Source organism: Abrus precatorius, unplaced genomic scaffold (genome assembly GCF_003935025.1).
Source record: "Abrus precatorius isolate BTA unplaced genomic scaffold, Abrus_2018 Scaffold11, whole genome shotgun sequence".
In the NCBI taxonomy this organism is placed as follows: Eukaryota; Viridiplantae; Streptophyta; class Magnoliopsida; order Fabales; family Fabaceae; genus Abrus; species Abrus precatorius.
The window spans coordinates 1,380,754-1,441,701 of record NW_020874303.1 but is presented as its reverse complement, the minus strand read 5'-3'; the positions used below and the strand labels follow the sequence as shown (position 1 = coordinate 1,441,701).

General features: G+C 28.7%; 5 protein-coding genes across 10 annotated transcripts in view; 3 read left to right on the top strand and 2 right to left on the bottom strand.

The window, feature by feature from the left end:
• Window positions 1-4,106: 4,106 nt before the first annotated feature.
• LOC113855374 (xyloglucan endotransglucosylase/hydrolase 2-like) lies at window positions 4,107-5,699 on the top strand. Its single transcript, XM_027486997.1, has 3 exons — window positions 4,107-4,379; window positions 4,594-4,787; window positions 5,306-5,699. Exons 1-3 carry the CDS (start codon window positions 4,107-4,109, stop codon window positions 5,697-5,699), a joined length of 861 nt encoding a protein of 286 aa, XP_027342798.1.
• A 1,208-nt stretch (window positions 5,700-6,907) lies between these two features.
• On the bottom strand, window positions 6,908-7,675 carry LOC113854205 (peroxisomal and mitochondrial division factor 2-like). Its single transcript, XM_027485091.1, has one exon. The coding sequence runs from the start codon at window positions 7,673-7,675 to the stop codon at window positions 6,908-6,910; it is 768 nt and encodes a 255-aa protein (XP_027340892.1).
• Window positions 7,676-9,583: 1,908 nt separating this feature from the next.
• On the bottom strand, window positions 9,584-16,082 carry LOC113854478 (mitogen-activated protein kinase 20-like). Its single transcript, XM_027485485.1, has 10 exons — window positions 15,528-16,082; window positions 13,771-14,179; window positions 13,292-13,419; window positions 13,111-13,170; window positions 12,191-12,340; window positions 11,929-12,084; window positions 11,525-11,736; window positions 11,310-11,408; window positions 10,573-10,730; window positions 9,584-10,497 (listed from the first exon to the last, which is right to left on the bottom strand). Exons 1-10 carry the CDS (start codon window positions 15,549-15,551, stop codon window positions 10,070-10,072), a joined length of 1,824 nt encoding a protein of 607 aa, XP_027341286.1. The 5' UTR covers window positions 15,552-16,082; the 3' UTR covers window positions 9,584-10,069.
• Window positions 16,083-37,880: 21,798 nt separating this feature from the next.
• Window positions 37,881-40,550, top strand: LOC113855259 (zinc finger protein VAR3, chloroplastic-like). 3 transcript variants are annotated; one of them, XM_027486820.1, is made up of 6 exons: window positions 37,881-38,193; window positions 38,820-38,937; window positions 39,066-39,400; window positions 39,500-39,631; window positions 39,711-39,809; window positions 39,918-40,550. In XM_027486820.1, exons 1-6 carry the CDS (start codon window positions 37,901-37,903, stop codon window positions 40,441-40,443), a joined length of 1,503 nt encoding a protein of 500 aa, XP_027342621.1. In that variant the 5' UTR covers window positions 37,881-37,900; the 3' UTR covers window positions 40,444-40,550. The 3 variants fall into 3 exon arrangements, with proteins under 3 accessions (XP_027342621.1, XP_027342620.1, XP_027342622.1); XM_027486819.1 differs by having other exon boundaries at window positions 39,039-39,400; XM_027486821.1 differs by having other exon boundaries at window positions 38,072-38,193; window positions 38,434-38,937; window positions 39,039-39,400.
• Window positions 40,551-53,231: 12,681 nt separating this feature from the next.
• LOC113856561 (protein MEI2-like 2) overlaps window positions 53,232-60,948 on the top strand; it is an 8,897-nt gene continuing 1,180 nt past the window's right edge. Inside the window, exons 1-12 of one of the 4 annotated variants that reach the window (XM_027488420.1) lie at window positions 53,232-53,531; window positions 55,395-55,462; window positions 55,544-55,687; window positions 55,786-56,255; window positions 57,130-57,288; window positions 57,376-57,492; window positions 57,579-57,730; window positions 58,723-58,814; window positions 58,919-59,867; window positions 59,976-60,060; window positions 60,151-60,219; window positions 60,476-60,655. In XM_027488420.1, coding sequence (XP_027344221.1) covers window positions 55,417-55,462; window positions 55,544-55,687; window positions 55,786-56,255; window positions 57,130-57,288; window positions 57,376-57,492; window positions 57,579-57,730; window positions 58,723-58,814; window positions 58,919-59,867; window positions 59,976-60,060; window positions 60,151-60,219; window positions 60,476-60,655 — 2,463 coding nt within the window. In that variant the 5' untranslated portion in view covers window positions 53,232-53,531; window positions 55,395-55,416. The remainder of the gene's footprint in view (window positions 53,532-55,394; window positions 55,463-55,543; window positions 55,688-55,785; window positions 56,256-57,129; window positions 57,289-57,375; window positions 57,493-57,578; window positions 57,731-58,722; window positions 58,815-58,918; window positions 59,868-59,975; window positions 60,061-60,150; window positions 60,220-60,475; window positions 60,656-60,948) is intronic. The other 3 variants (XM_027488421.1, XM_027488422.1, XM_027488423.1) reach the window with 3 other exon arrangements.

The window sequence follows — 60,948 nt, the reverse complement described above, 5'->3', positions numbered from 1 at the left end:
AAGTGTTATCATTCTTCTAGTCATCGTGTTTATACCTCTATAAATGTTACTTTTCATTAAGCAATACTTTTCTACTCTAGTCCTCAACTTTAATGGGAGAATATTTTGTAAGTTGAGTTAGAGTCTGAGTGTCTTGAGTTTTCAAATGGTCATTCTGTTATCTCTTTACCTATGCAGAATTTGACACCTACACTAGACAACACTGTCAAGATATCAGTACCTGCTCCTGTTGAGAAACCAATATTTGCTCGAATACTTGTTTACCAAAGATGAAGGAAACTTGACTTGGTCCTATAGCAAGTCCAATCGTCCTAACCAAAGGAAAGTATAGGTAATTCTAATGATTTACCTATTGCCTTGAGAAAAGAAAAAAAAAGTCTTGTGTCAGCTACCCTATTTCCCACTTTGTCTATACTAAACACCTTTCTATGCAATACTTGAGTTTTCTTTCAATTATTGACTCTATCCAGATCCTCACATCAGTACATCAAACGTTAAAAAAATAAGAAATGAGTTCAAGCCATGAATGAAGAGATGCATGCTCTAGAGAAAAATGAGACTTGGTAGATTATTGAAAGGCCCAAAAATAAAAAGGCAATAGGATGCAGATGGGTCTATACTGTGAAATATAGATTTGATGGCTCCATTAAACAATACAAGGAAAGACTTGTTACTAAAGTATATACTCAAACATATGGGGTTGATTATCAGGAGACTTTCGCTCTAGTGGCAAGGATGAATATTGTCAAAGTTATCCTTTTTTTGATAGCCCATTTTGGATGGGAGTTAAATCAATTTGATGTGAATGCCTTTTTATATGAAGAATTGAAAGAAGAAGTGTACATGGAGATACCACCTAGATATGATTTCAAATGAGACAATGTGTGCAGATTAAGGAAGGCATTGTATGGGCTCAAGCAATCTCCTCATGCCTGGTTTGGAAGATTTTCTCAAGCCATGGTTTTCATAGGGTATATGCAAAGCCAAAGTGATCATACCCTCTTCATAAAACATTTACACGATGGTAAACTGACACTACTTTTGGTCTATGTAGATGATATGGTTATTATAGGTATGATGATAGTGAGAAATAGGTGTTAAAAGAAAAATTAGCAAGTTAAAAGATCTAATAAGACTAAAATACTTCATAGGGATTGAAGTTGCTTATTCAAAACTAGGTATCTTCATATCTTAAAGGAAATATGTCCTTGATCTCCTAAAAGAAACAAGCAAGTTGAGGTGCAAAATTGTTAGAACTCTCATTAAGTAGAACCGCCAAATTGGAAGCGAAGAAGAGAGTTCAGTAGTTGATAAAACCCAATATCATAAATTTATTGGAAAACTCATTTATTTATGTCACACTCAACCTAACATAGCCTATGCTGTTAGTATAGTTAGTCAATTGATGCATGATCCGAGAGAGAGACACCTACAAGCTATAAATAGAATTATTCAATATTTGAAAGGTAACTCGAGAAGGGGATTACTATTTAAGAAAGAATGTAAGTTATTACATGAAGTATACACAGATGTAGACTATACTAGATCTGTTGTTGATAGAAGATCCACTTCAAGATATTGTATATTCCTAAGAAAAAACTTAGTGACAGAGCAAAAAGCAAGATGTAGCAGCAAAGTCAAGTGCAAAGACTGAATAAGAGATACACTTGAACTGTTATGGATGAGAAACATACTAAATGATCTCAAGATATAATATAAAACTCCTATGAGACTGTTTTGTAACAGCAAATCTACTATAAGCATCGCTTATAATCCAATTCAACATGATAGAATAAAATACACAGAGGTAGATCGAAACTTTATTAAGGAGAAATTAAATTAATACTTAAAAAATTAAAAATATAATTTTATTTTTTAAAATATATTTATGTATAATTATTTTATTTCTTCGCATATATGATTGTGACATAATTGTCCTTTATACTCTCTTGTTCTTGAGAAGAAAGAAGGACAACTTTTATAATTTTCTTACTTTAATGTTACTTCCTCATGTCCTTTTTATAAAAAATAAAAAACTAAATCATCAGAACTAAGAAAAACAATTAATTCTGTTAAGTTTTTCATAAATATAAATGTTATTCCAAAAATATTCATAATATTAAATGGTATAGTTAATAATTTGTATATTTAATAATACTAAAAAAAGAAAAATATAAAAGAAATTTAGCAATTAATGCATCTTGAATCTATTATTTATTTTTTATAATAAAGATCAAGAAAATGTTTCATTTTATTTCTTATAAAAAGGACCAGAGAGAGTATTATATAGCTAGCTAACTATTAAATATTTTTAGCCTTTTCAACAAAAATTATATAAAAATAAAATATGACCTGTAACTATGTAACTATTCAGTACAAAATGTGAAAAATATAATGAATAATTTAAAAAATCAAAGAATGTATATTTAATTTTAATAATATAGTACTATTTTGTCAATAATAAAATAATCAAAACATAAAATTTAAGTACTAAAATGTTTTATTTTGAAAAATTTTAAAAATTTATTAAAAATAAAGAAATTAAAAACTTCATTTAATTAAACAGTCAACAAAGAATAATTTTTTGATTTAATATAGAATTATAAAATGAAAAAAGGTGTTTTTATATAAATACATGACGTTGTTTTTTCACTTTTTTTTTTGCACCATCATTTTTTTAATAATTTTTTTATAAAATATCCTTAACAAAAAAGTTAAATTATTAAATAAAAAATATTTTCTGAAATTTAATAATTTATAAAATTTTCTATTTTATTTCAAGTTTTAGAATAACATTTTTTTATTTTCACTTTTTTTAATTTATATTTTTTCTCTTTAATGTTCTAAAATTAGTTATTGTTTTATTACAAACATCATTATTATATTATAGAAAAATTAATTTACAGTTAAAAAAGATTTTTTCGTCAACCTTCGTCAGACTTGCTAACTATGACACTTTTTTAAATAAGATTATAAAATTAGAATTCTCCATTTTGAAAATTTTATGAGATTAGGCTTTCACACTTTTAAAAATTGATCTTTAAAATTAATTTGTTTCAAATATAACTTTCTAGAATTAAGATTGTAACCTTCTAAAATTAAATATTTAAAATTTATATTTTTACGTTTCAAGAAATTAATTTTCAAAATTATTATTTATTTCTTAAAATAAGTTTCTGAAATTAAAAACTCTATATTTCTAGAAATAAGAACATATTTAATTTTCTTTTTAAAAATAGTGTTCTGTTTTTAAAAATAAATACTATATTTTATTTTTAGAAACAGAACAAAGGGAAGTTTTTGGAAGTAAGAATTCATATTTTTAAAAATAAGTTTCTAGAATTAAGAGATTTTTTATTTATTAGTTTCTAAAATTAGGTTTTCATATTTCCATAAATTAATTTTTATAATTATTAACTATTTCCATAAATACATTTTGCAGTAAAATTAAAAATACTTATTTTTATGATCGTGAAAGATATTTTAAAAAATTATAAATTTTTTATGGAATGTGAAAATTAAAAAGAAAAGAAGTGAAAAAGCAACTCCCTAGATACATACTTCTTCCATTCATAAAATTAAGGGCTCAAATCTTTTATGTAAAAATTTATAATCAACCAAACTTAATTATCTAATCCTAAAAAATTAACTTTCTCTAAAAATGTATCTCAAAACAAGAAAAGGCACAATCTATGCTTGCAAAAGCAAGATTTTGTTACATATCATATCACTCCATGTTTAGCACTTCTATCTTAAGTATTACCCATTTTGAGATTTGACTTGTTGTCCAACGTCAAATTTGAAGAGACAACAATACAAAGACCTAAAAAAATCATTGGCATCAAAACAAACCATTCTCATATCTCTCTCTTTCCTCTCTTTAAAAAACATCCTATGAACAATGTTTTGAATTGCAGTTGGCAACTGCAATTGCGACAATAATATTATTGGGCTCAAAGGGCAGTCATCACAATCTGTGTTTGACAGCTATATTAGACATGAAACAACCCTACCGAAATTGTCGCAATCTAGCTTGTTAATTGTCAAACTTTGGTTTAAATACACAGTGTATTAGTGTTCTCATAAGTGCATTCACAAAATTGAAAATGGCTTCATCTCGTAGTTCCCTTTTCCTTGTGCTTTGTATCTTCTTAGCCTTAGACACATTTGCATTGGGTGGGAATTTCTACGAAGATTTTGACAATTTATTTGGAGATATAAGGGTTGACATAAAAGATGAAGGCAAAAGCATGACCCTCACAATGGACGAATATTCTGGCTCAGGCATTGTATCAAAGAATGAGTTTTTGTTTGGACGTTTTGACATGCAAATCAAGCTTGTTCCAGGGAACTCTGCGGGAACTGTCACAGCCTTTTACGTATGTTTGTCCCAAACTCATAACCTTTCAGATACCTTATATGAAAAAATTACATTATCAATATATTTTAATTGAACTTATATGTGTATGTATTATTAATTCGATGTTTGCTACAAGATAGCTATATAATTAAATATAGTCAAATATTTTTTGACTGAAATTAATTATAATTATTTATGTATGGCAAAGATATTGATACGTATTTCATGTGCAGCTAAGCTCTCAAGGATCAAACCATGATGAGATTGATATTGAGTTTTTGGGCAACTTGTCTGGTGATCCTTATCTGCTCTCAACTAATGTATATGCCGATGGTGTTGGAGGTCGTGAGATGCAGTTCTATCTTTGGTTTGATCCAACAGAGGACTTCCACACTTATTCAATTGATTGGAACCCTGAACGCATAATGTAAGTAACAAAATATGTATAGTTATTATATATATGCACCTACAAAGAGGGATAATTACATTAGTTTCTCTTGAATTAGTGTTAATTATACTAACAATTTTTTATTGAAAAATTACATTTACTTTTCTTATATATTAATTTTTTATTGCTTTTAAAAGTATTTTATATAAGTGGTTCCTGTATTAAAAAATAAAGAAGAAAGAAAATCATGCATATATCTTCAATAAAAGCATCCATGTATAATTAACACTAACCTTGAGAGAGAAAAATATAATTATTCATTCTAAAAGAGTTATCTTATTTTATCATTTAAAAATTAATACCATACGTGATACTGTATATAATTTTATATATTATTTATTTATTTATCTTTTTAGTATACACAAATTTTAAAAATATTCTTTAAAATTAAAAGAGGCATTAAAAAATGTCTCGCTTTGAATGTACAATAAACATTTTCCTTTAAAAAATGTGAATTAGATCTTATATTTATATCTATATGTTTGTTGTGTTTGCAGAATCTTGGTGGATAACATTCCCATTAGAGTTATGAAAAACCGGCAAGCCCTTGGTGTCCCATTCCCTACAAAACAACCCATGAGGCTTTACACTACTCTTTGGAATGGAGATTCTTGGGCAACAAGATGGGGGGCAGTGAAGCTTGATTTGTCAAATGCTCCATTTGTGGCAGGCTTCAAAAACTTCAATGCTTATGCTTGTGTTGCAAATAGGGGTAGAAGTTGCAAGGGTTTCAATGGTGGCAAAAATAAAGGTCTTGATGAAGAAAGTAGGCAAAAAATGAGAAAGGTTCATTCAAAATGGGTAGTTTATGATTATTGCCGTGATTTAAGACGTTATGCTCATGGTCTTCCATATGAATGCCGCAAGGATAACCTACTGGAATCTGAATAGAGGTTGCAATAACCATGTTGCAGCATAATTTGTTCACTGAGTAAACCATGCAAATGATGATATCATGAAGGGAGAAAAGAAAACTTGGATTGAATATATGTGACAATATGTAGCCCTTATATTTTATATTATGAAGTGTATGAGTTGCATGAAAGGTTTTTATTCTAGAAATGAAAATGAATTTGAAGTTCTTGGCCACTCCCTAACTATGTTGTCTTTGTAAGTGCTTATCCCTATTATGTTTTGCATTTTTTAAAACTCTTTTGCACTTTGAAAAAAATAAAAATTGGAGAAACCAAACAAGACATAAATGGTTCAACTCTCTCAAGCAACCATAAAAACAAAACAATTGTATAATGTCAATTTCGACATGAACAAAAAAATGATAATATTCCCCTAAAAGCAAAAGCCAGAAAAGCATTGTAATTTCATGACCAACAAAATTGGAAGCTTAGTTCAGAGTTAAAGCCAAGTTTAATTTTGGATCTGTATAACTGGGGCTGTTATGATAAAATATTATAATATTTTAGAATCATTAGATGTAAATTTGTAAATTTAACGATTGAGATCTTTCCTGCAGAGGTTGTCCTGCTGAAAAGGATTTGAACCCTTAAATATTTAATATATGTCCTCATGCCATGATTAGCTTAGATCAAAAGATAAACTTTCGTAGTTTTATATTATTTATTTCTTTGATAACTTAAAAGTTTTTCCTTATTTTTGTTTGAAATAAACAAGTGACATAGATATATGAAATGAAATACGTATTTTAGCACGATTAAAATTCACATGTAAAATTCATGATGTAATTTTACTATCGATCAGTCTGTTAAGATTAAATTTTAAATAAAAATGACAGTAAATATTTTTTTAAAAAATAGCAATAGACACTTCAAAAACATTAGACACATTTATACAAAAAACATGTTTTAAATTTTTATTTTAAATTTCTTGAAAATAAAGAATCCAAATAAGACCTACATAACTGAACTCTCCAAATAAGACCTACATAAATGAACTCTCATCTCATGCAACTTAAAGCAAAACAAGTGTGTAATGAAATAAAAAGGTTAATCCATGCTCCTAAAAGCAAAAGCCAAAAAAAGCATTATAAACTCGATGACAAACAAAATTGGAAGCATAGTTGACACAGAAATCATGTTAAAATCAAAATCTTCAAGACTTTTCACCTTCCCATTGAAGCAATGTCACCTTTTGTTTCCATAACATAAATACATGACAGCAGCAATGGCTGCAGACCCAGCAGCCACAGAAGGCCAAATAAACTCCAAACCCTTAATCACTTCACCAGCATTCACACTATTCACAGCTTCTTCTTCTTCTTCTTCTTCTTTCCTTAACCCAAAAACCCTCGATTCCATAACCTTAACCTTCTCCTCCAATTCCATTTTCTCCATCACCCACTTCTCCAACTCAATCTTCTTCCTCATTACCACACTCTCCAATTCCACAATCATCTGTTTCAACATTTCAATTTCCCTCTCTCTCTCATTAACCTTCTCCTTCATCTCTTCCTGAACCCTAATCCTTTTGCTTCTCTCTTCACTCTCTCTCACTTCCACAACACCAAGTTTTCGCTCCAATTCCCTCACCTTCATTTCGCTCTCTGTGTTCATCTGCTTCAAACCCTTCACATCTCTCTCTAGAATCTCAATCCTAGTTTCTCTCTCATCCGCGATTTTTTTTAGTTCTGACGCCTCCGACCTCGCTTCCTCCGCCGCGCTCATCTCCGACACCGCGTCGTGCTGGAGACGCGCCACCTCTGATTCAAGATCAACCGCACGCGCCGCGATCACCTCCGCCGCGTCGCCGTCGCGCATCAGTTCCTCGATCTCCTTCCTCAGCTTCTTGATCTCCTCCTTCTTCGACGCGTTCTCGGTCGCTAATTCGTCTCTCTCGCGCTCCAGTGTCTCGATCTTGGACGGGGATGCGACGCCGTTGTTGGTGACCGCCATTGCTGCTAGGAGATGGAGCGAGCGATTGTGATGTGTGGTTGCTGAGAAAAAAATGATATGATTTGGTTTTCTCACCAGAGAAACGGTGAATGATTAATGAGTGGCGTTAGAGGAACTGTGGAGAGTGAGGAAGTGATGAGTGGAAAAGGTTGCGAGAAAATCGGTGACGAAGTCATGAGAAGGAGCATTATCCGGGAAAATTTTGGAGGATTTTCCGGGAAAGGGAGAAAGGATAATTCCACCTTCGCGCGTCGAACTTTTTTTCTTCCGTACTTTTTTATATTAAAAGATTTGAATTGTTTAACCAATCATTAAAAAAATTCATTTGAGCCAAAAAAAAAATTCAAAATATCATTCAACTATGTCCCTTGTCAAAGTAAAAATTAGATTTTTTCAGAAATTAAAAGTATTTAATATAATGTGTATGAGTAATTTTTTAATTTTATCAAAAAGAATATATTTAAAATTATAAGAGAAATATTCATAATTAATTTAAATAAATAAATAATAGCAACATTGATTAAAAAAAAAGAGATAAAACTAGTTTGAGTACAAGTAACTATAATTTAAAATGCAATAACAAATTTCATTGTATATAAAATGTGTTTAAGAATAATAAGATTTTATTTTTCTAAAACATTGTTTAGTTCAAACACTGAGACAAAGATACAGAGACACGTATATTATGTTTAACTAATGTTTTGCTGTAAAGATAAGAACACGAAAAGACACCAAGAATACAAATTCGAAAGATACTAGTGTACCTTTTGAAAGAAAGGATATTAGTAGCTTAGCTCTTAGGACAAGGAGACTATACTTTTGAAGACCAAAATACTCATGATAATTATACAAAATTATATATATTATCCTTAACTTTTATTTTATATGTCTTATTTCTTACAACTAAACATAATACAAGACTTAATATACAATATTATATATTTGCTTCCAAACATAATACAGAAATATAAATATTAGTGTTTTTGTCCTTCATTATATGTGTGTTCTTGTCTCCGAACCAAACTTTACCTAAGAGAAAGATAATATCATAAAAGACAGCACACACAAATTAATCCCAACAAAACACATCGAAGAAGCCCTTGCATTCGAAGAAGTCAGTGTGGGAGAGGTGTTTCAAGAAGGTACGGTGATCGGAAGAGATGGTGTAGTCACGAAGGATCAGTAAAGAGTGAAGCAAGAAAGTGTACTGTCATACGAGGGTGGAAGGTAAAGAGTGGAGTAAGAAAGTGTGCTGCCGTGTGAGGGTGTAAGGCAGAGAATGCATAGATGGTGACTTTTTTTGGCAAAATGAGAAGAGCTCGCAAAAATTAAGATACGAAGAAGATAAACCTTTTTTATAAATATTTAAAATATATTTAAAAACTTATTTATAAATTGAATTAACTCTATCAACCAAGCATTTAATAAAAAGGAGTTAAGAGTAAAAACTAAATTCTAATTTCTTGATATTTTAATAATTAAATTTTATAAAAATTTATTACAAAATATGTTACATTTACAAGAAAGCATAATTAAATCATTATATATTCATTAAAAAGTCGTTTAAAAAAGTTTGGATGGAATTTCTAACTCTAATATAATGGCTTATGGCCTTCATACAATTTTTTAAAAACTTATTTTAGTAAGCTGAATGTTTAATTTCATCAATAAACTTTCATATAATAAGTTTGTATCAAATAAATACTTTCATCATCTTTCTGATAATTGCCATAGCTCACCATTAAGAAATTAATACTTAATTAAATTACTGTAAGGCAACTTAATTTGCACCACTTTCCTCGCTTTGCTTAAAACAATTTCTATCTTCTTCAGTATAATTTAAATAGGACAAATATTAACCAAGGCCCTAAGGATACCATTAAATGCACACTTACCGCAACTTTTAATAACAAAAAAATTCATTTGGATTTCTTAATCAATGTCCTTATAACACTAATTTCCAGGACCCTCTAAAACAGTTCTTTTGAAAGTCATTAAAGCCTGACTTTGTTGAGCTGTAAGATGTGATCCTTGCTTTGTAAACTTTCATTAACCCAATTAAAAGTACAAACATCCAAGAGATTGATTTCAAGGTGGTGTCTTCACTGCAAACACCTAAAAAAGGTTATGGATTTGACTTACAATATAAGACTCAATTTCATAATTGTTAACAGTTTCTTAATAGTTGTAATCAAAGTTCATACCTTTTTTAAGACCAGAGAAAGTTGGCACTTTTCTAGGGAAGCACTGCTTCAATGGCCCTCACCCTCCCCTCATTTTATACAAACCCACATCACTCACCAAATATTACAGCTCCATCCCAACAACAAAGAGCCTTTTTTTCTCTACAGAAATTGCTTCCCCTGGTCAAAATATTCACAAGATAACCATTTCCTAGAACATCCTTGTCATACCATACTGAATAGGACCAACCTTTCTATGAGCAGTTGCTCCACCATATTGACCCTTTGACTGCAGCAAGTTTGTTTCTATGGCTATTTGATCATCTTGTTCTAACTTGTTAACTCCTGCCCTTGTCATAAAAAAGGGATTTGTGTCAATATTAATGGCTATATCTGGTGCTATTTTGGCATTAACTCCACATTGTTGTGCATGTTTTGTTTGCAAAGGCACACCCTTATCGGCTTCTGTTGTTGGCCTTTCTTGATTTCCAGTGCTGGATCTTTGATAATAATATGCTGGGGGAACAGTTTGAGTAGGAAGCACAGAGCCTCTGATAAATGTCCTTGGATCATAAGAATCCTTGATAACATTTCCATACTCATATGGAACAACAGGACCAACAACTTTACCAGGTTTTGCTGGGAAAAAAATGAGTATTAGTTATTGATCATGCACAAAAACTTAAACAGACTACTATGCTAACAGCCATGTACCTAGTGGAATTCTTTGCGATCCATGTATCGATCTTGGCACTGGAATTTCTGTATCTCTGGAGTTCTTATTGTATTCCTCGGCTGTTAGCCGGTTCTTGCTTGAAGCAATGTTTGTTTGCTCCTTTGGGTGTACTGTATTTGAATGTACAATTGTTGACCTGTGAACAAGTGAAAAATATTAGAATATGATAAAATATAATAATGCTCTTTATGCATGAACACAAATCATAAGTAGCAACGAAGCAAATGCAGCAAGTTGGTGTGGTTGATTTTGGTCTACCAACTTGTGATTCCCTTGCACACTATGCTAAGACATTGAGAGGGCAGCTAAATAGTATGGTTGGGAAGTTACTTCAATGAAAAGTGCTTGATAGCTACAGGTTACCATACTATATAAGGGGACTTCATAAATAAATATTAGCAGGCTTGAATATGTAGCTTTTACTAATTATACTACAAGTACTCATCCACACCACAGTTGTTGACATTAGATGTAATTTAATATTAGAAAGAGGAACAGTGACATTTTAATCCACCATGACTTGCATGTAGTATTTGCTAAATTGTAACCAGAATCATATTAATGATTTTTGTTATAGAACATTCAATCCTATGATTACTATTTATAAGCATAATTGAATGAAGAATAACTGTTTATCAATAATAAAGGCACAGTTGCAAAGTATTAAATGCCAAATGAAATCCGATGAGAAACTGCATTTACGAATCACAATTACCTTGGAAGAGAAACATGCTTTCTATCAAGTGGCATAACAGGACCATTTTTACCATTTTCCTCTAGATGAGCAAACTGCTTTCGGAATTGATCAACAGCACTGTTAAAATTGCACACAAGAAAAAGTCAAAGATAAAGTTGAAATTCTGAATTGAAAATTATCAAGAGGGCAAAAGGATAACATGGGGCATAAATAGTTGAAATGCATTTAAAAACCTTGGATAAAGAAAATTTGTTCTCTCTGTTCCATTCATGTAGTCTTTCAATAGTTGAGGATGATACTCTAGAATCTCACGGAAAATCAGTTCTCGGATTTCTTCCTTTGTGACTCTTCGTCTTTCAAATTCAAATTCCATCTTTGTGATAGGCTGGCAAGATGGTTCCCTCTCAACTTTTGCCAGTCCCTTGAAATAAGGATCAGCCAATGCCTAAAGACCCAAAACATTTAAAAAATCTTAAGCACAAATTTCAAGAAACCATACTATAAATTTCTATACACTGTTATGATTTATTATACCTTGTGCAAAGGAAAAACATATGCTCAAGTAGTAGTCAACTATTGAACAAAAATACGTTTAAACTCACATATGTAAGCAATAGAGTACAATAATATAACAAACCTCTTCAGCAGTAGGTCGATCTTTTGGATCAAAGGCCAGCAACCTTTCCAGTAACCTTAGTGCTAAAGGATCTGCGTTGGGAAACTTTTGACAAAATGGTACAGGCTGCTTTTTCCTCATGCTAGTTAGGTATCTCCTTGCCTTCTCATTACGTACCTGCATGGAACATAAAATATTGTCACAAACTGGTATTGGCAACATTTGATTCAGAATTAAGCTAAGCAACAGGAAAGGTTTTTCCACAATCACAGAAAAAACCTACGCGTGATATAGTATCCAGTGAGGGAGTTCCAAGCAAATCTGTCATCAGATCCAACTGATGGACGACATTTTTTCCAGGAAAAAGTGGCTTTCCTGTTAATACTTCAGCAAAGATGCAACCTATACTCCATATATCAATTGCTGGTGTATACTGTATCAAGATATATGAAAAGTTAGACCTACAAAATGTGAATATGAAAACTGGTACCATTATGATGAGTCACTTTGCAGCCAAATAGAATAAAAAGTTGACTACCGCCAATACATGCATAAATACACATTTTATCACAATAACCATTTCCCCAAGAAACTCAACCAGAAATAAAGCCCTCTATTTACAGTGCTGAATGAGTAAGTTCAATCTAAACAACCACGTGACATTATAATGAACTAAAGACACCAAGTGGAATGTGATGAAAAACAAAAAGATAAATGTCTCTACCATGTGTTGTTACTAATTATTGATAATCTTGATTCTTAACAAAATTTAAGAGTGCAGATGCAGAAAAACTACGAGTACATACATACATATAGACAGACATTCAAAATAAAACTTCACATGCAGTGGATAATTTATTACCAACCAGTCAACCACAAAGGTATCAATGTATCATCACATATTTTCTTAACAAAGACAAAGGTATTGCAGTCAGTACTGGAGTTTGTTAGTTCAGTGACATACAATAAATAATAGAAACATATACAACTAATAGATTAATAACAGATTGGTCTTCAGTCTCATATGGTTTAGTTGACTGATAGAAAGAATATAAAAATGAGTGTATATGACCTGATATGAAATTTGAGCAATCGCATGGTAGGTCAAGAGTCAAAACTATGTATATTCACATTTATGAAATCTGAACAATTGTATGTTGTCTTCCCTCTTACAATGTTCAAGGAAATCTGGAATAGACATACCTTTGAGTAAAATGATCCACATAGCTCCGGAGCTCTATACCACCTCGTAGCAACATAATCCTAGAGATGCATGCATTAAACAAGCAAGAAATATCAGTCCCAACCTTTCCAAATGCTAGGAGAAATTTTAAATACTATAAACAATAACAAACAAAAAAGAAAGTTGAAATAGATAGTATACCGTCCAAAATATAGTTGTTGGTGTGTCACTGAAGGCAACTCTAGCTAATCCAAAATCACAAATTTTAAGTTTACAGTTTGCATTTGCTAGTATATTCTTTGGCTTCAAATCTCGATGATAGACATTTGCTGCATTGTATAAGCTGAGAATTAGATGAATAATATTGACATCAATGTAAGCACACTTGTATTAAGAAATAGAGAACACAGTAAAAATAGGGCCCAAGAACGGTCTCACATTCTGAAAAAAAATGCACACAATTTAATTGACGGGCAAACTGGAAAAAATGGAATCAAAAGCAACAAATAGAGAACATAATGTGCACAATCCTGACATCTTCATTGAGAGGAATGCCAAGAAATTATTTAGCTTCACATACGACTTATGAAAGTAAAAGGCACATGTTGTAGGCACAAGCCACACAATGTGCATGTCACTCTGTGTATATGTACAAGTAACAAAAACATATTGATGATTACCAGTGTGAATATACTTCAGTGCACGAAGTAATTGATAAAGAAAAAACTGATAGTGCTCTTTTGTTAAGTCATCATTGGCTTTAATGACTTGATGAAGATCAGATTCCATGAGCTCAAAAACAACATAAATATCTTTGAAGTCCTTCCTAGAAGGAGGAAGCATAATGTGTTTTATTTCAACAATATCAGGATGTCGTAGAAGTCTAAGCAGCTTTATCTCACGAAGAATACGTGCAGCATCGGATATATGCTCGAAGATATCATGAATCTTCTTAATTGCCACTTTTTCACCGGTATGAGTGTCAATGGCTGAACAAACAACGCCATAACTTCCCTTCCCAATGACTTCTTGAATTTTGTACCGGTTGGCATCACCATATTCAGAGAAAAAATCCATCTCTGTTGAACTCTGTAGCATATTCCACATTGCAAAATCAGGCAAGTTTGAATTTGAAAGTGCAAAAACATTCATAAATCAACCCAAGCAACAAAGTAAAAGCAAAACTTTCAATACAGATAGAAATTGAAAAAAATAAAATAAAAATAATAATAAAATATATATATATATATATTCTTTCTTAAAGAGAAATTAACTTATAATGAACATGTTTCAGAAATCAGAACTTATCAATAAAATTAATAAACATAATACATATTTGAGCGCTTGCTTCACATTATGGAATTATCACTATATCAATGAGTCACAAACTCAAAGAAGAGTCAGATTTTAATATGGGAATAAGATCATTCCACAGACATTGGACTAACACAAGAAAACTAACATATATTAATATTAAACATAGGAAAGCTACAATGCTTCGATGCAACTGCCTCACTTCCTAGCACGACAGAATAAAACTGAAAGGGGAAATCATAGTGTTTAGTACCACTAAATAAATCACAATTCATTTGACACTCCAAGATGAAATACATCTGCTTTAATTCGCCATTTCTTCTCATTCAACTCAGTCTAATACTCTAATATACATCGAAGCAAACTGAGATTTTCTAATCTCTTCTACTCAGCAGGAATGTGCAGAGTGATTTTTGAAAGATCATGCATCAACATGTATACAATGGACCTTTTTTTCACCTACTCCGATTACACATAGTTATCTATTCCAAAATAAATAAAAATCATATATTAAATCCTATAAATGACGTCAGATCAGATACAAAAGATGGAACAGGGAAAGGAAGCAGACAGAGAAAGGGTAGAAACAAAACAAAACAATACAAATAGTAGCCAAAATCTGATATGATGGGAGAAAAACTGTGAGCACTTAGAACAGGAATGCCACTTCGTATTGAGACAAATTGCACAAAACACAACTCAACAGGTGTAGTAAGAGAAAAATCAAAAGAATGCCAAAAAACCTATCTAATCAGCTAAAAAGAAGCATGTAATTTCATCAAGACATCAAAAAACATGGTGAAAAAGAAGATATTGCGGTTGCAATCATACCGTTATACTTCATGTAAAACAGACACATGAGAGAGAGAGAGAGAGAGTAAATCATAGAAGAAGCAAAATCGGAAATGTTAGTCTCCGCTAACATGACCCCATTGAAAATTTTCTGAGTACCCACCATTCACCAACACAAGCACCACTTATCACACTGTCAAATTCATCATCATTGATCATTCTCACACCATTCAAATTAAAAAATAAATAAATAAATACAAAAAGCAATAAATTTTCCAAATCACAATTACACAATTGCAAAGAGCATGAACAGACACACACAAAAACCCACCTTTTTCCTATGATCTTGCTGCATTTTCTTCTGACACCCAAAAATTTTCCAAAACCTCCCTATGGGGATTAGATCAAGCAAAAAACAGAACAAAACTCAGGTCTCAAATTTCTCCCTCCAAAAACCAAAACTTGAACCTCAAACTCACCCACATTTGCCCCACCTACCCCTGCTCATTATCACAAACCCACAACAATCCCAACTTCTTCTTCTCACCTTCCCCAAACATAGAACCCAAATGAGATCCCACATGCACCTTCACAAGCACCAAACTCCACAAGCATCCACCACCAACAATCACACAGTGACCCTTCTCCAATCTACCACTCAAAGCACCCTCATTTCCACAACCCCGCCAAAGATCCAACCTCAAAAACCCACCTTTCAGCTTCCCTCAACACAAAATCCACCACACACCCACCATTTTTGGCAGCTGAATAAGCCAAACCCAAACAAGAACACCAACAGCAGAAGCAGGTATGAAGAGCGTGGAGTGCCCAAGATCTGCGTACACACACCGACAAAGAGAGAGAGAGAGAGAGAGAGAAATGAAATTTTTTTAGAGCTTTGAGGCTTAAATCTAGTTGGTGCCTTTGTGTATCTTATCCGTAATGTATCTGATACATATACTGTATACACACACGGATATGGTATTTGCATACAAAATGGCTTGTCTGTTATTTTGAGAAATAAATAAGGGTACTTTTGTAAGCTCAGTGTGTCACAAGGTAGATTATGTTTCTCTCGCTTTTTCTGGAATTGTATTATGTTACTGTCCCCTCTGTGACTTACAGGTGGCATGTTGGACGGTTTTCAGACACGTGTCGATTTTCTAGAGGTTGGAGGTGGTGGTTGGAGGGCCCACGTGGCAGAGCCATAATATTGGAGTAAAATGTTTCAGTGTAGTGGCTATGATCTGCTTATTATTTGATTTTGTCTTTATTTAGTGTGGAAGGATTAGGATTAGAAATTTAGAATGTGGTGCCACTAGACTTTGCATAATGTCTTCAATTTTTAGGTATATACACACAATCAAACATCATGTCCTCCTTAGTGTAAGCATTTGTTGACACGAATTTTATCTTTCTATTCGAAGATTCTTAGAGGAACTTTAATCTTGAAATGCTATTTTATTATTATTATTATCTACTTTGACCAAAATAAATAAATAATGCATTGAAACTTAAGCTTTTATAAGTAATTATATTTACAAATGATATTACCTTTTATAACATTAAGGCAACAACTCTTAAAGGAATAAACAATAATTGAGAGGCCTATAATTTTTACAATTGTTAAGAAAGAGTGTTCATAATCTATAGCTTAGTTATGAATTGGTTAAGAATAATATTAAATTTAAATTGATTCGAATTAATCTTTAGCAGTTTGAATTTTAAAAAATAACTTTTACTTTGTTTTTTTTATTTTTAAGGAACATAATTTATTTTTATTTATAAATATAAATTTATTGATTGAGATATAGATGGAATTTTAAATTAATATATACATTTCTCTATAGTGGCTAATTTTTTATGTAAGACGCAATTAATAGTTATTTAAATAAAAGTTAAATATATGATAAACATTAAAAAATAACTTTTAAAAGCATAATTTTTATCATAAATCATGATTTAGTATAAATTATAAATTTCAAATTAAATTAATCTTAATTTTTAATATATATATATATATATATATATAAATACATCCAATGAATATATTTTAGATTAGTATTTATGTCATGATAGAATGAAAAAATTAATTACTATATTTATATTTTAAATATAGAAACTAAAAATTCAACCAGGTCGTGTAAAAAAATACATATTTTTTTTAATTTTCTAAATCAGTTTAACGAATCAAAATCATTTAAATCAATTATTGAATATCCCTAAATAAGATTATTATAGGAGTTATTTTAAGTAATTAAAGAATTTGTTGTGTTTTAATATTTTTAGTATAATGAAAATTTTTAAAAAATATTGCATATTGATTTAATTACATAAAATTAATCTTAAAGTTTTTGAACTTGAATTAAAATAAAATAACTCCTACGTACTAACTAAATTATATACACGATGATCTGAAACCCTAACGTTAATAAAATAATAAATTTTAAAATTGGCTTATTTGAATTATTTGAAAAGTTATTATGGAATTAAAAATTTGTATAATAATTTGTATTAGAATCTATAAAAGAAAAAAAATGAGATGATAGAGTCTATGTAAATGTTTTTTAGCTAAAAAACTCTTAATTGATTTACTAATATTATGAATAAAGGTGTGAAAAAGGATTCTCAAAAATGTAAAGTGTACTGTATTATTTCACTTTCTAGTCATCTTCCATTCACATACTATATATCATATATATATGGTCGTGGCTAAGTGCCTTTTGAGTCATTTTTTGGCCTTCAAATCAATCAAACTTTGTATTTAATATAAACTACAAGTTGAAGAAAACTTTTTTTACATTTTCTTGTTCATGGGCATGACGGCCATTAAAAGGTGAAAACAAAGGGACAAAAAGTACACAAAATTTCAAAGAAAAATAAAGAAAGAACTGTTCATTGCGTGTGAAACTGTGAATTTTAAGTACAAGTTACAAGTCACCAGACACATTTTGAAAGGTTTCAACAAAGAAAAGAGTTCATGCAGACAATTTGCTAATTGAATCTGTAATTTGTCTTTACATTCCTTCTTTTTAATTAGACTAATTGTTTGACATGAATGACCTAATTATAATTATGCTTTGAATTTACACATGTTAAAGTTTGATATAAATTAGGTATAACTGGTAAGCAAAATAGTTTTGAACGTGTTGCATCTAAATTAGAATATATAAACAATTCCCATGATACAAATTTATTCCCTTAATTTCTTATAAAATATGTTAATTAGGAGATTTGTTATATTGTTTTTAAAAGGGATGTGTGTATGTGTGCATGGGTGTTATATTATAATTTAGAAAATAATGTCTCCATCTTTAAAGATTATTTATAATATTTTAAAACCTCACAAAGCTTAATGTCACTTAATCTAAAGAATTTTATAGAATAAGCTACAAATTATAATTTCTTTTTTCATACTTCGTGATTTTCTTTCATAAATTTACGTATTAGTCAATTCTTTAAATATACGTTGAGAAAAAGAAATGTTGTCGTACTTAACATTAAGGAAAAGTATTAACTAACATCAAAGAATTATGAAGAAATATTAATGTGAAAATAAAAGCAAAAAATTATTAAGAATAACAATTCCAATTTTAATAGGAAAGATAATTATGTACACAATATTGATAATTTTCTATATAAAATAATAATTTGTTGAGCTCTTCAAAATGAATGATCAATATTTACATAATAGTCAGCTGGTAATTATTATTAAACAATAAAAAAATAAGTAACAGTAGTTGATTTTTAAATTATTGACTAACGAATCACTGTTGTTGACTATTTAAAAAAAAATAGTGATAAATGTTGATATATATGATAATCAACTATCCAATAAATGTTATTCACAAATTAAAAAATAAAAAACAGCTATTGACCATGAATATTAAATTTCTGACCGTTAAAACATCAGCAAAGAAAAAACCATTAGCGTAATAGTTGTCTAGTGGTCATTAATCATTAATTCTTTTTTAATCTAGTTTTATTTTTTTAATTTTAAAAAATATTAAATATATCATTTTTATTGTATCATTATTTTTATATAATTTTTTAAAAAAATTGCAAAGTTATCATAAATAAAAAATAATAAAATCTATATTATAAAATTGAATATAATTTTAATACAAATAAAAATAGTATTTATATATTAATTTATGTATTTTAAAAAAATAAGATAATATTAACCAATTCTATTTAAGTATAATAATTAGCAAGAAATAAACTATGCTACTGTAATTTATATAAAATTCATTCAATAATATAAAGTCCAAAAAAAGAATACGTTAAGAAATATATTATTTATATCTTTCAACAAATATTAGTCATTTAACCATTCAATAACTTTTTAAATATAAATTCATTAATTATTATTAATAATTTTTTATATTATTAATTATTATTAATAATTTTTTTAGCTAGTCAATTACTTGTTTATATAAAGTCAATAAATATTATTGATTATATAAAAGTCAGCGATAACAACTCAGATAATAATCCTTTTCTTTACGTAACATAGTCTTTTTTTCTTCTAACAGTACATTTAATAGATTTTTCCTATTTTTATTTTATTTATATTGGTTCTTAATATGCTCAAAATCAAAATTTTCCTTTAAAAATTTAACAATATAATATCTCATATATATTTTATATAAAAAAAACCTTAAAATGCTCTAAACAAAATAAAAATTACCACGCTAACTATTAATATAGTAAGATTGTCTCCTATAAAAAAATTACTTATAGTTTATAATATAAAATACTTATTATCAATATAAAAAAAAAGAGATAATGATCAATAATGAAGATAAATCATTAATAATATATAATTTGAACTACTTCCTCTATTCTCTTTTGTTCGACATTTAAGTAATTACTTTTATTTTATTTTGATTTTCGTTTTAGAATAATAATGAATAAATAATTTTTTAATTTGACCCTTAAAAATTAATCAATGTATAATAAATTTTAAAAAATTATTAGAGATAAAGGGTGTAATAAAATTACGGTATACTCTCTTAGTTTCTATGGTATAATCTTAAACAGTAAACAAAAAGAAAGGAAGTATTAGGTGAAATAAAACAAACCTATTTTCTAATTAAAATAAAAAAACTCCTTATTATTAATTAAACTTATTTTGTCCCTATGAATTAAATCTTACTCCATAATGATACTTTGAGATTCAATGTTATCTGTATTAATCATTCTAATACTTTATAAAGTAAATATTAAATTAAAAAATTAAATATATTTAATATTTTTAAATATAAAATGAATTCAATACTTTTTTCTATTATTAAAAGAATGTTGAGTATTATTTTTCATGTAGTTTAATTTTAGAAACAGGACCATTTACATTTATGTATAATAATCAGCCTATTTTATCTTATCTTTAATAAAAAATTTATATTATCAAATTTTTAATGATAGTACTTAAAACCCTACTTGTTTTATAATTTTCTTCTATTTCAATGAAAGTTTTAAGAGAAAGAAAACTACTTCATTAAGAAATCAAACATTTGAGATTTGTAATAATCATGCAATTTGTTTGATCCTCATCAGTTGAACTAATCCTATTGACTTTTTTGGGACTAACTTTAATTAGCAATAACATTTTTGTGCCCCAAATACAAATATTTATTTTATCATTAATAGTTTGTATTTTTCATAATATTCATCCTATTTGAGTGTACAAACCCCTTGGCTTAAAGACTGGCTTTAATTAGTTTTATCATATGTGATTTGAATTTTGATATTTATGTGATTGGAGTTAAATACAAGGTACGAACATTACTTATGTTAAAGGAATTTAAAGCATAAGAAAATTACCCCATGATTATATATATCAAACTAAAGTGCCTCAACTTTTGCATTTGTGGATTAAAGTGAATACAAATCTTTTTATAGTTTTGTTCTATGAAAGATACTTGAAATGTCCAATAACTATGATGCATAAAATTTAGAAGGTGGTTCTATATATGTCACAAAAAGTATGTGGCTTATAAGCATTGCAAGTGGTTCAATGTAATAATAAAAAAAGCACATCGAAATAATGAATGGTCCATTCAATCGACAAGATGAATGGCTTAAGTAGATTTAATACATAGCACACAGTATTAGTTTCATCCACAGAATCTGCCTTTATTAATTGATGTTAACAATTGGTAATCTCTAACCTACATTCTAGTGATATTGCCTCAACCACAATACCAAACATTTTAACACACCCATATGTGTACCAATAATATAAGAAACTTAATAAAATAATAATATTTTTCAAGTAAAATTATGTCAACTACTTACATAAGTGAATAGAGATTGCTTATCTCATCAAATGTCTCCATAATTTGTAAGAATAGGAATATTAATAATACATTTTTTAATATATATAATATATATTAAAACATTCGTTAATATTAATTAAAATTTGTTAAAAATTATAAAAATGATGTGAATTTTACTCTTTTAATTTAATTGTTTATTTTTATTTTTTTATTGGCGTCTTGGACCACTATGTTACCCATTCTCATCACAAACCCAACATCCACCAAGACCTCAATTAAATGTTCCATAGGGATATTTTGTGTTTAAAAGAAAAAGACATGTATGGGTAAATTTGAGAATAAAAAACATGTATGAGAATAGATTTGTTAACATTCGAGTAACTAAATAGATTTTTCTTTTTAATAATTATTTTGTAAGATATTTTTAAAAAGTGAATTTCCTAATAAGAGAAATTTCCATATGCTGTTTGTTAATCATCATTTGACTTGCCTAAGATAGACTTCTAATTAAACTATGTTATTAATATAAACATGCTTAGTTCTATACGTACTAATAGCATATATAACATATGATAATAAGAATATGATACATCAGTACTATATATTTATTTATTATATTAATGAAATTATTAATGTATATGTTATTAATGTAAAGCTATAGTATTTATGGTAATAGTTGAATTTTTGTTAAACAAAACTTACACCAATAAAAACAAGTTTAATTTAATGATTAAAGATTAACTTTTAGTATATATATATATATCGACTTATAATTTATTATTTTACTAACTGTTAAATATAAGTTAAATAAAAAATTAAGATTGAATGTAAGAATTTTTACATTTATATTAATATGAAAAAATTATTTATTTATTTACAGTGAAAGGAGACTAAGTACCTTATTGGAGATATTATACCCATTAAATCCATTGAAGCAACAGCAGTGGTTGTAATTGTATTTCGTCACTAGTTACAATACAATTTCTCCAACTAGGAAGAGGTCCTCAACATGCACAACTTGTTCGATGCAACTTCACACTTTTGTTCAAATCTGGTTAACCATTATTAACAAGAAATTTGACACAATTTGAGAAAACAATAAATTCATATCAAAATTGTTAGATAGATATTTTTTTCAAGCAAAATTTAATATATGCTTGTCAACTCTTAAAGGATTAAGCACTTTTTACATTTATATTCTAATATATATAACATTAAATACTATTGTTACACAAATTGAATTTCAATTTTACCTAATAATATTTATTTTAGTTAAAGACATGCATTTATATTTAGATATATGTTAACGAGACTAATAATTTTTTTTCGTGTGTGTGTGTGTTTTTTTTATCTAGATAACACGTTTACTCACTATATTAAACAGGGAAGGATTAGCAAGGAATTAATGAGAGACATGTCTATTATAAAAAAAAAAATGCTAATTCATTATTAAAAGTGTTTCATCACTAATTCAGCTCTGAGTTTTAATTAGAGACAAATATTTTTTTAACTAATTTATCACTAATTCATAGCTAACTTATTGCTAATTTTCTTTGAGTTTTTTTTTTTTATCACAGTTAGTCACATGTATATTTTAAAATTAATTAATAATAATGTGACATATAAATTATATTAATTTTCATTACAATAATTTTATTTTTTATTCATGTATTGATAATTTTATTTTAAATTTTAAAGATTGAAGTGATTGCTTAATTTTCTTTATTACTTTATATATATATATATATATATATATTATCTTAAATTTTTTATTTTTGAATTTAAAACTTATTTTTAAGAATCTTATTTTTTAAATTTATACTTATTAATTGATTGTTGATATTTAATTAAAAAACTATGTAATACAATAAAAACATTATTTTAAAATAAATTATATTTTAAAATTATTAAATTTTATTATGTTGATATATAATATTTATAATTATAAGATTAAGTTAAAACATTTTTAAAAAGTTATTGTCTATAGTAATTATAGATGTATAATTATTATAAAAATATAAAATTTTCTTATAGGGTGTAAGTCCAAAATTTTTTATAATCTGAATTTTTCATTTAACGGATTATAATTTATCACTTAATTAGTCGTTAGATATAGGTTAAATAAAAAATTTAAATTAAATTTAAGATTACTAAACTAGTTAATATTAATATAACAAATTTGTCGAGATATTTCTATTGTTATTCTATCAAATTATCCATTGTTATTTTGTAACTAATATGTCGCTAATTTATTGATCCTTCACTCGCTAATCGAACATGATGCAAGTCGTTTATATCTTGCATCATGTGGCAAAAATGTCATATATCACTCGCAACTCGGTTGATATTTTTTTCATTGTTAATCTGAAGTAAATCCCGTGCATATTTTTTTAAAATAGTTCAAATAATTTAGGTGAATCCTATTAAATTTTATTTAGTTACAATCACTACAATTTTCAATTACAACAAAAAAATTATAATTTTAAAAAGAAAAAATAGTTAATTCAAAATAGTAAAGCATGCTATAAACAGGAGTTATACAAATAGTTCAAACAATGCAAAATCAACAACCCAAATGAAATACAAGTAGTTCAGAGTGTGTCACAACAACAACAAAAAAAGGCACATGAACTCATCATAAATCAAACTTTGTTATGCTACATCTAACTTAACCCTTCCTACTCTTAATTACCTGCTTGTGTATAAATAGTGACAAAATACTACATTATCTAAATTCTGTCCCTAACTTACATTTCTGTTGTAGTGCTACTTTAAGTAAAAAAATATTTAATTAATTTTTCTAGAATAAAGCACTTGAAGAACATGTTAAATTTAGGTTGCTTAACACAACAATTATACTCGGATTAAACTTAAACAAATTGTACGAATTATTTTATACCAGATCTCTACTGGATCATAAATTAGAATAAAAACAAAATCCTAGAAATTAATGATTTCCACATCAAAGGAGAGGGATGTCACTTATTACAGATGTACCATTAAAACCATCTTATTCAATACCTGTTAAAAACGAAATTTGAAATTGAAGACTCGCAGAGGTTAATTATGGGATTAAAGTGAAAAGTAAAAGTGTTTTAAATCGTAAAATTAAGTAAATATGCTTAATATTTTTTATTTAATAAAGTAATAATCAATAATATATGTCAATGAATATTCAATAAACCTGCTTTAAGTATAAAATCTAATCATATTAATATAAAAAATTAAATAAAAGTTATAATCTGTTGAAAATATGTTTCAATCACTCAATAAAGAAATATCACAATATTTTTGTCTTTAGTTTTTGTTACTATCTTAAGAACATTTATTGATATTTTTATTTTATATTAAACACATCTAAAGACTCTTTAAATAATTCTTATATAGATGGGTTGAATTTTATTTATTGCTTTATGCAGCATTGATTAAGACAAGAGAAAAGTTTGCATTCACAAATGTCAAAAGAACAATAAAATGGTACAGTGTCGGTGGAGTTATATATTTGCACTAGCTATGAATAAAAAATAGGATGATACATCACAATTCACAACTCTTTCTTATTTTAAAATAGGTTACTTAATTGTTGTCGTGGTTCGTTGATGTGACGTACAATATCATTTAAATATAATATAATTACCCAGATAGAAAAATCTTGATAATCTATATGTGTGTTCTCTTATGTTTAAGTAATTGATAATTTGATGCAAAACTAGATTAGTTCAATTTGAGGATTAGGAAAAATATATTCCATCTCTCATTTTCACCGAAAAATCACGCAAAATTTTATTATATTAATTACAACATCAAAATGATAATTAATTTATATATTTTAATATTTCATTTTAACAAATAAATTTTTCAATTTTTTATACATTGGTCGCAATATGTGTTTAGATAACTCTTTTGTTAAATTTTAAAATATTAAAAGAAAAATCAAGTTTCAAACAAGATTTGACTATTTTATAACGAAAGAATGAAATTACAAGTAAAAATAAAGGTTAAAAAACTAAAATAAATTATAAATAGTAAAAAGAAAAATTTAAAATAAAATAAAATAATAGATGAAATAATTAATTTTAAACAAAATTAGTTATTATCCATCACTTCTCATTCTTAAAATATAAATTAATATAGACCTTTAAAGAGTCAAATTATGTTTGACTTTTGATTAATATAATAATACATAGTGGAAATGAGAATTTAGAGTTCAAATAATTTTTATTTTAAAATAGAGAGAACTTGCAAAATATATATTGCGTCTAGTTACATGAAAAGTAGTTCATAACCTCCGAAATTGACATTTTATCCTACTTGAAATGGATTGCTGCGACGTTGGGTTGAAAAGTTTAGAAAGAAAAAATAGAATTAAAAAAAAACAAAAAATAAGCTTCAGTTGTTGGAGGTTTGTGACGTAAATAATTTACATAAATTGCAGTGATAATAACAACACAAATTGAACACAATATATATATATATATATATATATATATATATATTATATAAAGAAGTTCCTGATACGTGCAGCTACTTGCAACTAATAAGGTCCAATAGTACTGGTTTATGGTAGATACATTATTATTTTATACATGATATGATGCATATTATAAAAATGCTTGTAAGTGCATATAAGTTATATATGACCCAGTTGTTTCTTGCTGCACAATGACTGTAACATAAACAAAACTATGCACAAGTCAAAATGGATGGAAACTACTAACTTTCAGTCATTGCAAATTGGTTTGCAATTTTAGTTTTCTACATATTCACTCACTCAAATCACTATGGTTTATTGTATTATGAATAAAAAAGTGAATTTAATGACTTAAAACAAATAAAATTGTAAAATACTATAGAGCTCTCTTCATAATAGGACTCAAATTATAGAGTGCTAATAGTATTCTAAAAAATTAACAAAGTAGCTTTCGTATAAAAAAATAATTAAAAAATTATATAAATTATATTATCTTTCCGCAAATTAGGAACTAAAAATTGAAATAGATTGCCATCATAATCTTCTTATTCTTTTGTTAGATATTAAAAGTCTTATACAGTAAATTAATAATAAATTAAAAATACATGTAAAGAATCAAAATATTAATGAATATAATTGTAAAGAGTGCTAATCCTTTGATTTCATTTTATTTTATTTTATTTTTCCTTTTATCTTTAATCGGTTGTCTTTTTTCATTGCTATCACTTGTTGTCTTCTTCTTTCTTTCGTTGTCAATCAAACAAGTGCCACGTAAAAAAATGGAATGATATATGACAATTATCACCTTAAGTCACGAATTCATGAAATTTAACAAAAACTATTCAATAAAATAACATTTCTTTAAATTTGTCATTAAAAAACTATATATATATATATATATATATATATATATATATATATGTTAAACTTAATCAGTAACATGGATATTTTATCTATTCAATCGGACCAATATAAAATTTTGTCATCATTGTTGTATATTTATTAGTTCATTAACTTCAACCAGATATTATAATCATTTAATGGTTCAGAAAATTGAAGTAACTTGATGAGAAGTAAATTGTAACAGCCATTAACCTACCATATGATTAAGCATAAAATGACGTTGACTTAGGTTGACTATTGGAATAACAGCCATAAAATGATGTGATTTCTAGGAATTAGATTTCCATGGCTGTTGGCAAAAGAAAGTGATCTAATGAGAATAAAATTGGAAGAGCTATCATCAGAGAAAGAGAGATAACTCTTGTGATCAAGAAATTTCATTATTCAATATTATGATACAACTAACATAAAAACCAAGTTGTTTGATTCTTTGATATTGGGTAAGGATGAGAATTGTTCAACGTGAGTTCTTCTAGTTATATGAAGATAAGAAACATTCAAATGGTTAAGTTAGTAAAGATTCTTCTAAGAAGTTCTTTGGCTTTGACTCCTCTCCCTTTATACATAGGCATTAGATATTTTTTGTTTTGGTTTTTCCTCGTTAATCAGATGATACTGCATATTTACATAGAGATTTAGGTGATAAGCTCTATATTAATAAAAAAATTATTAGACGCATGAATTAGAGAAGCCCACTTGATGTAGCTTCTTCAGTGTTGCTGGTTTAGGGTTTGATCTAAAGTGAGTCTTCCAGCCATTTTACCACGGTCAATTGTTTGATACGCATCACAAATATATATAACAGAGTACTAATATAATTATGCATGAAAAGTGAAGAGTTGATCTATTATTAATTTGAAACTAGCAATGTTTATAAATATTTTAATTTAAATTAATGATAGATAATTTTTTTTTTATTTTACTTTATACATTTTCTCAAATTGAAGCAATAAAATGTGTTATCGACAAAATCTCTAAAAGAAAACCTTATAATTGATTATCTCTCATTAAGAGAGAGATAAATGTTACAAATGATAAAGAATGTAAATTAATTGCTAGGTTGTTCACTTATTTTAATTAGAATAAAAGTGATTTTTCAATAACGCATATTTACACCTAATTATGGATTGTTAGTATTATAGTACCATTATCAATTTTGTTATTAACTTTAACTCTTTTTTAAGATTGAGTTAGGCTTAAAAGTAATAATTTTTTATTAAAAAAATTATTATTATAAAAATATCATAAATATTTTTTTTAATAAAATCTTATACTTGTCATTATTTAAATCGAACCAAGAAATTAATAAAACCGTATTAATATAACAAAAAATCATCAAAAGAGCATTTCCACAATTAATAACAAATCGACTGAATTGATGTGACAAAAGTCTTCTAAAAAAAAAGGTGTAAACATGCTTAACTTTGCAATTAAAAATCACAAAGATTAGCCGTGCCCACACCTAATTAGTTCTTGTCAAGCATAACTTTAATTTTAATCAATTTGTAGATGATTTAGATCACATTATTACAATTGGTATTAGTTAGAAATTTGAAGAGAAATATTTTTCCCTCACATATATAATTCAGTCTCTAGTCTTAATTACCAAAACGAACAATTGTGAATAATATGTTACTTTTGTGTGTTTGTTATCCGTGACATGAATAGCAAAAATGTCAATTTTAAAATAAAAAATTCTTCAATTTAATCATACAAAAACTTTCATTTTAATTTGGATAAATTTGACAATAATATTAAAATAAAACCAATTAAATATGATATTTTTGTGATTTAGATTAAGTTTTTACTTTTTTTAAAGAGACAATAAATTTCATTAACTAGAGCACTAAAAAAGTTTCAAACTAGTATATACGTTATTTTAGTAAATAATTTTTTCATTAAAACAAAATACTTATTAAAAGAAAAGGTAAAAGATATGATAAAACTTAAAAATAAATTTGTTAAAAACATCAAGAATCTCGCTAAACAGTGCTTAAGGGCACTGATCAATGAATTAAAAATGATAAATTATTTAATTGATATTTACATTGAAACTAATACTTTAAGGGTAGAGGTTAGTATGTGTCAAATATTAAACTTCATAAAAAATTATAATTTATTCTAAAATATAAATTATAAATCATAAATTAAAATAATCTCAATTTTTTTTTTAAATATACAAAAACAATCAACAAGGTCAAATGTTTACCAGTTGAACAAATTGGACAAACCAAACTGTGATAGAAGTCTTACCTGGGTACACATCTAACAGGAATAATTGTTAGACTAGTACATATATGGTCATCTATGCATATTATAGCAAATTTGGCTTATCTCATGAAACCCCACACTGTTGACGTTGACCATGTCTATTATGGCTACTCTTTCTACCCTTTTGGTTTTCTCTCTTACCATTCTTCATTATCTCCTTCAAACTTTCAAATCAAAACCCCAAAACCCCACGTGTCAAATTAGAATTAAGAAGCCAACAAGTATAACTATAGTTATAGTTATAATAATAATACATTAATTGGTACAAGATTTATTTATAGGCGCCAAAATAGACCTCAAAAATTGTCATCAACAACGGAAGGTTCACACCCATAATATGCCAAAACCTAACGCTTTTTTCTTCCTCATGTGTGTGTGCCTACCATACGCTCTGCACGGATCCGTAACCTCTTCACTGTTCTAAGGTCAATTCTGACACCCCTCAAAATTACCCTTTTGCCCCTGCTCGTAGAACTCATGCACCCTACGTAAATCGTATGAATACGGTGGTGTATACGAATACGCGTACAGTTTCAATTGGTGGTACATATGCTTAGCCACCATCACACGGCAGCGGTTGTTCCCGGAGTGAATACGGGTGGCACTGTCCCCACATGGAGCCACGTGATGTTTCCTTCGTTGAGTAATAAAAACACTTTTTAAAAGCAGAAAAAAAAAATTAGTGGCTTCAATTGTTTTTTGGTATATATTAAGGTATCTTTTGCCCAGTTTTTATCTTATTATTATTACTAAGAATATTTTTTTATGAATGTATTTTAGTCACATAACTATTCTTAAACCTGTGCTCGTTACGATGCTTTTTAGTATATATTTAAAGACATATAATAAAAAAAATGTATAAATTATAATATATTGAAAAATTAAGTACTAAATTTTTTAATAAAAATTAATTCATGAAACTGTTAAAACTATTTTATTTGCATAAATATATAAAGGAATACACAGTAGATGGGGACCACCTATGGATCGTCGGTTGCACCTACTGACAAATGAGAAGGGTCGTATGTTGTCGTTGCTCTCTCGCTCGTCAGAGGTGGACTTGTGATGTGTCTTATAAGCCACCGTATATATATAATTAAAATTTAAGTTAATTATATTTTAAAAATGTTTTTGAATTTACGATTGCTTAAAATTTAATAAAATCATGTGAAAAGAAACTGTAGTGAACAATGCAACTACCATTAGTGTATAAAATTGAATTGGGTCTGTAAATTAAAAAGTGAAAGAAGAAAGGTTTAGTTGCGCTAGATGGGCAATGATGGAGGAGTTAGGTGATGAAACTGGAGTGGATAATGTTTATAAATAAGTTTCATGAGTTGGATTTGTGCTATGATTGTCCTTTATTGTGCATCTCATTTATAAGTATCTTTCATGTTTTAATTGAGGCTGGTGAGACATCTTGTAATGTGATAACTTCGACTCTGTAAGCGTGTTTAAGAATTAATCACTTTTAAAATTTTAATCTAGGTTCCAAATTAGTCAACATAATTTCATAAAATTTTAAACTTTTAGTTGAAATTTTTTTAATAATTTTTTTTTTTTAATATATACCTTGGCGTATAAGGAGATCTAAAGAATAAATATTGACCGACAGAGTGCAGCAACAAGCACCTTCTCTTGATCCAATAGGTTAGGAGATTCGATTTCATTATCATAATTTTCAATCATCTTTAAGATCCACACGATCTTTTTAAAACTTTTTAAAATAAATATTAAATGGACTAAATTTTGTCATAATTTTATGAAATAAAAATGAGTTATTGCGTTATTCTGCATGTTAGAATCGGGAGAGCTCAAAATATAAAGGGAAATTTTGTCTAATGAAGTATAGATGAGTAACAGTAGTGATTTGATACCACATTTTTTAATAAAAAATGATATATTAATTTTTTTACATCGTCTTGGAGATTAATTACTTTCATTCTCTATGGTTTGATAAAATATATATATCTAAATGAAAAGGCAAATAAGAATATATTTTTAAATATAATTTATATTTTTATCATGTTAAGTTTGATATAAGAATTGGATTAATTTAAGGTTTTAAGATTTTTTAGAAAAAAAAATTTATTTATATATATTTTTTGTTTTATTACAAGGATTTTTCTATCTTCCTTATCACCTATAACAAGTTCAGCACCTCCTAAAAGCAATTCACTTATTTTCACTAAGTTAGTGTCTCAATTTTAGCATGGCCCTAACTGATATTTTGATATCAAACTTTAACTTAAGGGTTAATGTTATAAGGTTGTGGAGATCACCTTACCATTAAGGAAGAATTTATTGATGTTACTAACTCTTATAAGTGAAATAAGATCAATGTCTAGCTTTGCAACATTAAATTAAGTCCATTATTCATCATTCTTTGCGACATATTTTTTATTCTTACGAGACTTTTCATAAGTCTATTTGGGTGCAGGATAAAGAACTATATAACAATGACACTAAGCATCTTTATAGGATTTGCTAAAATATCATAAGTATTATTACTCCTTGCTTCATAATGGGACAATGTCTAGATTTTTAGGATTGAATTTCGGGCTCTCCCACTACCCCCACTATGAATTGTGCTTAGTTCACCTTATTTGATGGATTGCCTAAGCCTCTTGCTGATGTAAATGTCACTTATGCTCTTATTGATCCCTCTATTTTAGTTTCTTAAAGCGGTGACTATGGTTGCTTTCGCAAACCAGGTAAAGGTCATCCCAAGTGTGACTATTGTTACAAAAATTTGGCCACACCATTGATAGGTGCTTTGCTCTCCACAGTTGTATGCTTCAAACCATAAAGGTTGGACAAGTTGCTCCACCATCTCTTTCTAAGATTGCCTCTTTGCCATATGTTTCTTGAGAACTTTCAACTATCCTTTCTGATTTCCTTAACTTGTACGAGGATCATCAGGCTTCTAGTTTCATTACTTTTGTTACACACATGGATAAATCATTTGCTAGTCTCTCTCACTATATCTCACTTGGTCCATGGATTCTTGACTCTAGTGCCATTAATCACATCACTAGTAATAAATTTGTTTTCTATTCTCTCTTTACTTATGTTTATTTACTATTTGTTACTATGATTAACGGGTCTTGAACATAGTTTCAGTGTAATATCTTAAAATTTTTAATGAAAAAAATGTATATTCTCATTTTAAAAAAATTGAGATAAAATACCATTTATTGTGTACGCTAGATTTTGTTATTTCAAATTAATTAAAGTCTCTTTTTAATGGGTTTGTTTATACAAAATTTACAAACATCGCAATATTAATGAAACAAAGATACATTTAAAAATCACAATAAACCATTTTTTTTTCAGTAATAAATCTGAATATACATTACATATATTAAATATCAACATTTACAAATTGTTTGTCAAAATATATAGGACTTAAAATAATATTTACATCACCAAAATATTTACATTATATAAGCAAATTTAAGTCTTAGAGCAGTCCCCCAAAATATATCCCAATACTGAGAATCATATACTAATTGATTCTATGTCAGCCCTCTATCTCTACCAGATCTTCAGAAGTAAGGTCATTGTCTAAACTAAGGTAATAATCGCCTAAATCGGCTGTGACTTCTATGTCAGTAACACGCTCAAAAGTTCATCTGGATGGTCTTCCGAGATAGTCATGGTCATGATAGGTAAATAGATAAGTGAGGGCTGTTGGAGTTCTAACAATACCATTATACATAGAGATACATAGGGTCTGATGTATTATGCTTCTAGAAAAATCAAAAGGGATACTATAAAAGAAATCTATTTCTAACATAACAAAAGTTCTAGGTTCATTTTCAACAAGAACAACAAACTTAAAATAACATAATCTTTGATATTCATTAAATACATAATTAAGTCTATTATTTACTGAGCTATCTAGTAGTCTAACTCTTCCCTGAAGCTCTGTCATCCTGTTTTTCTAAAATTATTGGTAAGGATGAGCGTCTATTCTATCATTTACCAAAATATTATATCACATAATCATATTTTATAGTATAAATACAATATATCGATTTTCACACTTATTCATATTGCAAACATATTCATACATACACAATTCAACATGTAGTGGTACATTATCCATTCTATTATACCAATATGCATTTTCAGTGCACTATGATCATAAATATCGATGTCTCCAACATTTTTTGAGGTATTACTCAACTAGGTAAATAGTCGTTGATTAGCCCATACACACGGATACAACATATACAATAATCAGACTCCTTAGCAAAGACGTAGTCAGGAGTCTAGTCAAGAAATGAGTGTGAGGCCAAGTGGCACATTCGCTCTCAAAAAAAGTATGTACACATACATGAATGTCGCTCACTACTCTACGTTTTCCCAGATTTCTCATTGTCACCGAACTCTATATCCCAGTGTATCTCTGTAACTATTCACACTAGATCCAATCCATATTCGATATTTAAAGTCATTTTTAGAGTTATATTTTTTCCCATTCATAAGATCATGCTTAATAAAGCACTTCCTGACTAAATTTATTCCACTCATACCCTTATTATTGTAGTTACAACTATTAAATTCTTCATATCAATATTATATTTTATCATATCATTTCATCCAAACATATTTCATAAAATCACATCATAATCACTCAGTAAGTTTAATAATATTTCACATTAAGTGTTCATCGTATAATGCATATAAGCATGTAACAACCATTTAATCCAAATAACTAATCAGTTCACGCAATCAAACAAGTAAATTTCCATTCATTATTAACACCATAGATATTTCAACTACATATTTTCATGAAATATTCATATAACAGTGCTTTAATGAGCACAAAATAAATACTAAAATAGAACGATAAAATAGAGTCATCCTTACCTCAAAAACAAGTTTACGGAGAGATATTGAAGAAGATTAGAGTTCAAAGATGGAAGTTCTGCTGAGTACCAAGAGATATCCGTAAGAAATGAAAATATGAAAAACAATCGAAGAAAACAAAATTTAATTTGGAAAAACTTAAATAGAATCGTCTATGTTCAATGTCTAAGCTCGGATTTAAAGAATAATCAGAGTTTATGAGGCTTTTCTCTAGAGAAAAGGAAGGAGGAGTTCAGAGAACGTGAGTTTGGAATGAAACAAAATTTTTATGCTAGAAATCTCTTAAATACCCATCAGTCTCGCGCATTCTCGCTTAAGCGAGGAACAACTCATTTGAGCGACAGATATCTCGCCTGAGCGAGATATGTAGATAGTAATTTCGCCCAACATTTTCTAATATGCTCGCTCGAGCGAGCTACATCTCGCCTGAGTGAGATAACGTCCAGATAGTAAGATATTTTTTCTGTGAGTCCTCGCCTAAGTGAGATCATTTTCGCCTGAGCGAGGTGACAGTTGGGCTGAATTTATCCTATCTAACTTGAGCGAGATAGCCCTACAACATCATATTTTTTAGCACTCTGTCTCGCTTGAGCAAGATTTATCTCGCCTAAGTGAGGCCCTTTGCACCAAAATCTTTCTAAAAATCCTTCATACTCACTTATAAATGCATTCTAATATTGCTTAATATTAAACAAAATATAATTTACTATATAATGAAAAAGAGGGTGTTACACTCAGAATCTTAATATTGTTTACCCACTTTCACTACTCTTAGTTAATAATGTCTTATATGTTCTCAGGTCTCCATTTAATCTTCTATCTATAATTTGTCTTACTTGTTCTTTTAATTGTGTGATTTTGTTCACTAAAGACTTTTCTTTTATGTAGGATTAGAGTTCAGAGCAAATGATTAGTGCCAGACGTGAGTCAATGAACTATATCAACTTCGTCCCTCTGCTTATGCTAATTTAGTGATGAATTCTCTTTTCCTTTCTTCATGCTCAATTGGAGCATATCCTAGTCTTTAGAAGATACAATAAATTGTGTTGTATCTCTTTACATTATCTACTTTTCTTGTGAGTCATGTTAATTAGGAAAACATATTTGTAAGTCTTTTTTCTTGTCGTGTTAATGTACGAGTTGTGTCTCCTTTTAGTTTGGTCCATTTAGATTTTTGAGGTCCTAGTCGTATTATATCTACCTTAAAATTTATGTATTTTGTTACATTTATTTATGATTATTCCTGTTGCACTTAATTTTTTTAATGAGAAATTGTTCCAAATTATTCTCTATTTTGTTACATTTATTCCTATGCTTAGTCTATGGGTTGACAAAATTTTGCCTCATACTCACAAATGTGTCTTCAAACTTAAAAAGGTTATACATGCTATTCACCTACTCCTAGACATTATCTTATCTTAGTTGGTGTTACTTTCTTTGAGTTTGTTTGTTTTTTTTAGGTTTGAGTCCTTTTCACCTATTTTTCAACCACTAGAAACACTACCTCCACCAAATGATTCTCAACATCCTTTACAAGTATATCTTTGCCAACACCAATTACCTTTTACACCACCACTAGCTAGTGAAGGGACTTCATCTAATTCATTGTTGACTCCAACTTCTTTACCTCCTCTAACCTTTTTGAAACTAATCTTTCTATTACTCTTTGTAATATTACATGTTCGACTCATAACCCTTCACTTTATTAAGTTACTTTGTCATATCACCATTTATCGTCTTTCTATTATATTTGTCTTTTGTCTTTATTTTTTGTTTCTACACCTAAATATTCAGATAAATTTTTTTTACATTTTAGTTGGTGTTAAGCAATGATTGATGAGATGAATGTACTTAAAGAAAATGGTACTTAAGAACTTGTTCCTCTTTCATTGGCAAAAAATAATTGTTGGATGCATATCGATTTTCATAGTTAAGGTTAGCTTCAATGGTCAGATTGATTGCCTTAAGGCTCATATAGAAGCCAAAGATCAATCTTTGACTTGATTTATGGTGTCACTTTCTCTCCCATAGCCAAAATGACATATGTTTTCTTATGGCTACCACGTGTCATTAACTTCTTTGGTAACTTGACATCAAGAATGTTTTTTTTTTCATGGTGATCCCAACAAAAAAAAGTTTATACGGAGCAACTTGTTGACTTCGTTACTCAAGATGAGTCTTTCAGATTAGGTAGTCATTTTTAAAAATCTCTGTATAGCCTAAAACAATCTCCTTACAACATAGTTTGACATATTCAATGTTGTAATCCAAAAGTTTGGGATGACTCAAAGTGAAATAGATGACTCAATTTTCTATCGTCATTTAATCATAAGATACATTTATTTGATTGTTTATGTTGACGATATTTTTCTTATTGGTAGAGATCATTTTGACATCATACAAATGAAACAACATCTATGTCATTATTTTTAGACAAAAGACTTAGGTAAACTTCAATACTTTTTGGGAATAGATATGTCATAATCCAAGAATGATATTAATATTTCCTAACAAAAGTATGTACTAAGTATCTTATGAAGAAACATGTTTTATGGGTGTTAAACTTATGAATATTTCTATGAATCTCAATTCTAAACTTCTGTCAAGTCATGAGGAGTTTCTTTCTTATCTAAAGAAATATAGGAGTCTAGTTATTAAGTTGAACTACCTTACTAGTTATTATTACTTGTCCAAACATCTCTCATGCAATTAGTGCAATAAGTTATTTCTTTTATTTTTCTTGTGAAAGACATTGTGATGCATTGTGTGATATCCCAAACACTCATAAGAATAAAGAGTGATTGTTGATGCAATAGGACACAAACTAGAAATGCTAAAACAATTTTTTTATTATTAATTATAATTTTTTAACTTTATATATTTTTTACAAATAAATTAGGATAACCCTTTAAATTTAAAAATAAAATATTTATTCTTCTCCCCTTCTCTAATCTAATTATCAAACATTCAATCCCATGTCTAGTTATTTTTGGGCAGAAATGTAACAAAAGTCTTTCTATAACTATTTTTATTTTATCCTTTTTGTAAAACTTGTAAATAAGTTTGAATAACCAATCACTAATTCGTTTTTAAAGATACCCCTTCTTGGTGTGGAGCTATAAGAGGTTCGGAGTCTCTAACTCTAGTATGGTGGGGTCAAAACTAGTCTAGAAGATGGTTGGGTGAAAATAACATAACTTATAGAAAGAAGAGAGATGGTCGGGAATCTCTCACTTGTTTAATTATTAAGTATCCTTTGAATAAAATATAGAATGAATTCCAGTGAAAATTAAAAAAATATCTATATCCTATAACATACATTGATTATCATCTATTTTATTAAAATAATCGATTGCTATGTTTTATAACAGCAAAAAAATCATACCCTCTGCAAGTAATTTAAATATTCCGTGACAAGTATAAAATAACTTTATGTTTTTACATTTTTTTTATATGCACCTTAAGCCTACTTTATAATTTTTAATGATATTAATTATCATATTTATAATTTTTTCTTTTAACATTTCTCTTCTCTCTCTAAATTGTGTGAACAATTTAAAAAAAATATTATATAAATAATTATTTTACTCTCCAAAATAGAAGTATTATTTATTTTACTATCTAATTTTATAAAAATAATATTTTACTGTTTGATTTTATAAAATATTATAATATTTTATTCCCTTTAATGCTTAAAATTATTAAAATTATGTAATAAAAAAATGGATAAGTCTTATAAAACCCAACAGTGAAGTAAAATTATTGTAAAATCAAACACTGAAAAGAAGCATGATTTAGGTTTTACTCTTTTAAAAAAATATCTTACAATGGAAAAATCATTGTGTTTCCTCTCAAAAATTTAGTTTGGTGCAACAGAAGTAACTCCGAACGTAACGTAGTATGCTCCGAAACGTTTGGAAACGTTGTCACACGGGTTTGGATCCCGCGTTGCTCAGTTGCTCACCAATTCACAGTACCACTTTCTCTCCATCTTCGAAGCTACACTTTGTCGAAAGGGAAGAACCACACAAGCTTCAGATTCTGCATCCTTGGCCTGAATGGGTCGAATTCATGAAGTGCTTGCTCAATAAAGGACACTTTCAAGGAAACCCATTTCAATTTACTGCTAAAGATTCTAATCTTGTTAGAACCGCTTCCCTCAATTTTGGTAGAGACCACTTTCATCTTCTAAGGTATAAAGCAAAAGCGAAAACACTTGTTTGTATTTGTGTAATATTGCTAGTTTATTCTGTTCGCGAAAGATTTTGTCATGATTTTTAAGTTGTGCATGCAAGGTGTTTGAGTTTAGAACTCTGACATGCAGTGTAATGGCAATTAGTTTCGATTAACAAATCACGAAATTTCCCCCTTCTGTTCACGCTTTAAATCACCTTAATAATCACAATGATGATTTTTGGGTACATTTTGTTCAGTACCTAAGTAGGGGTAAGGCCTGAACACAATACACTGCAACGGTTTCTCTTATCTTGCGGTGGTTCTTCAACGCCGTGGGCTGAAGGGGAGTGTGTTCTTGTAAAAACACTCCAACGCTCAAGTCAGCAAGGGTTTGGGTATGAGAGCTGCCGTATGTGTAGATAGGAATTTTTAGTACTGAATCCACTCCTCCTCTGTCCTTTTTGTGGACTTAAGGATTCGAATGAGTGTCTTGATAATGAACTCATTTTTATATTGGTGATTTAACGGTATTTTAAGTGGCAATGGTAATTCAGGCACTAGTTTTTTTTTTTAGTAAATTCCTTGTTGTGAGGGAAAACAATATTTATCCACAAGTGTATTTTACAATTGACTTTGCTCTCAGATTCTTGTCTCGAAAAGATATTGGAGTTACTGTGGCATTTGGATGTCCGAGCTTAGATAGGAAAGTGATCAACTCAGGAAAGCGCCTGAGAGCATATGTGGGTATTGATGAGGGAAATGTAAGTGATGACCTGAGTTTCTATAATCATTTACTTTTGTTTATTTTATATTTCGCAACTTTCTCTCCAAAATTTTTTCCTTGCCTTAAATCAGTAACTAGAAGTTGTATGACTGGTGCTTTGATCAGGTATGCAGCGCTTGCAATTTGAGGGGGGACTGTGAAAGGGCATTTGTGAAGGCACGTGAAGATGAAGGTGGAAGAACAGTGGATGTTATGCGCATCATTTTGACTCATGGGCTTGACCCCGTTATTGGTTCAGTGGAGAACAAATCATGTCTAACTAGAAAGGTAGAAGAATCTGTTAGAAGACTGCTGAAAGAAATAGTAGAGCATAGTGCTGAAGACGAAAATTCTAATTTTCCAGACACAACAAGGGTTGCCATTGGACATGTGCATCTCAATCCGCAAAACAAGGGCAAAATAGATGTTCCAATGAAGCAAGGAGACTGGGTTTGCCCCAAGTAGAGCTTAATTTCCACTTTGTAATTATTTTGTGTTAAATCTTGTACTATTTTCTCCTGCATTTGTTTAGGTTTTCATTTTTATCTTTCTTTGTCTAGATGCAATTTCATCAACTTTGCAAGAAATATCAAGTGCTTGCGCTGTGACTGCTTCTTTGAGGAAAGAATCAAGCAATTGCAAGAGGATAACAATCACCTACCTTTGAAGAAGGGAGACTGGATATGCAATAAGTAGTGACTGTCAATTTCATGTAACATTATTTGACACTAATATTTAATTTCTAATTATGATCATATTTGATTTATGCAGATGCAACTTCCTAAATTTTGCAAGAAATACAAGATGTTTACAATGCAAAGAGAGACCTTCCAACCGTCACCTTAATCCGGGGGAGTGGGAATGTGACTCGTAGGTTCTTCATAGATATCTTTTATTTTGTTTCAGTTGATGTGAAAAATGACCGCAGTCTTTTTGTATTTGCTTGCTATTGAGATGATTGAAACCCTATTTGTGTAGGTGCAACTACCTTAATTTCAGAAGAAACATGGTTTGCCTGAAATGTGATCATAGACGACCGATAGTGTCAAAGGCTTCAAACTCTTCTCTTCAACCTCAACAAGAAGATGAAGACCACCATAAGAATAGCAAATTCACTTTTGTGGTACACCAGGATGATAGTAGAGACAAATCACCAATGGTGTTTGAAAGAATGAACAAGAAGAGAGATTCACCTATGTGGAGATTTGTAGAGGAGAGAAATGAAAATAGCAAATTCTTAAGCAAGTCAAATGACCCTTCTCAGTTTGTAGATTTTCGTATTACTGGAGGTAAGACTGAGTTGTCTGAGGCACAAAAGAGAGAAGCATACAAGAAAGAGTTGCCAAATCGGTGCACAAGGCCTTTATGGCAAGGTGAAACTGATGATGAGTTTTGTTCTTCTGATAACCATAGTACTGATGATGAGTTTTGTTCTGCTGATAATCAAAATACTGACGATGAAGAGATGGAGGAATGGTTTGGAAAAGGTAAGATTGAAAGGTAGGATTCCAGAAAGAATGACTTTGATCCTATGTATTGATATTTGTTCGAGGCAAGAATCTTTTTGTCACATACCCATGTTAAAATGTGTAAAATACTTGTTAGGTTCTTTATATTATAGGTTGATCTGAGTGTAGAATTTCAGGCTGCTTGTTTATTCATGAATTCTTATAGGAGTTGGCTCTGGGCATTTCCATGTTATAAATTTACATTTTCGATATTTTGGCTTTATAGCCATATCAAATGGATATATCAAGCTTCTTTTATGCTGTTGAGGAAAGATAAATTTGATTGTCGAATGAGACGGTATCTGCAAGCAAGGAAACCTTCCAAAAGGCATAAAAGAGTGACTGTTAAGGATGTAGCTTTAACTGTAAAATCAACGGGTTATTATATTTTAACAACTTAGTTTTTTTATATGGATATGTACCTTTTATCATAATTTCAGTCATTATCTTTTAACTATGTATATAACATTATGATATAAAAAAAGAAATTGATATATAATTGTCTTGTACAGAATTATGATTATGATATAAGGAGCATTAAAGAAGTTGTCTTGTATGTCCAAAAAAACACAGGTAGCTTGGTCTTCTTTAGCAGCCATTGTGAGAGCAGAAAAGACAATAGCCATGGAATTTCAATGGATTAATAAGGGTGAAAAATTGAATAGAAAGCAAAAACCGAAGGCAAAAGTTTAATCTAAGATTTAGCATGCTTGAAAGCATATTAGAGAACTTGTAAATGTGGATGTCAACGAAAAAGCTTAAAGCAATGGCATTGAAGAAAAAGTAGATTTATAAGCATTTAAAAGGCATTTAAACAAATCCACAAACGCTATATATGATTTACACAGATTAACTGTTTGACCGGGCTGTGGTAACGTGGAATTTCTGCATCTGTGAGCATCCATGTTCCTTTACAATTATTATTGTTGGCTATGTAGCTAATGTTAAGTTCTGAAATTTTGTAGATGTGTCTATAATATGACTTGTTTAACCCAAGTATTTGTACAATAATGATCTTCACTCGTTTCAAAATTCAAATTCAGATATTCAATACAGAGATTTTCACGCGAGCTAAATTCATTTTACACTCAAACAAATGAAAAGGCAAACATGGAAAAAGGGGGAGAACAGTTTCTAACGCAAATCTAAAGAAGTCAAGCTTTCATATTCATTGCTCCATTACAGAGAATAAACTTAAAATTAAACAAAACAAGAAAAGTAGCCCTTGCTCCAAACTACATATTACTAAATAACACTGTGGATCCTCCAGATTGCTACAACATTTTTCAACCAAAAAATGAAGCCACGGTGACAATTAATTGAAGGACATTAATAACAATGAAGAGGAATCTGCGCCAACCCATTTTTACTTAAAACCAATCCCAACTTTCTTTCTCGCTTACAATGCAAAGAATAATGAGATGGAGAGGCTTTTGGCAAAGGATGAAAATGTGAAGGTCTACCTTGGTTTATATAAAAAGCACAGATATGTTGGTTACAGTTCACATATCACCCACCTTTTCAGCTTCCCAATTTCTCGAGGATATCCAAATTAATTTCATCATTGATTGCTCCACTACTTCAATTCTTCGAATTCTATTTACTATCTTGGAATTCTCCAATTTTTTCTTGGAATTTTATTATTTTTTTCGTTAGTACTTCTATGCTCTTCAAAGCTTTCGATGCATTAATTTGGTGGACCTAGTTGTGTTCCGCATTCATAAGAGTCTAGCATGTTAAGTGGTGTATGGATGAGTTAGTGAAATTAGTAAACTTTATAATTTTACTTTCCAATTCTCAAAATGTTTTAAAATTTTATATTGGATGTGCAAAAAATTAGTGTGTCAAATAACCATCTGTGGGCATATTCAAGATTATAGAAGAAACCACCTTCCCCGAGATCTTCTATCAAAGCTTGAATTATATAGAGTTTTTGCAATTGATCCAAGTTCTGAACTAATTTTCCGTGAAACATTTAACTAAACCTTCAAATTGATCCGAAAAAGATTAACCTGAATCTGGGGAAGCTCTTTGGTGCTTAGGGTTTAGGGTTTAGAGTAACTTTGTTGCATTTAAGCCCTTAGTTTGAAAATTTTTTAAATTAACATGATTTGTTATATTATATATAGGTTAAGGCATTTTTTTTTATAATAATGTAAGTTTATACTACTACATTTGATTATCTAAGTCTAATTAGACCAAAATAATTTATTAAATGTGAAATTTTTGCATGAACAAGTAACAATAACACATTTAAGATAATAATTAAAAAATTAGTTTCTATTTGGTGAAAATGTATTGCATGATATAATAATTACTAGTCTAGATTGTTTCTTTAAAATGGAATTTGGATTACTACTGGTGTTGATTATTTTTCTCCCTTTTTTTATTTGTTTACATATTAAGATAGCGTAACTTTCATGCGTTGCTTGATTTCCCATGGGATTAAAAGTTTTGAGACACAGAATTTTGCACTCAAATCCTAAATATCTAAGTATTCGCATTTCACAAATGTTTGTGAGAAACAATTTTCATTATCAACTTAACATTTATGCTGTATGACGAGAGAAATATAAATAAATTGCAACATCTTAGAAATCTTATTGTATGATGATATGTAATTGTTAAGCATGATTTAAATTATATGATTTTTAATCTTTAAAAGTGCATGAAAATAGTTATATATATATATATATATATATATATATATATATTATTGAAAGAACTTGGTAGTTTTGTTGTGTAATTGATGAGTAGATTAAGCAATTTAGTCCTCAATGTGTGAACCTGATCCATCTTTTTCAGATTTGATATTTTTTATTCTTATTATATTTTATATCTTAAATTCTATTCTTATTCTATTTTTATTTAATTAAATATTCTTATTTCTTTATTCTATATAATATTTCTTTTTCTTTTTACGTATTATATTGAAAGATTCCTTACATTCAAATATATATGTCTATATCATTAGGATATCTTCAGGTTTAGGGATGAGTTGGGGTTTAAAAATGGACCCAATTAAAATTTAGGGTTCAGTAAATAACACCATCAATTCTAAAACCTGTCCCTTATATACCCATAATACATCTTATTCATTTTTCTACCTAAGAATAAACCTATAACTAAATATAAGAGTATTTACAATTCAGTTCGATTCCATTTTTACTCAAAAAATTATTTAAATCACATATTAAAATAACATATTATTTGATCTGATAGTACAAATTACTACTATAAAAATTGTGTATGTGAAGGAAACCAAAAATACTTGTGAGACGGTATTTTTTATTTGATCAATTAATTGTAATGTAATAAGTTAATCTTTATCATATGTTATAAAACTTAGTTGGATAATCTTGATTTGTTAATGATCAAACCTTCAATTTGGTTTTTAAGATTATTGCTGCCGAGCACTTTTATATAACGTGAGATTTTAAAATGCTCAAATTAGTTTTTAATTTTTGTCTTTGTGAATCACTTTAGTCTTTTTAGTCACACATTGTTAATACATAGTAAAAGAAGACTGGTATGTGACATTAAGTTACAAATATAAATATCAAATTAGTAAAAAATTGACATTGTTTTACTATTCAATTAAGTGTGCCCTAATTATGCAAATCTCCTTTTTGCCTTTCATCATTTATTTGTACCAAATAATACGGTGTAAACTTTCGTTTTAGTCCTTAAAAAATAATATTGACATTAGTTTAGTCCCTAAAAAGAAGCTTACATCAAATTTTTATATGAACATTTTTTTCTATCTCTCAATTCAACTTATTTCTTTCTCTACTTGAACCAAAAATTTGAAATACTCTCTAACGACAAACACTCCTAGAAGAGCAAGAATCTCTTGTACCCAACCAAAGCTATCACTACCCACAATTATCTCTCTAATCTCTAATTCCCTACGATATGATTTCATTGACCAAAAACTCAATCCGCTAAGGTAGAATTATTCCTTCCTCTTATGTAGGATTCCTTCCTATAGCTTTGCTTGAAAAAAAATGCATGACATATGTCATAATTGATCATTGAACAAAAGTAATGGTGCTTTAAAAATGGGACAAAAGCCTTATGAATTAGGTTTTCACAATTTTTGTTGAGTTTGACAAATGAGATTACGTTTTATTCATAATTTTAGAGAATGAATTTGTTGATAAAGACATCCATATAAATGTCAAGATTGTATAAACATGTTAGAAATGCGGTTGACATTACAATTGTCATGTAAAACTTTGTTAGATGGCATCCCAAAGAATGGTCATATAAATACTAATGTGATGTCACTTTCTAGCTTATGTGTTTCAAGGATTAAATTAATATTAACAATCTTTCAAAAAGTCTAACTAATATCAACCCTATCATTATACTACAGTAAAATTACTCCAACATGCATCTTAAAACAAAAATAGTCAAGTCCTCTTAACCTTAACCATTACCCATATAAGTAGTCAACTTGAATTAATAAAACCAAAATAAAACAATTGAGTCAAATGAATCATACCACTTACTACTCTACAACCTATGAACGTATTCAAGTTTTTTTTTTTTCATAATGTAAATCCCCATTAACTGTTAAAACAAAAAAAAATAGCATTATTAATATCATTAAGTAAATTAAACTTTATCAATTAATATATATTTAATGTCAATACAAAATGCAATACACGATAAGAAAATGTGAAAAGTGAAAACTTTAGCATCAATGGACATAATAGTCCAACCTTGGTAGCAAATAATTATAAGCATAGCCTTGTAACTTCAACAACCAATGCCCAAAGCATCTTTAACTTACAATAACAAATACTAGATTCACAAAACTAATTCAAATTAAAAAAATAGAAAATACAATATTCTCCAAGAATAAAAGTGAATATATAACAAACCACAGAGATGATATCACCAACACAAAAAGAAAATATGATTTACACTACCTCTCTTTATTCCTTATGAAAATTTTTCAACTATTTTTTTATAACAAATTTCTAGTAAAAATTACAATTGAAAACACAAATAAGTAATCACACACCACATATTCATAATTTGAAGTACAGATTCCTTCACAACAAAAAAGCATGAGAACATGCTTATACGCTTCAAAAAAATGCAAATATAAAACATAAAATTAGGGTACAACTGATTGAATAGTGAAACAATATTATTCTTTTTATCATTTTACTGTTCATACTTGTCATTTAATATAACATGATAGCATTTATTTTGTATTGACTATATGGTTTGAAAGATTAAAGTAATTGATGAAAACAATAGTTGATGACTAACGTAAACATTTTAAAATAGTGGGAACTAAAATGTCTTATACTAATAATCTCAATAAGTAAATTAAGAGTTTAGTTATTTTTAATTAATTTTTGTTTAGAAAAGAAAACTAGCTATTTCGACAGAGACAAAGAAATAATCTAATATCTGTTGAATAAAAATATTAGTTCTATTTGAATAAAAATGATCTAATATCTGTTGAACCAGCATATATTACGGAATCATTATGAAATAATCTAATATTTTCATCCATATCCGGTCATACTTATTGAATAAAAATATTAGTTCTTCAAAATAAATCTATATACCTTGTGAGTTTAATTGGAACGCAACATTATTGTAAAATATTTTAAAATGTAATTAATTTGTAATCATTCGTAGGAATTTCACTTTATTGAATTACATATTTTTTTTAATATAGAAAGATACTTCAAGACTATGATCTAAAACGCCTAACTGCATTTCCAAACACATTAGTCTACATTAACTTCAAGTTTTTGATAAACATAAGAAGATAAATATCATATGAGAATCACATTTTCTCATATCCTTTGCAGTTTTGATGAGGACTGCAACTTATAGTTTAAATTTATTTAAGTAAATTTACAAAAAATATTTTTTGCTTAAATTAAAAAATTTGCTCAAACGAATTTGGTAAAAATATAATTTTTACTTAAATCAAAATTATAAAAAATTTAAAATTTTATTTTCTTCCTTTTTAAACTATAGAAAATTTGATAAACTTTTATTTTTTTCAATGACTATTTAGTTACTAAAGATCTTTATATATATTATTTCATTAAATATTTCAAATGTATTATTTAGTGTGCTATTTGTGTTAAGTATTAGTGAGAATTATTTAAAATTAAGTTAAATTATTGAGAATAATGATAAGTTTTATAAGAATAATAACTTTAAAAAATTAATTAAAAAATAGTTAATTAGATTATCTTACACAAAGCTTTTCAAATTTTTTATAATTTAGAGAGGAAAAAGATAAAATTTTAAATTTTTTTGTAATTTTAACTTAAATGAAATTTTTTAACGCAAATGAAAAATACTTTTTTTTTTTACCAAATATGCTTAAGTAAATTTTATTTAACTTAAGCAAAAATCACTCTCTTTTTTAAATTAACTTAAGCAATTTTAAATTGCAGATTAGAGTTTCTGTTTAAACTGTATAGGATTAAGATCACATTTCCTCATCATTTAAAGTGAATCAATAAGCAATTAACCATACAAGCACGTTGCAAACTGCTTATTTGCTTTTATTGTGATCACAAGAGAGCTTTACAAAGGAAACTCGTATATGTAAATTAATTGCAAAGTTGAACTTTTACGTACCACATCATCATCGGTTCTCAAACTTTGATTATCAAGCTCTTCTAAATGGTGCACTGTCATGATATCAAGATTTGCATTAACTCAGTTACGTAACATCCAAATATTATTGGAAAACAATATTCCTCTAAAAGTCATATAATAGAGAAAAAGTAAGAGTTAAAAGTGTCAAGAATCAAACTTGTTTCATCACTGTGTGAATAGACACGTCTTTTGCATATTATACGTCTCTAAAGTGAAAAAAGGTTTATAGAAGGAAAAGAGTAAAATTATAATGGTTAAGGGTTTGTATAAGTTATTTCATTCCCCATCTTAAGGAGACTAATGAGATTTTGTCTATAGAAGTTAAATTAAAATTTGATAAAATTTTCAATAACAGTAACAAAACTTTAGTACTCCATTTAGAATGTTATTTATCTTATGAAATAACTTAAAGACAAACTTAATCGTCAATTAACAAATATTTTTTCTAACGTATTGCTTAAAGATATCCTATAAAAATTTATATATAAATTTTTTTTCAAAAATAAAAAAGTATTACAAAATTTAATAACATTAATCATATTAATATTGCAATTTATAATAAAAATATACTATAAGTAAATTTTTGCAACTCATTATATGTCTTATAGTGCACATATTTAATCATAAACTTAATGATTAATTTTCTAATTTGAAGTTCTACTATGTATTCTTCTCATACAATGTATATCTTTACCTCTTGAGAAGTTAAATCCACCTTATATAGGTTGCAGAAAATATAAGGGATACAACTACGACAAACAATCAATGAATTTTCAGCAAAATTTCAATAAAATTCAATGGCCCATGGGCAAGAAGAAAATCAGACAACACACTTAATCTCGATACATCTACTAAGACAGCTAAAGGCAAATTACTGACTCCAAAACTATAATAAACAAATTATGGGCAGAACATTATTTTCAAATTGTGAAGTGAGAAATTAAAACAAGCCCAATATGATTATCTTAAGTGGACACTTTTATTTGGTGATAAGTTTTTGAGTTGAGCAGCATTGTCGAAAGATTAGAACATGCAGATATATCTCATTGTGCAGTGTGAACAAAAATAATGTTATGCTGAAGTTACTATATAAATATCACTTTTGTGTGATCTCTTGTTTAAGCCGATGATTAAATGTAAAAAAAATTGAGATGCAAAATAAAATAATAATAGTTATATTAGTAAATTTTGCAATAAAAGTTATTAATTATTTATTAAAGTTTAAGCCCTACCATATCGTTAGATTATATTTACGCAGCTAGATTAAATATTCAAAAGGAACCATTTTGTTCTTATAATAATCTTATTCAACTTGAATAAAATTACTTTTAGTAAATGATAATTTATATAAAAAATTTAAAAATTAATTTGTGTTTAAAGAGGTAATGTAAATAAATAGTTTTTGAACTCTAGACGTTTAATATGAAAAAATATCTTCTCACGCTTGTATAAATTTAAAAACTCTTATACTGAATCTAAAATTTTTATTTAACTTACATTTAACGATTAATGAATTAATAAATTATAACTCGTTAAATATAAGTTAAATAAAAGATTTAAATTGAGTAAAAAAAATTTAAATTTATAATAATGCAAAAATTTTTTGCATATATATATATATAAAAGTAAAAGTAAGTAAAAAATATGTTTAATATAACATATGATATTAAATTTTAATAATTCAATTAACGAAACTGTTGTCATAATTCGTTGTCGGTTGATGCATGAACAGTATCAATTGAATTTTAACCTAAAATATATATAGAAAAAATTGGGTTAGAATATAAATGATGCTCTAGGCTTATATTTACTTAATGGGCCTCAGCCTGTTAGTTTCTTTGGGCCTTTTGTTTTTGGTAAGAGAATATGCTGAGCATCAAAAGTGTCACTTTACTAATTAATCTACTCTATGCTGATTGAAGAAGAAGGAAAAAAAAATACTAACCCATTCTAAGGACTATGCATGCATGTAAAGTAAAATTTCATTGTTTAATAATACACCAAGTTTTACATTATAGATAAAACTTTAACATTAGTCTTACTAGAATAAATTTATTTTAATTATTTTTTGAATTTTCGTAATCGATAAAAGAGGGTCGAAATTTGCAAGTTGCAATGTGCATTGACTAAGTAACCAAGAACATTATTATCCTTTTAAAAATAGAAAATTATAAAATTGTTCTAAGAACGGTGGAAAGAAAATGGCAAAATCATAGATAACTTTGACAACGAAAGGGGAAGGTGCACTTTGGAAGCAACGTGGCGTTATTTAATTGGACATTGCTCCCAACGAAAGTTTCGCATGGAAAAGCAGGTGAATTTACCCCTTTGCCTACGCAACGCCACGTCATTACACCAATGGCACTTGCACTTGAAGGGAAGTTAAATTCAAGTGCAAACAACCTCACATTATCTTCTATTGTTTTGGAATCCTATTGGTCAGCTAGAGAAATCTATTGGTCAAAACTCAGAAAAGTCACACATTATAAATTATATATTAGGCAATACCCCAAAAATACTAATTAATAATTTAATTTCTATGAAAATATTATTGAATATATTTTTATCTTAATTTTAATACATTTTTATTTAATTTTAATTTTTTAATCTGCTAAGTATACTTGTTTAATTTTATTTTTTTTTCCATTTAGTTTCTGCCAACCCAACACAAGTACACTTCAACAATGAAGAGAACATGGCCACACTCGTTCATTGCTGACTGAATCATGCCTGAGAATAATTTCATTAAAATGTTCAAATTACAAGTGAACAAAAAAAAAGGTATTTATTACGTGATGCAACTGTATTATATAATTTATAAATAATTAGTAAAATAATTTATTATAAAATATTTTAAAAGTTATAATATTTATATTTTAATTTTAAAAAAAATTTGTAAATTAAAATTTTCAAAATATTATATATTTAAAATAAATTCTTTAAAGTAACTTTTATAATAAATATCTTTTAAAAATATAATTGTAATAATTTTGAAGGTAAAAATTATCAAACTCATTTTATTTTATCTTTGTTTCTAAAGCTAGTTTAAATTTAATTTTTTTTTTATATTTCTAATAGTTAAGTTTAATATATTCATTGTTAGTTATTAAAATTTAAAGTTAAAAGTTTAAAAGAAATATTTAAGCCTAGAATAAGATAATTTTTAGTTAAAATAGTGTAATAGAAGTTTTATTTAATTTTTTCTTATTTTACTTCCGTTCTTTCTTATTTTTTCTTTATTACATGCAAACCTGTTTTTTAAATCTAGTTACTTAAATAATTATACTTTCTTAGTATTATCGTATTTTAAATTATGATTTTTATAAATAAAACTAATTAAATTTGAAAACATTATATACTCATCCTAATTTTTTAATAATAAATAATTTGACTAAATTAGAATAAGGATAAAAAAATATAGTTGAGCATTAAAAGACATTGGACAATCATTCTTTATAAATTTTGCTTAAACTATATAATATTTGCTTAAACTAATTTTATATATGGATAACAATACAAAATTGTTAGAGTTTAAAGATAAAATTTAGGAAGAATTAAAGATGAAAAAGAACTTGTATTAATTATTTGAAAAATTAGGATTACAAGAATCCCTCCAAGAGCAACAACTTCTCCTAAAGAATGAAATTCTTTCTTCTTTTATTCCCAAAGCCATCTCTTAATAACCAAAATTGACTACTTAAATATAGAATAGCTAAAATAATCTAATCCTTATCTCCTTTAACAAACTATCCAAAGCTTATTTTATATAAAATACTAACTAACCTTCTAATAAGTCTTTTTAGCCTTTGTTACTAATTATTAAACTTAAACAGTGGGTTTCATCAGACTTGCATCTAAGAGACTTTCATTGTGAGCTTGAGTTTCATAAATTTTTTTATCAATTTTTATTTAAAGATATTTTTTTTTTGTTTAAGCTAAAATTGCAGAATTTTTATGTCTGCACAATTTGCTTAAACTAGGTAAATTTTGTTTAAGATAAAAGTATTCTTGTTTAAACAAATTCATTATTGTGTTTAAGTAATATCTATTTAATGAGCTATATTTTTTTTTAACTTTTGCATGAACAAGGTTAAAATAACTTAAGATAATTTTGTAAATATTATATTGTACAGATGCAACTAGTATGTATGAAAGGCTCATGGAACATTTAAAATGACATTGAATAATTTATCAATACAAAAGTTAATTTTTATGAGGAACCAAGACTTTGAAAATAAATGTGAAAGTTTTAATTTTAAAAATTATGAACTAGTTTGTAAAGAGTCTTAAAAATCTAAAATAATATATTAATTCAAATTCTTTTTATTACAAATTAAAACTGCATTAGTACACATGAAAGTTTTAATTCTTAAAATTATCACATAAATACATGCAAGAGTTGTGTTAAAAATAAAAATAAAAAATGACTATTAATATAATCCTATGAATATTTAAAATAATAAATTTTAAAGATCTAAAAAACAATTTTATAAATTTTTTAGAAGATTAAAATATAAATATATAAAAATCAATATTATTAAATAAAGATAAAAGATTGAAACCATTAATTAATTAAAAAATATATTTAACGATGTAAACATGTTAACTCACTTATATATAACTTAATACTTACTTATTTTAGCTTAAGCTGAATTTTTTTAAAAAAATATTATTCGTTATTTTTTCTTATTTTATTTGTAAGTTACATCCTGATTTCCAATATCAACGAGGTTCGATATAATTTTATAAAATGATATTCCCTACCTCACTAAGCCTAAAGTTTAGAATTTAAATTTTAAATAATTAAAAAATAAATTTTAAGTTTAAACTTAAATCATATCTTCTTAGTTTGATTCAATTAAGTTCACTGCAAGTTAAGATTATAAAAAATAGACTTTATCCATTTTAAGTATTATTTTTATAAACTTGAAATAGATCAATTTTTTTCCTAATCCCACAATAAATTAATTTTGCATAAAATAAAATATTATAACACGATTCTTCAAGTAATTCTTCCAAAAGAAAAAGTGATAATAAATATATTTAAAATAACAAGAGACTCATATGGATTAATGGGTTAACTAACATGATTTGTTGGAGTTTAAACCTTTAAACAGTAATACACTAATTTTAATGTTATAAATGGTGTGAAAGATGTAATTCTGTGTCTGTTATTTTTATTATCCGAATACTTTTACTAATATGTAACTAATACTTTGAGAAATTTTTTTCAACCACGTTAAAAAAAAGTGAACTAGTATCTGTTTTAAGAGGTTATGTGCATATTTAATTTTATTTATTTTAAAGAAATAATTAACTATTTTAATTAGTATGAAAAAAAATTGTTGGAAATTTATTCACTAAAAAAATTGAACTAAACATGTGTTATATTTTTTTTTCATTTTTTTAATGATGAATGTTCTTAAATACTTAAATATTATTTCGATAAACCAAAGGAATATAAAAACAAATTAATTACGATTTATTAAAAAGGTACAAATTAAATATTTATTTAACATAAATCCACTTGAATCAACATGTTATTGACACATTGTACAAACTATATCTGCAATTGTTTCTATAGTTTTAAATTCATTTAAGAGAACATCTTAATCTTTAATATAATTATTTAATTATTATTTTGTAATATTATGAATATTAGCAATTGAATGAATTGTATTTCTCACACAAAATCCTAAACAAACTCATAAAAAAAAAGAAACTATAAATCAACTGGATAAATTAATATCCAAAATTTAACGATATATTATTTATTATTTATTCATGGGTTTAAATTCCAAAATAAAAGCATCGAGATCTATAATTTTTAAATATACATTTTACATTTTGCATTATCATATTATTATTATTATTATTATTTTGGATAATATAAACTTTCAAGCTTGAGAACTCGACGAGTGTTGAATATGGAGCATTCGTGTCAACGGACGCGAAATACAATTCAAATGTGGCAGAATGTGAGAAAAGAAAAATAAACAGAAGAAAATAGATCATAATAATAATAATAATTATTATTATATTATTATTATTATTCATTGTGTCCATTTTTATCAATAAAGTACTCTATTTTACGACAAATTTTATATTACTTTCTCAACGTCGTATAATAATAATAATAACAACAATAATAATAATTCATTAATTTTCATGTGCATGTCTTTCTTCCCTCCAATCATTCTCTTGTTCAGTGTTTTCTTTTCTTTTCTTTTCTTTGATTTTCCGGGAAAATTTCTCTCACTCTTGCTCTCTGGTTTCCCGGCGACAGAGGAGGAAGTAGAAGAGTAGAAGGAAGAAATTTCTCTGCTTCTACGGAAACTCTTACCCTTCTCTTCTCAATTTCCGTGATCATCACAACTTCTTCACTCCTCAATAACATTCCTCCATGAACTCCCTCTAGCCCCTCCTCTTGCACAAGGTACTTTTCTTCTTCCTTCCTTTGTTTCCCCCTAAATTCACGCATTTCAAGTATTTGGGGTGAGTAAATTTTTTTTCCTTTGAAATTTTGGTTTTTGTGCACTTGATCGGGTTAACTGGCAAGTGGGTCTTTGTTATTTAGGTGCATAAGCTTGAATTTTTGATTGGTGATGATAAACCCTTTTTTTTTGGGTAATCTGAGAGTAACTCTGTGTTTGTATGTGTGTGTGTGTGTGTGTTGAATTTTCCTTTCTGGGTTTGGGTGAAGTTGATTAATTTTTTCTGGGGAATTTTTTGTTTGACCATTGAGTTGACTATGTAGTCTTTTTCTTACCCTTTTGTGAAATGCATCAGCTACTAAGCGTTCTTTATTTGGTTTTCTTTAACCTCTCTAATTTGTCTTTCCTGTTATTTGATATTTGATTCTTGTGCAGTTACGGCTACTATGCTGATAATTCTTGTGAGAAACTTTAGTTTATTGTTTGTGTTTGAACAAAGTTGATTCTGTGGTCTTGTGTCAGTTATGAAATTCTTTAAGGACAAATTTAAGTACAGAATCTTTTGTAACTCGGTAATTAGAGTTTTACCTCGGTAACTTGCACAATAAAGGTTGGCATTTATGGTGATATAGGTTACCGAGGTAGATTTTTTATTTTAATTTGAGAACAACACTAGTAGTACTTAAGGAATTGCACTTGAGTTTTGTCCATAGTTTAATCTCTCAATAGCATTCCTATAATACATTAGGATTGTGCTTTTGTGAGTAAAGAACGGAGGCAAACTGTTTTGATTTTGATTAAGTTGAAAATAAACTTTTCTTAATCAGATACTTTAGCATCTTGTTTGAAATAGTTGAGCTTAATGGAACAAATTAGAATTAAAGAGTGAAAATAATAGAAAGGGCAAGGACATGGAAATTAGATCTCTTTTGTTTGGAGGCATAAAGGGTAGAAGGGAAAGTTTGAACTGACTACTATGGTTGATTTTTTAGTTTGGTTCCACAATTATCAATCTGTGATAGTGGCTGACCCTAGAAACAATAGTGGCATAGCACATAAAGAGATGGTCTACTATTTAGAATTTTTTTATTCAGATTAAATGATTTACACTATAGATATATAAATGCTCAAAAATAGAAAAAATTACTCAAAAGTCATTACATGTTCATAATTTACAATAAAAAGACATAGGTCTTAAGCAAAATTTATAAGTACATAACAATAAAAGTCAAGGAAACAAATAAAATTCAAAAAACATTCATATTTAAAATACTCTTCAAACATTCAATAAAAGTGAGGGTGGGGGTTGCAAGGAGAATAACAGAGGAGGTTGAGGGTTCAAAGTTCAAAATAGAGGTGATTCAGAGTTAAGAAAGAAAATTGGTGGTGTTACCAGAAATATTGCATGAGATGGGTGGGTGTTGGGGTACAAAATAGAGAGAAGGGTGGGTGGGTGGATGTTGGTCGAAGTATGGGTGGTGCACAGTAGATAGAAGTCTCAGAAACTACCTCCAATTTTGATTTTTTAAATTCTGAAAAAGGGGGAGGGAAATGTTATATGAATGATTTTTTTTGTTGATAGTGGTTATAACTTGTAACATGTGCACCAGATGTTATACAAATGATTGCATCTTCCTCCTCTCACTAGACTCACTAGGTGAGATAAAGTCAAGAAAATGGTAAAACTACAAGGAAATATCTGTTGGTCTTTTGTGAGACTAAATAGTGATGTATTTTACTTGATTGTGACTGTTTCTTCATTTATGGCACATTGGTTCCTAGTATTTTTATGATGTCTTCAAATTATAGATATTAAGGAATCTGACACTATTTTGTTCCTTTATTGTTTTTTTGTCACATTTCAGTGTTAGTAGAAAGTGACTGAAAATGGACAAACATTCTGGGGATTCATTGTCTGGTCATGGTGCTGCAGGTGCCTCCTCTTACTTCATATGTAGTACATAAATTCTTGAGTAGAGATTTTTTTAAACTAATTTTTATGTTGTTTCTGTAGGCCCATCAGGGATTTCCTTACTTAATATTCCAAAAAGGGTGGGAAGCAGTGCATGGGGAATACCGCATGCCACCGATATATTCCATGATTCAAGTGATGTTAGCTTGTTTTCTAGTTCACTGCCTGTTCTTCCACATGAAAAGTGTATGATTAAATTTTGATGTTTTTGATAGAACATAATAGAATCAGTCAAAATGATTATTGAGACCTATTTTTCTTCTCATTTTGTTGTTGACATGCAGTAGATTTGACTGATTCTGAACATTATGGTCAACCAGTTGATGATAACATGCTAACATTAGATAAAGTTCATAAAGAGGATGATGAGGGACATGATCCTTTTGATGATTTCGAAACCAGTGCAATTGGAAACATGCTTCCTGATGATGAAGAGGAGCTTTTAGCTGGAATAATGGATGATTTTGACCTCAGTAAATTGCCCAGCCAATTGGAGGATTTGGATGAAAGTGATATGTTTGTCAATGGAGGGGGATTTGAGATGGATTTTGACCAAGAGAGCCTTAATATTGTTATGTCAAAGATAAACATTTCAGATGGAGTTGCTTCAAATGGTATTGGTCACTATGCAATCCCAAATGGCGTGGGAACAGTTGCTGGGGAGCATCCCTATGGAGAGCATCCATCAAGGACATTATTTGTTCGAAACATCAACAGTAATGTTGAGGACTCTGAATTACGAACACTATTTGAGGTATTGTACATTTATCTAATGCTTCCATAGTATTATATTTACTTTTTAACATGTTTAATAATTAATGTGTGTTGTAAGATGCATTTACTTCTTAGTTGCGTTTATGTCTATGAATTAGATCACTAATTGAGTGCATTTACATTGAGTCAATCCTTTGATAATAGAGCTATGTTTAAACATAATTTAGTTTGGTAATATTGATTTTTCATGTTTAATTTTGCATTCTTACTCAGTTGGTTTACTTGGTCATTTGGGAAATTACATTTGAAAAGTATTAAACACAATTGAGTTTGGTAATATTGATATTCAATGATTTTCTTGATACATTACAAAAGTTTTTAGAGAGAATAGGGTGGTTTTAATATTATGGCAGTGTGCAGATTATACTATTCAGCTGGTGTATCTTGTTGGAGAGGAATACAGGCATTTTTATTGGTTTTTCTAAGCCCTGATATATGTTTCTGTGTCTGGTATGATGGATAGCTTGGTGCACTCAAGAGGCTCTTAAATTATATTTTTTCTTTTATTGTATCTGTTGGAGGATATCTTATCCTCAACCTTTTTGTATTTTTTCTCCAATTATTTTATAAATAAATCATTTTTAGTGGGACAAAAGGGTGGGGATTTTCAATTAATTGAGAATATTTGGCTTGTTTTATCAGATGCTAGGATTTATTTCAATTACCCACTTCATGTCTCGCTTGTTTTAAGGTTTGGCATTTTGACCTAAGCATCTAGATAATATTTAGTGACATGGTGCAATCCAAGAGAGTTTTTTGTATTGAATGTCTTACTTGTGTACAGCTTGTAGAACTCGTTTTTCTCTGTTTACTTTGCTATTTTTATTTTTGATTTTTTTCTTTTTTATTTATAGCAATATGGGGATATCAGAACTTTGTATACAGCATGCAAGCATAGGGGCTTTGTGATGATATCTTACTATGACATTCGAGCTGCTCGCACAGCCATGCGTGCTTTACAAAACAAGCCCTTGAGAAGAAGAAAACTTGATATTCATTTTTCAATTCCTAAGGTTTGAATTTTATGGTGTTACTTAATGTTTGAATGATTATCACTGATGTTGCCTCTGAGTTATTCATCTTTCTTCTGCTTGTTTCAGGACAATCCCTCAGAAAAAGATATTAACCAAGGAACCCTTGTAGTGTTCAATTTAGATCCATCAGTGTCAAATGACGATCTGCGTCAAATATTTGGGGCTTATGGTGAGGTCAAGGAGGTAATATATGTAAATGTGTTTTCATTAGTCTCCACTTAATTTAATCTAGTGCTTGGAGTAGTTGTAACTTATGCATTAAATTGCAGATCAGGGAAACACCTCATAAGAGACACCACAAGTTTATTGAATTTTATGATGTGAGAGCAGCAGAGGCAGCACTTAAAGCATTAAATCGAAGTGATATTGCTGGGAAACGCATAAAACTTGAACCTAGCCGCCCTGGTGGAGCACGTAGAAAGTAAGTTGGATTTTATCTTGGTTAGTATACTTTAAATGTTTTTCCAATAAAAATAATTTTTCTCCTTTGACCTTCTTGTTTAACTCTTTAGTGCATGGTAGAATAGTAGTGACATACTTGAAAGTTTTGACAATGGTGGTACATCCTTGAATATCTGTAAGTTGCATTATATATCAAATAAATTAGTTGATTTTGCTTTCATGGAAAACAGACTGGATGGTTAAATGTGGAAAGTGTAAAGAAATAATGTAGTTCTAATCATCCATCAAATTCTTGAATCAACTGTTCATTTACGCTCACATCCTTTAAAAGTTTGCAATTCTAAAGAGATCTTCCAAATATTCTAAATGTGTCGGTGAATTTCAGTTTCAAAACATGGATTTTGTTCAGGTGTCCTATCTCCTTTGGCTTTCACACCTTTCATGTTTTCATACCATCTTCATTTCACGTACATGATAAACTGCAGTAATGTATTGGGGTTTACAGTTGGCTTTGTAAGTACTAACTAGTGTTACTTTGGTGATCAATTTGTAAGCTTCTAAACCCGTATAAATATAAAAGTAGGATGTAAAAAGAAATTGACTTATGAAATTAAGTCACTTTCACCATTCCTTTTGCATCAATTTGTAGTAATGCACTCTGGTGGATGAAGAAGGGCACTGTTATTTCTTCTGATGATCTTTTTTTCCCGCTTGCTCAGGAACTCTGGCTACATGCCTTTTCCTCTTAGTTTTTAGTTTTTTTTTTAATCGTGTACAGTGTGCATGTGTAATTATTGATCAATTGCTTTTCTCTGATCATTCTTTTAGACATGATGCTTAGGCTTTTGTCTTTTTGTCTCTTGTGCCTGTTTTCTTCCCATCATTTTTGGCATTAACTTTCCTTGTTATGGTTTCGGCTAATATTACACTATATGTCCTTATGCTACTGACAATGTTATTATCTACATAATTAAACTTATAAAAAACTAGTAATGCATTTTCTCTTGTTAGCTTGATGCAACAACTGAGTCAAGAACTGGAACAAGATGAAGCTCGAACTTTTAGGCATCAAGTAGATTCACCTGTGGCCAACTCCCCTCCTGGTAAATATCTCTTAATCCAGTCTTCTTTCTCATGTGCAGTTCTAGTTTATCATTTTAGAAAGGTATCCTCAGTTACAAGCTAAATTAATTGGCAACTTTTTCAGGTAGCTGGGCACAATTTGGTAGTCCAGTTGAACATAATCCATTAGGTTCCTTTAGCAAGTCCCCTGGTTTGGGTCATACCAGCCCTATGAATACTTCCCATTCCAACCATTTGCCTGGATTGGCTGCAATTCTTTCCCCACATGCATCAACATCTGCCAAGATTGCACCAATTGGCAAGGACCCTGGAAGGTCTGCAAATCAGATGTTTGCAAACTCTGGATCAACACAAGGAGCAGCTTTTCAGCATTCTGTGTCCTTTCCTGAGCAAAAAGTAAATGCAAGTCCTCGGCCTATATCAACTTTTGGTGAATCAAGTTCAAGTGCATCTAGTATTGGGACACTATCTGGTCCTCAATTTCTTTGGGGAAGCCCAACTCCTTATTCAGACCATTCAAACACATCTGCCTGGTCATCGTCTTCTGTGGGGCTTCCATTTACATCTAGTGGCCAAAGGCAGGGTTTCCCATATACTAGTCATCACAGTACTTTTCTTGGCTCCCAGTCCCATCATCATGTAGGATCTGCTCCATCTGGCCTTCCTCTTGATAGGCATTTTAGCTACTTTCCGGAGTCACCTGAAGCTTCTCTCATGAACCCGGTTGCATTTGGAAACTTGAATAACAGTGACAGGAGTTTTATGGTGAACATGGGTAATCGTGCTTCTTTAGGAGTTGGCATTGGTCTTTCAGGAAATACTACTGAAATTAGTTCACCTAATTTCAGAATGATGTCACTGCCTAGGCATGGTTCCTTGTTCCCAGGAAATGCTTCTTACTCTGGACCAGGAGCAATTAATATGGAGGGTTTAGCTGAACGGGGACGCAGTAGGCGACCGGACAATAGTGGGAACCAAATTGATAGTAAGAAGCTGTACCAGCTTGATCTAGACAAAATCATTAGTGGTGAAGATACAAGGACTACTTTGATGATTAAGAATATTCCTAACAAGTAAGAACTACTAAACAAGTATCCTAGTGATATGATCAAGACACTACCAATTTGATTAGGATGGTGACTGATGAATTTCTTAATGTGTCTGTTGTGATTGCTTTTTAGGTACACTTCAAAAATGCTGCTTGCTGCAATTGATGAGAATCACCGGGGTACTTATGACTTTCTCTACTTGCCAATTGACTTTAAGGTATACACATCCTACATATCTTTGAAATTAGGATTGAGGGATTTCTCCTGCCCTGATGACTTACTTCCTTATCCCTGATTTTGCTTGTAGAATAAGTGTAATGTGGGTTATGCTTTCATCAACATGGTGTCTCCTTCACACATCATCCCCTTCTATAAGGTTAAAAAAATTTAACTTTTGCATATCTGGCGTCATATTTCTGTTATGTAAGGATTTCCTTAATTCCTTAAATGTGCATTATTTCATTAGAATAAATGTCTGTATGGAATTATTCTGATATTTTTAAAAAGTACATATGAATAGAAGGTTGAATATATTGGTAATTTTTAGTAATTTGCAATTATTAAACTTGTCCTGGTCGGATAAGTTTTGTGCACTTCAAGTTTTAAGAAGTCTGTCATGGAAATTTATTTAGGCACTTAATGGGAAGAAATGGGAAAAGTTTAATAGCGAAAAAGTTGCTTCACTGGCATATGCACGGATACAAGGAAAGGCTGCTCTTGTGATGCATTTTCAGAATTCAAGCTTAATGAATGAAGACAAGCGGTGCCGGCCAATTCTCTTTCATTCAGAGGGCCAAGATACTGGTGACCAGGTAATATTTGACTGCATGTCTAAATTGATTGCAGCTATTAAAAGATATTGGCCAGACATATTAGTCCTGATCTTGGACATCTTGCACATTTTAAAAACAATTACTGGATTTGAAATTGGATATGGTTTATACAATTTCACCTTCAACTTTTAGTTAGTGATTGGGATGAAACATTGACAAGTGAGATTCAGAAAAAAAGAAAAGTTGATGAGTCCATATTATTTGTTGGAAGTTTTAGGTTGTGCATCCTATCACGTTCTTATTGAAATTATCAAAATCTATAGCATTTTCTT

Coding starts and splice junctions, on each gene's coding strand:
- LOC113855374 (XM_027486997.1), top strand. CDS start 4,107: ATGGCTTCATCTCGTAGTTCCCTTTTCCTTGTGCTTTGTATCTTCTTA. Junction 4,380..4,593: donor GAACTGTCACAGCCTTTTAC/GTATGTTTGTCC, acceptor TTTCATGTGCAG/CTAAGCTCTCAAGGATCAAA. Junction 4,788..5,305: donor TGGAACCCTGAACGCATAAT/GTAAGTAACAAA, acceptor TTGTGTTTGCAG/AATCTTGGTGGATAACATTC.
- LOC113854205 (XM_027485091.1), bottom strand. CDS start 7,675: ATGGCGGTCACCAACAACGGCGTCGCATCCCCGTCCAAGATCGAGACA.
- LOC113854478 (XM_027485485.1), bottom strand. CDS start 15,551: ATGCAGCAAGATCATAGGAAAAAG. Junction 10,731..11,309: donor AAGCATGTTTCTCTTCCAAG/GTAATTGTGATT, acceptor ACTTGTTCACAG/GTCAACAATTGTACATTCAA. Junction 10,498..10,572: donor ATCGCAAAGAATTCCACTAG/GTACATGGCTGT, acceptor TTTTTTTCCCAG/CAAAACCTGGTAAAGTTGTT.
- LOC113855259 (XM_027486819.1), top strand. CDS start 37,901: ATGCTCCGAAACGTTTGGAAACGTTGTCACACGGGTTTGGATCCCGCG. Junction 38,938..39,038: donor TGGGTATTGATGAGGGAAAT/GTAAGTGATGAC, acceptor ATCAGTAACTAG/AAGTTGTATGACTGGTGCTT. Junction 39,632..39,710: donor GGAGACTGGATATGCAATAA/GTAGTGACTGTC, acceptor TGATTTATGCAG/ATGCAACTTCCTAAATTTTG.